Here is a 71,467-nt window from a genome sequence, read left to right as displayed (position 1 = left end):
TTATTGTCTGAGCTACCAGGGAAGTCCTTAAGTTGCCTACACATTCCTAATTCTACTTGCGGCTCAGTCACACATTTGGTAATGCAAGAAATGTGAGACAGACAGACTACAAGTAACATAGCTAGTAACGCTAATGAGGTCATGAACAGCATTTAAGCTGAGAAGCTCCATGAGGTGTGGCCCAGTGTCTCCCCAGGTCCCCTGACCGGTCTGTTCTCTTTCAGGGAAGCGATGTATTGACTTTGCACATAAAGTTCACCAAAGCTGCCTGCAGGTTCAAGGTGAGCGGTGGGTCATTATGACCGCTTACAGGACTGAGAAAGGACTGTTACCAAGAAGATAAATTGGTCTTTATGGTTGGGCAGATATTTCTGGGTAAAGCATAAGTTTGCGCAGTGCATCCTGGGGGAACAGAGTGGAGAAGGGAGGCACAGGCAGGCAGGGAAAAATTTTGCAATAAAGTTTTCCTTGTCTTGTCCTAATGTATGAATTTTAGTTCATCACCCCCGCACCTGTTTCTCCGAGTCAGTACCCCCCCTCCTCTCAAGCTTGGGTTTCTTGTCCCTCAAATTAGGGAGCAGAACCTCAAGTTCAATATCGACGTTTTTAAAATGGGTATGCTACTGTATTAACATTTAAATTTCACCGAGAGTGCAAGTATATGCTAGCCTCATATTTTTTATTTTTTTTCCTTTGTGTTTTTGATTTTTGCAATGAAGATGGAATAGACAAACAGCTTTAAGGGTTCAGTGTGTTTAACACTGCGCACTAGATTCACCAGCTGGACAATCTAAGGGGTGGGGAAACTATACACTTCAGAGCACAAGTGTGGGGTCAAGCTCTGGAACTGGGAGGAAAAACCCATCTAATTCAGGACTGTGCAGAGGCCCTTGGTTGCTGACTTGACTTCAGACTTGAGATGAGCCGAGGGAGTCTGTCTGTACCAGAAACCCACTGAATTCAGGACGAACAGCAACAGGATAGATTGGCCCACATCAGATTGGATTGTGGGGCCCAGACAGAAGCGAGCAGGGTTGGCTGGAGGCTGGAACTGTTACAGAATCTGTAGACAAGAGCAGCTATCTAAAAATTCGCTGATTTCCAAAAAAAGTCCCTAAGACGCTTTTCCCAAACAAGGCATTCGTGACTTTTATCAGTCCTGCCTTTTACAAACCCAGTTTGTGTCCACAGTTAGATTATACAGGAAGGCAACAGTAAGTGGCTTACATACCACTTCTAATTACCTGCCTTGAATGAATCCTAGAAGAGTCAGAGCAAAACTCATTCAAAATGCAAATATTCAGACTCCATCCACCCCAGAACTGCTGAGTCAGAACCTCGAGGCAGGGCAGTAATCATATCTGAACAAGCCCGGCAGGGACTGACCCTGGGGAACACTCAAGTTTGCAACCTGGCTTCCCAGAGGTCAGACCTGTCCCTGCAGCTGAGCTGCCCTGGGGTCCTGACCTTCAGTGGTGCCTCTGGTGGGGAGGGGTAGCTGGAGACTCAGATGGAGGTGAAAGTCCTGTGGCCTCCTGTTTCAGGCTGCAGGGCTGCAAAGTCAGGACAGCAGGGAACCAGTGGGGGGCCTCCTGGCAAGCCCTGGACTCCTTGGGAAGCTGATCAGACCTGGAGCATGACATGTCCAGAAACACGGGTAGTGGTGTGTCCCTAAGACACAACTCACATTAGCCAAACATCGGAGACTGGTGTATAAAACCAAATGCCAGTGGTTGTATTACGTTAAAGTGAGAAACAAGTCTCAATGAAAACCAGCCCACCCTATAGGCAGGCCCAAATTATCATCAGAAGGTTGTCGAGGGCAGCTGTAGTCAGAACTTGGAGTTCTGAGAACTGAAGATCTCGTGGCATCAAGCATTTGTGCTCAGGGTGGGGGCTCCCTCCCAGCAGGCGGAGGCTGGTAAGCAGAGACTCACTTGGCACAAGGGAGTGAGCGGCTCACTCAGGGTCACACAGCAGGGGGCAGGTCCGGGTCAGGCCCTGGCTGCCCTCCCCCTCCCAGAACTTGGGTTGTCAGCCACCATCCTGAACCCTGAGCTCAGGTCACACGCAGCCCTGCTGTGGCACACCTCCGTACTTCTCTGCTTGCCGTGTGTGTGTGTGTGTGTGTGTGTGTGTGTGTGTGTGCCTTTGCACCTGTTTGTGTTTTCATGAGCCTCCCTGTCCCACCGGCCTGGACTTCAGCCCTCACTGTTTGTCCCCTCCTAATGAGCGTTTCCAGCCTTTGAGCCTCTCCCCATCCCCCTCCCCATCCCCCACGCCGTCCCGAAGCAGAGACAGGGCCTTCTTTACCTCTCCTTGCCCGGTACAAAGGAAGGAGAAGGAGGAAACCACCCCAGAGCCGCAGGAAAACCGTTGCTTATGCTGTTTAATTGCTTAATGTTCAGTACCACACAGAGCTTTTTCTAATAGACCTGCTAGAACAATCTGGTACCTTGCTGTTCATCCATGAACACTCATCCCACCCCCTGGAGCACGTGACTGTCATCCTCATCTATCTGATTAAAAACCTACAAGCCCTGGAAATGCTGAGGCTTTACAGGCCTGTGGGGTTAGGTTACCCTGCACACACAGAAGGCAACCACAGAGCATCCTTAGACCCTGCAGGATGTTACCCGGTCAGCCCCTCTGGAGCATCTCTCCAGGCATCCCTTTCTGGGATGACTGTGAATCTCTGGTCCTTAAGTACCACCTGGACCAGCTCTTCTGCCTTCCTGCTTGTTCTCTCTTGACAGTGGGAAACCTTTTTTTTTTTTTTTTTTTAAACTCATGCTAACAAAATTTATTTGATAATTTTGAATTAATTGTTGTTTAGTCACTAAGTCGTCTGACTCTTTGTGACCCGACTCTTTGCAACCCCCCAGACTGTAGCACGCCAGACTTCTTGTCCATCACCAACTCCCGGAGCCTACTCAAAATCGTGCCCATTGAATCAGTGATGCCATCCAACCATCTCATCCTCTGTTGCCCCCTTCTCCCCCTGCCTTCATTCTTTCCCAGCATCAGGATTTTTTCCAATGAATCGGCTCTTCGAATTAGGTGGCCAAAGTACTGGAGCTTCACAGCCATTCTCTAATTCCTGTTTGTTAGATGTGTGACTGAAACATGAATGAATATGCTCTTCTTGGGCAGCTTGGTTATCATTAGCCTCCAGGAAAACCTAGAATAGTGAGGAGGCCGCAGCGTCTAGAACATCACCAGGATGAGTCACTCCCAGATGTCCAAGGGGACATCTCTGTGCTGCAGAAAACCGTGATGGCCCATTTCCTTCCTAAACCCCGGACAGAAGAGGCAGCTGCTAAAAAGAGGAGTGACTGTCACGAGACGCCGGGAGCCCAGGCTCTCCAAGGGGCCCCCTGTGTCCCTCAGCCCCGCCTGACACCGTGCTGGGGGCCGGGGCTTTGAGCGTGTCGGGGCACAGGCAGGATCTCACCCCGTTCTCACGTCCGCCTCCTCGGCAGACGCGGGACAGTCAGGCCCTCTGCCTTCACCAGGGAGGCTAGTCTTGCCTCAGGACCACACTCCATGACCCCCGACTTGCTTCTTGGTCCCCGACTGACCCATCCTGGGGTTCTTCTCCCGAAGAGGGAAGGGAAGGCTGACACAGCTTCCCGCCAGGCACCCACTCCTGCCTGGCTCCTGGGGGATCACTGAATAAACACACACATCTCCCAAGAGCAAAGGGTAAATTTCAGGGACAATGTGCTGTAAACGCAGTGGTTTTTTTTTTTTTAATAAAGAAACATTTTCCAGAAGGAAAGAAGCATTTCCCCAAATGAAACGGTCTTCAGAGATGTGCTTAGGCCCACAGCACAGACTTGCACAGTTACAGAGTTGTTTTGGCAGTTCCTTCATAGGACCTTTATTTCTGGAAGGGAAAAAAATATCAGCCAACTTGTTTTCCAAAATGAGACATCTAGACACAAAGATAAGTTAAAGAATCCATGTCTGGGTTGGAAAAAAAGAGTACCTGTACCTATGTGACACGGCAATATTCAACCAGCTCACCTGCTGTTGTTAGCTGTCGAGATACTAGCAGCAGTTGCGGCCGGACAGGCCTCAGTCGGCCCGTGACCTGCAATAGCTTTAATGAACATAATCAGTGTGTCTCCACCTCTGTCTGGGCGCTGCAAAGACACAGCCCTTTCCTTGGCACAGCAAATACAAAACACGACAATTACAGTAAGGGAGGGGCCCAGCCTAGGAGGAGCTGGGTTCTCACAGCAGCATGTGAAGCAGAGATTGCATGTATGGTAAAAAATCAAGATAAGAAAAGAAATAGAATCTATAACTCACTAAATGGTTAAAGGAAACAGAGGAAATAAAGAAAGCATGGATATCCCCTCCCCCCTGTAAAAAAAAAAAAAAAAAGGGAAGGAAAAGAAAAACAGAAACATCCGCCCTGCCGAGGGGATGTCTGTGCCTCCCCAGAATCCAGGTGCTGAAACGTTTTGGCCAGTGGGACGGGCTAGGAGGCGGGGCCTTTAGAAGGTGATGGGTCACGGGCGTGGAGCCCCCTGAGCAGAAGAGCGTCCGTGGGAAAGAGCCCCAGAGAGCTCCCGGGCACCTTCTGACCTGTGTTACTGTTGCTGTTGTTCAGGCGCTCAGTCGTGTCCGACTCTGCACCCCCATGGACAGCAGCACGCCAGGCTTCCCTGTCCATCACCAGCTCCCGGAGCTTGCTCAAACTCATGTCCATTGAGTCAGTGATGCCGTCCAGCCATCTCATCCTCTGTCACCCCCTTCTCCTCCTGCCCTCAATCTTTCCCAGCATCAGGGTCTTTTCCAATGGGTCAGGTCTTCTCATCAGGTGGCCAAAGTACTGGGGCTTCAGCTTCAGCCTCAGTCCTCCCTGTGAATATTCAGGGTTGATTTTCTTTAGCGTTGGCTAGTCTGACCTCCTTGCAGTCTGGAGAACTCTCAAGGGACTCTCACTCATCCTGTGAAGCTGGAGCAAAAGACAGCCATCCAGGAAGTGAGCTCTCCTGGGCGTCCCGACCCCAGAAGAGTGAGAAAGGAATTTCTGTTGCTTACAGCCCGCCAAGTCTCTGGCACTTCATGACAGCAGCGTGGACAGACTGCAGCCCCTAGAAAACTCGTCCTATCTTGTCCGAGAGGTGCAGTGTCTCCTTTAGGCCCACCCAAGCTGTGTTTACTGCCCTGCAGTGACCAGGTGCTATTTAGACAGCCCCTGCTGATAAGTTTGTTCTCAGAATTTAGGCAGGGTTTCCCTTAGAAGGGGCCTGCACAGAAGACCTTGTGTGTGTTGTCCAGTGACTCCTACTGGAAAGCCAGCGCCACCAATGGGGAAGAGCCTCGGATAGCAGAGCGTTCATTCGCTGATGTGTGTAGGTGGGGAGATTCCCTGTGGTTCAGTTTAAATGGATCTGCTACAGGCCAGGACTTGAATACCCATTTTTAGCTCACCTACACCATCATTCTTCAGCTCCGAGGGCCCTGCTGGCCTGTGAGATAGGGGCCCAGCTTGTGTGACAACGGCGCTTTAGCAGCGTCTTACTGGTTCCCCCAGGTGACAGCTGGCACGGATCCCCCGGGGCTGAGGCCTCTGAACCCCCGGCTGTGTGCGCGTCTCCACGCCCATCCTCGGATCTGAGCGCCAGCACCCTCCCCCAGGACTGGACTGGGGAATGGCAACCCTCTGACCCTCTGACCGTCTCCCATCCTTCGCCCATCCCTGACGTCACCCTGGCACCACACCCGCCATGAGGCTGGGCCCTGGGGGGTGATGAGAACCTTGTTGAGCGCATCTGGGGGAGAGGATCCAGAATCCATGCCAGCTGAGGGTGGTGGCGCCTGGCGAGCGTCTGGTGGTCCTTCCCGGGGCCAGTAGTCCCTGACGTCCCCTGACAGTGCGACCTGCAGCTGCTCTAACAAGGGACCACGAACTGCAGTGGGGGTGGGGGGTGGGGAGGGCGCTTCAAGCACAACGCTTACTCTCCCTCACTTCCAGATCCAGAAGTTCAGGGTCAAGGTGTCAGCAGGGCCTGGTCCCTCCGGAGGCTGGAGTGGCGGCAGGGGGTCTGTCTGGGGCCCCTCTCCCGGTTTCTGGTGGATCCGGGAGGCTTGGCGCTCCTGATCTGGAGACGCACTGCCCCAGGGCTCCGCCTCCACGGTCACAAGACCATCTTTCCCGTGCCTGAGTGCCCTCTTCTCTCCTCGGTCAGGACACCCCCTTGCCCTCCGCGCCAGGATGATCTCATCTCGAGAGCCTTAACTGAATTACATCTGCCAAGACCCTTTTTCCAATTAAGGTCCCATTTGTAGGTTCCCAGCAGATGTATATTCTGGGAGACACTGCTCCACCCACGGCACCCGGTCAGCACAAGCGATGGTGCAGTGAACCCCTTGCCTGGGGCTACAGTGTCCTTAAACACCAGGCTGCTACAAGAACTTAATTTTCCCTGCTTCCAGGCCTGCAGGTGGACGGGCTGTGGGCTCAGCTCTGGCCCACGTGTCTCTCCTCTCCGTGGATCAGTGTCCACCCAGGGCGGGTTCTTCTGATGGTGGATGGTTGGAGCTCAAGAGGTGAAGACAGAACGCTCAGGCACATCTGAGGTCTCTGCCGTCGTCCTGTCCCTCAAACCTGCCACGTGGACGAGCCAGGGTGGACGGAGTGGGGTATGCACGGCCCCGCCTTGATGGGGAGTGGCGAGGTGACAGAGTGCGGATGCACAGTCCCACTGCGGGGGGGGGAACGGGACCGGGCGCCCCGCTTTCCAGAGGGTGCACTCAGGAGTGTCACGGCTGGGTCACAGGGTGTGCAGACCCCACTTGACCAAGCAATGCCAGGTGACCCCCAGTCCCGCGCCCACCAGGGCTGCAGGGGCCCTACATTGCCATGGGCCGGCCGACGCTTGACACCTCCAAATCTCCAGTTAGTGCCAGTCAAATGGGTATGGGATGATATCACGATGTTTTAATTTGTGTTTATCCGATGAGCTGCAGCATGAACGTTTATTTGCTTAATGCCTCTTTGGATTTCCTTTGTGTAAGTTAGCCTGAGACTCTACCCATCTTTCTGCTGTCATCTTTTCCTAGCTGGTGCAAGAATGCTTTTTAACTGTTTGTCAGTTTTGGACATTACACTGTCTTCCTCCAGCCCTGCTGTCTATTCCTCACAGTTGTCTTTCTTTTTTGGTATTTTATTTTTAATTTACATGTAATTTCCTTTCATCGTGCCTCATAGTTCTTTATTTAAAGTTTCATTTTAGGAGTCCTTCCCTACTTTCAAGGTCACAGAGACATTCATCTGAATTTTCTACCATGAACATCATAGTTCCATCTCTCACACTGAGGTTTTTCTTTTACCTAAGTCCATCTTCTCGTGTAGGGTCTGGTAGGGATCCAGTTTTAATTTTCTTTTCTCCAGGAGAATCAATTTTAATTCATGAAGTTACTTACACTTTAATTTCTCAATTTATTCCTAAGGAGAGTTTTTTTTTTCCCTTCTAATAGATGCAGTTATCATTTTTCTTCTGGAAAAAGACTGGTACAATTTGTACAGAAAATCAGAGCTCTCATAGCTGGTAGCTGCAATTTCTTGTGAAAATACAGAGTGTCTACTGGTGACCTAGCTGTAGCACCATAAATGAGTTTTAAAAATTGATTTCTAGCTTAGCAGTTGGATGAATCATTAAACTTGACATTTTGTTTGAAGTTGGAGCCCTTATAAGAACTAAAAATAATTCCAATTTACCCTGTGTCCTAGAAGGGTGATTTCACGGCCTATATACTAAACATAATGAGAGTGAGGCATTTCCAACTCTAATTGCAAAAACTTAATTTCATCACAATAGTGACTGGGGATGCAGTCCCTGCTTTCCTTTTGTGTCTCGGTTTTGTTGCTTTCTGTAAAAACGCTGATTTCTCGTTTTTTCCCCCTTTCTCTGTTTTCTTTTGGATTCACACACCAACTTCCTCCTTTTTTCTCTTCTAATTTGTAGTTTATTGTGAAAAATGAAATATGAGTAAGCAAATATCTGAGTAAATTCTTCTCCTTTTTCTTTACTGACTTTAGCTGAAATATAACTATATACAGAAAAATGCACAGGCCATAAATGTACAGTGCTATGAATTTCACAAAGTGCACACATTATGTAACCACCTTCTGGATCAAGAAACAAACATTACTGCTCAAAACCTGCCTTGGTCCCTTTCAGCAGTTACCTGCCCCTGCCAGGGGTGGCGCTGTTCTGACTTGCGTGTGTGTGTGTGTGTGTGTGTGTGTGTGTGTGTGTGTGTGTGCACGCACGTGCTCAGTCCTGTCTGACTCTGCAAACCCAAGGACTGTAGCCCATCCATGCGGAGTCTCCAGGCAAGAATACTGGAGTGGGTAGCCATGCCCTCCTCCAGGGGATCTTCCCAACCCAGGGACTGAACCCAGGTCTCCAGCATTGGCAGGTAGGTTCTTCCCCACTTCGCCACTTTCAGCAGAAAGATTTTGTGAAATTCAGCCGCATTGTGTTACATGTCGGGACTTCGCCCGTTTGCATTCCTGGGTGGTCGGCCATTGCACAGGTGTACCACAGTTTATTTATCCATGTAATGCCTGTAATGTCTGCTACTGTTACAGACATTCACTGATTTCTGCTTGGGCTTATGGGGGATGCTGCAGTTGTGACATTTTTACTTGTGTCTTTTGGCGTGTAAGAGTGAGCTTCCCTGTTGGGTATATACCTGGGAGTGAAACTTCTGGGAGAGAGGATATGTGTGTATATCCTGCCAGACAATTTTCTGAAGTGATTGTACCAGTTCACAGCCACTAATGTGCATGCATGCATGCTAAGTCGCTTCAGTCGTAGAGTCTTTGCGACTCTATGGACTGCAGCCCTCTGGGATCCTCCGTCCATGGGATTCTCCAGGCAAAAATCCTGGAGTGGGTTGCCATGCGTGCATATTCTGAAGTCTTCATATTGGTGCTCATGCTTGTCCTGTCTTTTTTCATTTTGTCATCCTTCTGGGAGGGAATTTAATTGCTGTGGTTTTCATTTGTTCTTCTTTGATGACTAATAAAGTTGAGCACGTTTTCATGTATGTTGGCCACTCACCCTCTTTTGTAAAGTTCCTATTTTTCTATTATTTATTGGTTTGGCTGTCATTTCCTTATTGATTTATGAATTGCTAAAAAATATGTTTTCGTATATCAGTTCTTTACACATTACATATATCTCCCTCACTTTGTTGCTTGCCTTTTTCTTCTCTCTTAATAGTATCTTTTTATGACTATTATAGAAGTTTCTAGTTTTAATGTAGTTCAGTTTGTCATCTTTCTTCTTTATGATTAGTACTTTGTGGGTCTTGTTTAAGAAAAACTTGCCTGTTTCAAAAGCTTGAAGGTATCCTCCTAGGTTTTCTTCTGAAAACCTTATTCTTTTTCATATTTTGATCCACATCACTGCTGGAATTGATTTCTCTGAGTGAGTCTTTTGTAACATAGGTATCAAGATGCACTCTGCTTTGTATTTGGATATTTATCAATATTTAACTAGCATCATTTATTGAAAAGACTATCCTTTTGGGTAGTATCACTGACTCAATGGAAATGAATTTGAGCAAACTCCAGGAGATAGTGGAGAACAGAGGAGCCTGGCGTGCTGCCGTCGATGGGGTCACAAGGAGCCAGACACGACTTAAGTACTGAACGACAACAACGATCCTTTCGCCATGGTGTAGTGGGGTCGCTTTGGCTCAGAGGTGGGCACATCCACATGTGCCAACGACAGACACTTCATCCAGCAAGAGGTGGAGGCTATGCCCCTGCTTCCCAACCCTTGACTCCGAGTAGGCCTTGAGACGCATCCTGACAGGACAACATGGTGGGCACAGCTGTGCCAGTTGTGGGCTCAGCCCCTAGACACCGGGCACGTCTACCCTCATGCCCGGGGAGGCCAGCTGCTGTGTAAAGAGTCTGACAGCTGAGACCACCATGCTGGAAGAGCGCTCAAGCGAGCCACTTGGAGACCACAGTGGGGAATGGATGCCCATGGCCAAGGGCCAGAGCTCAGGCCTGGCTAGATGGCCATAGCCAGCTGTTCCAGCCAGTTCCATGGAGTCTGGGTCACTCCAGCTGAGCCCCAGTCATTGTGGGGCAAAGTGAGCAGCCCGCTGTGCTCTGGCTGAAATTCCTGACCAATGACCACTGGGGAGCTTGCCCACAGTGATGGACCTCTGAAGCAGCCCTGCGTCCTGGTCTGGGGGCCTCTTTTCCCCTCCCTTGCGGTCAGCACCGCAGCATCTTAGTCACTGCCATTCTACGTCAGGCCATGCGTCCCTCCAGCGTTCTTCAAGACTGCCTCGGCCATTTCTGGTCTTCTACATTTTACAGTATCGTTTAGAATTCGTTTGTCAACTTTAAGAAACCCACTGCTAGGGTTTTACTGACGCCTCATTGACTTGCAGTCCATATTGGGAGCTATCTGTAATACTGAGGCTTCCGTTCTATGGGCATGGAGTATGTCTCTGGGCATGGAGTATGTCTCTAGTCATGAGCTCTTACTTCTGTCGGACAGTTTTCAGAGCAGAGTTAGATTTATTCACAGGTGTTTGAAGTTTTTGATGTGTGTGTGTGTGTGTTTTACATTTATTCACTACTTTTGGCTAGTATATAAAAATACAATTAATTTTTGTACATTACCCTTGTATTTAGTGACCTTGAAAAATTTGATTGTTGATTCTAATAGACGAGATTCTTTTGAATCCTGTGCGTATAAAATCATGTTATTTGTGAGTAATAATATTGCATTTCTTATGTTCCATTTGTATGCTTTTTATCACCTCTTCTTGCCTTATTGCACTGGCAAGAACCTCTAGGACAATGTTAATAGGAATGGTGATGGCGAGCAGTGAATATCGTTACCTAGTCTCTGATTTCTGAGGGAAAGCTCTCATAGTTTTTCACAAGTATTTTGCAGCTATTCTTTATCAGATTAAGGACATTCTCTCTTTTTTTCTAATTATAAGAGGTTTTATTTTTAATCATGAAAGGATATTGAATTGGACATTTTGCCATGTTCAGGCAGCTTTTGATCAGGGTACGTTTATACGAGAGAGATGTAAGCCAGTACCTATCATTAAAGGTGGGTGTTGGGGACCAACAGGAAAGCTGGGGATCAGGAAAGCCCAACAGGCTGGGACTAACAGGATGTCCCACGATCTCAACAGGTGCGTTTCACTTACTCATCCATTCCAAAAGTGTCACTGAAGGTCTACTGGCTGCTAGTTACTGGGATGGGCTTCCCTGGTGGCTCAGTGGTAAAGAACCCACCTGCCAGTGCAGGAGACACAGGAGACATGGGTTCGATCCCTGGCTCGGGAAGATCCCCTGGAGGAGGGCATCAACCCACTCCAGTATTCTTGCCTGGAGGATCTTATTACACAGGCAACCATGTTGTATACAATGGCAGATAAAATTATTACGTATGATCAGAACCATTTGTTGGGAAGAGCCTACTTCTGCCTTCTTGAAGGCGACAAAATGGATCAAGCTGATGCATAGTTTCATTTTGTACTTAACCAGTCTCCAAATAATATTCCAGCACCGCTTGGTAAAGCTTACATTTCGTTCAACAAGAAGGATTACAGAGGCGCTCTAGCTTAGTATAAGAAAGCCTTGCAGACTAACCCAGGTTGTCCAGCAGTTCGTTTAGGAATGGGCCATTGCTTTGTGAAACTTGACAAACTGGAGAAAGCTCGTCTGGCATTCAGCTGAGCCCTGGAACTCAGTTCCAAGTGTGTGGGAGCATTGGTGGGACTGGCTGTTCTAGAACTCAGTAATAAAGAGGCTGATTCCAAAGAGTGGATTTCTATTACAATCTTTTACCAAGTGGTGTGAGAAACTTGGTGTTATTGTCTTTTTCCATTTCAAGCTTAGATCAAGAATATTTTTATTTTCTGGAGAAAGAGGTATCTACTGTATAATTGCACCAAAGTACAAATGAAAGGAAGGTTTTCTTCAATAGGGTAAATATAATTCTTGCCTGGAGAATCCCATGGACAGAGGAGCCTGGCAGACTATGGTCTATGGGGTCACAAAAGAGTCAAACATGACTTAGAGACTAAACAACCACAGAACAGGTTACTGGCATACGGTAGTGCACGGTAAGGAACTGATACTTGCCAGAAAAGAGGTCACTGGGTTCCCTGGTGCCTCAGTCAGGTCATTGCCCTTGGCGCCTGGGATGCAGTCTCAGAGCCCTTAGAATGGCCTGCCTGCTAGGAGCACCTGTTTGCCTGGGACCTTGGTCACACTGGACAGTCTGATAGCGTCCTTAGAATGGGGGTTTGGCCGAGTAGCGGCGGCAGATCCCCACGGAGACTGGCCACTGAAATTAGCCATGTGGTCGATAAAGCCATCCACGTGGCTCCGTCAGTAAAGAATCCGCCTGCCAGAGCACGAGATACAGGCTCAATCCCTGGGTGGGAAAGATCCCCTGCAACCCACTCCAGTATTCTTGCCTGCAGAATCCCATGGGCAGAGGAGAACCTGCCAGGCTACAGTCCATGGGGCCATAAGAGCTGGACACGATGTAGTGACTAGCGCGCCCCATGAAAGCTCTGAAGGCTGGACATGGCTGGCTTCCCTGGTGGCCGTGTTCCGTGAGCTCTGCTGCCGGCTGATGCTGTGAGGCTCACTCTGTCCTGACTTCACGGGGAGAGGACGGCGGATGCTCTGTGTTTGGGCCCCTCCCGGACTTTTCCTCAGTTGATTTTATCTGTAGCTTCTCCCTGTAACACGTGGTAACTGTGGGTGTAACAGCTTTTATGAGTTCTCTGAGTCCTTCTAGCAAGTTATTACATTTCTGGGTGATTTGGGGAACCTCGAAGTTTACAACTGATGTCAGAAGTGAGGTGTCTTCTGTGGATTGTTCTAGCTGGTCAGTTGGCTAACTCTTCACCAACAGTGAGAGTATGCGAGTTCCTGCCCTCAGCAGCAGATGGTCTAGTGGGGACGCTTGTCCTTCAGGGTCACACTCCCCAAACTGTGTCCAGACAAGGGCCAACGAAACAAGATTCGCAGGTCAGGTAAATTACCACATCCCTCGTCTTCCACTTGGAGAATCATACCCGTGGTTTCAAACCAAAACCCCTAAAAAATAGGTGTTAGAGAAGCTGGTTGATATTTTTAGCTAGCTTTCCCAAAAGCGCCTTTATCTCACGGCGTTCTTTATCTTCCTTGATCTGATGCCTGGTAATTTATTGGGGAACAATGTGCTTTGGAAAATGCTGACCTAGGAGATGATGACAGGCAGTGTGTACTGGGAGCTTCCCAGGTGGCTGAGCAGTAAAGCATCTGCCTGCAAATGTGGGAGACCCAGTTCCATCCCTGGGTTGGGAGGACTCCTGGAGGAGGGTATGGCAACCCACGCCAGTATTCTTGCCTGGAGAATCTGGACAAGGGAGCCTAGCGGGCTGCAGTCCGTGGGTTGCAGAGAGTCGGACACGACTGAAGCGAGCAAGCAGCAGCTGCAGCAATGTGTATCGGAGCTCTTCCCATGTGCCGCGTGCCTTGCAGAGTGACCTCACTCAGTCTTTACTATAGCCCTGAAAGCGTGTTGCACCCATTTGACAAGTAAGGAAACCAAGCTGCCGCAAGAGTAAGTGTTTCCTACAGAACCGCAGTTTGAAAGGTGGGGCTCAGGTCGGTCTGCCCCTGGAGCCCTCTCCTCCACACAGAAGGACGGCCGGCTCTCCAGGCGTCCCTGGGGTGGGGAGGAGGGGAGTTTTGTAGGTAGAGGGTCCACGGCTTTATGCAGACATCCTAAATCTTCCATCCTGAGAATCTTGTAGGATGGAAAGCTACAGCCATCAGGGTGTGAGGTGCCCTTCTGTAAACAGACATTTTAGGGTTGGGGGCAGTACTTTTCCCATTGATAGGATGCGTCCTTTTCAGGGACACTTCTAAAGAGGAGCCATAACTTTTACTCCCTCCCTTCCCCCCGAGCACAGAGCAAACAGTCAGCCTGTGCATCGTCCAGGGCTGAATGGTGTGGACCCGGCCCCAGGCGTGGGAGGATGCGGAGGTCAGGGTTTGGGGTGGACCGTCCCCAAGGACTGTTCTTGTCAGCAAGGGCTCGGGAGGGGGCTTGCAAAGCAGTGCAGGGCGTTTGCATGGGCGGATGCAGGGCAAAAGCCTTGCGGGGGATTTTCCGCGTGTCTGCTTCACACACAGCTTTCGGTGACTCAGTCCTTTGTCCCCAGGGGAGTCCACTCCAAGGGAGGACCCCTGAGCCCTGCAGCACACGTGGCTGCTGCGGGACACACACCTTAAGCTCTTCTCTCATCCATCCTCTCAACCGCCTTCTGAAGAAAAAAACTGCTGTTGCTAATATTTTTCAGGTGAAGACCCAGCCTCGAAGGGGACAGACGGCTTGCTCAAGGTCGCCCGGACGGTGAGGGGACATCTGGGGCTGGGAGCAGGCTGGCCCCGGCCTGCTGATGGACGAGCCGAGGCCCCGGGGCCCCAGGAGGGTCGAGTCATTCTCTGGAATCCCTGGAGTCAGGTTCTGTTTCTCCTTTTTCCATCTGTTGGCTCCAGCAGCTTTGGCCATATGGTGACGTCAACTCCTGGGCAGGTTCATTTTCTTCTCAGGAAGGGGTGCTAAGATGCCGGGTGTTGCAAACCACAGAGGCAAAGGGGAGGGAGACACCTGGGGCAATGCTGCGGGGACACAGAAGCTCAGAGGAGGGGCATGCTGGGTATCTCGGTGGGCACGTGGCATGCCAAAAAGAAGTGACATCCAAGCACTTCCCTAAGACTCTGCGCGTCCACTGTAGGGGCAAGGGTTTGATCCTGCATGCCGCCATGTGGCATGATTGAAAAAAAACAAAACCCTGTTGATTCAGAGACATCTAGGATGGGATGGTGAAGCAGGACTCTACTCTGACTGAACTAAGGACCCAGGCTCACGAATCTTTATCCAGAGTTCTTTTCACTAGACACTGGTGTGATCTGCAGGACCAGGACTCAGAGAACCCCAAGCGCCTGTGTAGAGTGAGACCCCCTTCCCTGCAAAGGAGCAGCCCACTTGTCAGCCACTCTCTTAATTTAATAGAAAACCGCGGCCCTTCTCACTGCCCAGCGCTGGCAGCCCCAGGGTGCCATCATCCCGAGTACATTTTTCATACCTTTGAATCCACCTTCCAGGACTCTGGAAGCTGGGAATCCAAAGGTCTGGGGTGTTCTTACTTGGAAAATTGCCGTTTTAATGATTTGTTTGAATCTTATGAAATGGCCATTTTGTAGGCTGGCTTGGCCACGTGTCAAAACTTCACTTGGGTCCAGTGAATAATGAGAGCAAGAATGGTGGGAGCACGTCTGTGACGCGCGAGAGGGCTGGTGGAGAGTGGGCGAGCAGGGGCTGGACGGGCAGCTGCTCTCCGCGGGCGGAGGGGCTGCTGGAGTGGGTGCGCCCAGGCGCAGAGGCGGGGAGGGTGAAGGCGGGGGTCAGAGCTGCGGAGCTGGTGCTGGGGCTTCAGAGAGCGGGCGCCGGCCGGCCACGGAGGATGGGGGGCCTGGCTGAGAGCGGCGGATCCCGGAGCAAGGGCGGCAGAGGTGGTCCTGGCTCTCAGGGCTGGGGTCTGGCCATTCTTAGATGGGCACGAGGTGGGTGCCGTTAGCACTCCCATGTTCCCGGGGCCAGAAGCGTTTACGGATGTTTAAGGCACTTGTGTACGTGGACAAGTGCGTGTGTGTGCGTGCTAAGTCGCTTCAGTCATTTCCGACTCTTTGCGATCCTCTGGGCTGTAGCCCGCCAGGCTCCTCTGTCCATGGGATTTTCCAGGCAAGAATACTGGAGTGGGCTGCCATGCCCTCCTCTAAGGGATCTTCCCAGCCCGGGGATCGAACCCGTACCTCTTACGTCTCCTGCACTGGTGGTTGGGTTATTTGCCACTGGTGCCATCTGGCAAGCCCTCGGACAAGCCTAAGCTAATGTTACTTTAAAACTGCTGTCCTTTCCACATCCTCTGTTTCCTTCACATTCTGACTCTTTCAACAAGACTCGCCCCCGAGGGCGCCCTGGCGCTGACCCTTCCTTGACTTGAACTGGAAACATTGAGGTAAATAGGGAAACTTTCTCTTGTCCGCTTCAGCCTCTCTCCAGGGTCCCTGGCTTGTTCTCGCCTCCTCATTTCCCACCACAGTCAGGGCAGGACTGAGCTCCCGCCAAGTGCAGCATTAACTGGTGCTGAGAACATGAGGCCAACTTGACCCAGAGGAACGAGCTAGATTCAGGCCAGAGTGGGGTCCGCCCAGACCTCAGGGGTCCTGAGTAAAGACAGGAGGAGCTAGGAGCATCCCAGCACGGAGGAAGTGATGCTGGAGTTCTCCTTAGACGAGTGGAGACCTGTGTCCGATGGGGCACTGGTCTCCGCTGTGTAAACCCGAGAGAGCCTCCGTGTCTCTCCTGGGCGGGGATGGGGCAGGGGAGGTACGGACTTGAACAGAGACATCACCATCATCACTGACGGCCGCCTTCAGGCTGGCCAGAATGCCTCCTCCTGAGTCTCTGGTATGTGCTGAGTCTTTCAGGAGCCTTGGTTCTGAGGGACCTCAGCATTCCATGGGTATCAGGAGTTTTGGGGGGCAAGCGTGTGGGCCTCATGATGTTTTTACTTCAAGCCGCAAGTCGGGGAGCAGACAGGATGAGTTTAGGGAAAATGAAGTGTGGGAAGGTGGCAGCCTAAACTTGACTCCACCCCGGGAAAGGGGTCCTCGCAGGGACTCCCTCCTTGGTTTCCATGGCTAAGCAGCATCCTGAAGGAGGCCCTTTCTCCATAAAGAACTCTTGCTCAACAGTGTCATTTTGTGTAAAAATGTCCCAGAATGCCAGTTAGAAAATCAGTTGCTAGAATCACATGGTCTGGGGTCCCAAGTAGTTTCCCTGACCTGCCGGTCACCCCTCCCAGGGACCCTCTGCCCCTGTGGCGCTTTGAGATGCTGTCCACCCTGGTCCCGCTTCCTCCCAGCGAACCCTGAACCGGCCTCGGGGGGATCTCAGCTGTGCATCACCTGGCTTCTCTGCAGAGGCCTCCACTCCTCCCAAAGTTCGGTTTTGCAAACCTGTAATGTATTTTACAGAATAATAGCTCTGGATCTCAAACTCTTCCTTTCTGTGACATAAACATCATTTTGTTATACTTTGAGGATAAATGTTACGTTTATTCAACTGTTTGAAAAGATGTGTGTGTGTGGGTGCTAAGTTGTCTCAGTTGTGTCCGACTCTCTGCGCCCCCATGGACTGCAGCCCACCAGCCTCCTCTGTCCATGGGATCCTCCAGGCAAGAATCCTGGAGTGGGCTGCCGCGCCCTCCTCCAGGGGATCTTCCTGACCCAGGGATCAAACCCACGCCTCTTCCATCTCCTGCCTTGGCAGGCGGGTTCTTTCTCATTAGTGCCACCTGGGAAACCCATGCATGTATACACGAAATATCAATGTAAGTTGCCATTAAATTATAAAAATCAATGATTTATTTATCAGTTACTCATTATACTTTGTAAAGAGAACATATTTAGAATCTTTAATAGTACTTTGTTACGGTTCACCTTCGAAACATCCATACATTTTTCACGATTTTGAAACCAAAATGCTACCAGCACTTATACAGATGCTGCAGCTCACTCCCCTCCCTTCCCCGCCCCCCCATCTCCCAGCCACTGCCAGTCCACTTATTTTTCCCTCTGGGTTTTCTTCATGAGTCTCCTTGGTGGGGACCTCCTCGTCTTTGTTAATAAAGCTTTATTGGAACACAGGTGGCCCACCTCTTCACATTTGTCCCGCAGTGCACAGAATTCCAGCCTCAGGCACCAGCCGGCTGGCTGACTTCTCACCTATATTAGTTTTGCTGGTGATTACCTGAGGTCTTTTGAAGCTGCTCTTGTTCATGTTTGCCTTATTCAACATTTTATTTATTTATTTTTGCGATTTTGTGGTTTTCTCAAGAATGTATTTTTAAACTTTTTATTTTCTTTTTTTAATGACTGATGTGATTTGACCTCTGCTCTGCATTCGGCTACATGAGCCGTTTAGGGGAAAGCCTCTGTCTTGCTAAGGCAAGCAGGGATCGAGAGAGCTCTGCCTCGTGTCGCGAGGCCAGCCCAGCTTTTGGCTAACTGGCTGTCTGCAGCGCCTTCTCTTACTCGGTCCTTCTGTGTGACAGCTGGTGTTGATTCGCCCTCCTCCCCCTGGCTACTTCTCACCTTTTCAGGGAGTGACTCACAGTTTCTTGAGTATTTCCTGCTTAAACAGATGGAAACAAGTAGACACTCACGCTTCATAAGCTGACAGATAACATTAATAGAAGAGACAAAACATCCGAACAAGCAAACGTGTTCCGCTCGCTAGCATCAATAAAGACTTACAGCCCCCCCAGGCAGCACCGCTTCCGTCGCTCTGCACCGCTTCACCATGGGATGCGTCTCTAGGTCACTGTGACTAGCCCTCACTTCTGTCTGTTGTCTTATTTACCGTGTGCTTTCCCTGAGCTGGATGGCAGCTCGCCCATCTCCCGTGGGCCCGGGGCGGCAAGTGGTACAGCACGGGGGTCTGTTAAGTATTTCTCACTCAAGTCAGTGAATGGGAGAGTCTCGGTGGGGTCCTGGGGGTGTCTAACTGTGTTCTAGGGAGCTTGCGGGTGGAGGGGCAGAGCCTGAAGGTTCGTGAACTTGGGAGCCCGCGGCGACGGCTCTCGCAGGTTCGCAGGTTACCCATGTGCCCTGGGACCTTCAGGAGATCCTCGCCTAGGCCAGGCCCCAGATACAGGGCAAGGGGAGGATGGTCGTGACAAGGGAAGGCATACGGGGCCTGGGGGTAGGTCTCAGGCTGGGGAGGTGGCTCTCCTGCCACGTGGGAATTCTGAGTCCCTGAAAATGAGGGAAATGTGCACGATCACCGCCCCCGCCTCCCCGAAAGAGTGTTCCGGTTAAGGTCTACCACAGCTCTGGCAAGCCAGGCTGGCTCTCCCCGACCTCTGCTTTCCCTCCTTTTGGGCTGAAGCCAGCCTGAGCCCTGCTGGGCCCCAAGGGCCTGGCTTCACCCTCACCCATGTCTGTTTCACCTGGGCCTGCCCGGGACTCTGGGACCGATGCCCAGGAGCCAGACCTCTGCTGTCTCCTCCGTGACATGCCTCTAGGGGAGTCCAGTGGGCACCTCTGCTTATAATCACCTGCCTTAATTACCGAGGGCCTCTACCTGCGCCGGCGGCTGCCACGTGTGCGATGCACCAGAGTTGAAAGCACAGGAAAAGGAGAGGTCTTATGGGCAGGAGGGGGAGTCCAGACGGGGCTGCAAGCATCCGTCACCCACCCGTCGTCCACCCCCTGCGGCCGCCTGGAAGTGGGTGTAATTATTGTGCATTAGATTATAACCTGCAGGGATTTGTGGGCAGTTCAGAGAGAGGTACCCCAAACGACACCCCGTCTAATCAGTTCTTTTGAGTTTCTGTTATTTCAAATTGGGCTCTGGTTCCAAATCTTGATATGACCCACGGGCAGGAATTAACACTCCGCACCCCTTCACGGCGGCCGAGCCTGATGTCAACACATAATTGCCTGCCTTTGGCCCATTATTTCCAACAGTCAGTCGAGGGCCCGTGGCTCTCCAGCCCGGACATGTTTTGATGATGTCAGGGCTGCCTGCGAGCTGATGACTTAATTTTCTCTGAAACTGCGACATCATCTGTCACTGCCCAAGACAATGAGCATCACCGCGGCGGTGCAGTCACTCCTGATTTGGGGAAGGCGGGTGAGGATGGACACGTCCAGCTTGGTCTGGATCAGCGGGAGGGGAGGGGAGAGAGGCGAGACAGCTCCCGGGCCAGGAGCTGTTTAACATCCTGGTGAAAATTCTCCTAGTTGGAACGTGGCAAAAAGACCCCGCAGTAGCTGCCTCGGGAGGAGCAAGAGCCCTGCTGGCCTTCTGGTGCTTTAGAAAGACAGTGTCGATCTTTCGCGTCTATTTTTCTCCCTGAAACACACGCGCTAGAGAGCTGGGTCACAAAGGCTTGGGACCAGGGAGGACGAATCCTCATAGGACTGCGCTGCTGCCGCTGAATCAAGAGAAATCCCAGTGGACGGCGAGGCCTCGACCAGGAGAGCCGTGAGCCCTGCTCCCGTGGTGGCGACGGTGGGGCTGGCGTCTGGCAGGTGTGGGGACATGCTTACACGATGTCATAGACGCTTCTTGTCATCTCTGGGCCCTCCTTGTCACAGCTTCATTCTCAGGCGGACTTGCTCCACAGGGCGGGGAAGCCGACCACTGGCAGAGCCAGTGAACTCCCACCAGGAGTTACTTCGGAATCCCGCCGGGAGACAGTCCCTCTTCCTACAAGGAGCATGCCCAGACTGCAGGCAAGGCTCCGCTGGCCCTGGTGGGGTCACTTGCCACCCGGAGCCAGTTACACAGTGGGGGGTTGGTGGCGCCAGCCTGAGTCATGTGGGTAGAGGGCACAGTTATCGTGTTCTCCCAGGACAAACTTGAGTGGAAAAGCAGTGACACCCATGTCCCTGAGGTCCCAGCTAGAGCAACAGCACAGAAAACGTAATGCGTGCCCTCCACAAAAATGAGAGCCGAAGGGGGGGTGAGATTCCCCCAGGATGGGCAACAGCGGCAAGCGGGTCCACCTGCAGGCCCCCAAGGCGATGGAGTGGTGTCCCAACCCCCAGGATCGAGGCCGGCCTGGCCCAGCCCAGGCGCCGACAGTGCCACCCACTGACGGCAGCCCACAGTGACGCACAGGGGAAGCGGCCGGATTACCATCCACTCACCTGCTGTCGGGTACGGTCAGCCTCCCGGAGTCTCTGTGGTGCGGGGAGCAGAGGGCGGAGGATGGACTGGGGTAGGTGGAGACAGTCCACAGAGCACCCCAAGAGAGGCGGTGCTGGGAGGACGAGCTGTTCCCCACAGCTGCAGAGAGGCCGTCTGCAAGGCTGCGGTCATCTCATCACACCGAGCTCCTCACTTGATCATCATCCCTATCTCATCTAATTAACAGGACGTGGACTGTGCCGAGATAAGCCAAGTGTGAAAGACCCATGAAGACTGGGGAACTGCATTCTAGGAGACGAGACGGGCTTGCTCTGCAGCCCAGGGCAGTCCCAGTGGACAGAGGGTGGGAAATCCTGCGTGGAGTCCAGGCGTCGGGGGTTCCTGCAGTGTCAGCCGCTCAGCAGCTGTTTGAACATGGTTGTGGGGGTGTTGTCTCCCCCTCCGGCTGTCCGTGCGGCCAGCACAGCATCGCCGCGGCCTCGAGTCACGGGTGACTAGCTGCCGTGTGCTCCTTGGTGGACACTGCGTGCTCCGGCCTCAGCCTGACCGTGTGCCCTTCCATCCCGCACTAAGTGGTTAGCAGGACTGAGCAGACTTAAGGGCTGAACGGCAATCACATAAGAGCTTCCTGGAGGCAAGCAGCGGGCAGGAGGTTCCGGGTCCCTGGAGTAGAGCCGCTCCTCAGTCCCCCCCCTGCCCATCCCTCCCTCCTCGGGGCACGCAGGGCCTTACTGCCTTAGCTGAGACAGACCTGCGTACAACGATGCACACTATGAGGGCCAAGCCTTTTACCTGTTTCCAGTTAACTTTCAATTTATCCACTCCTTTCCTGGCACACTAGACTCCAAGAGAGGGGATGCTTCTGAGATGGCCCTGTACCCAGCCATTGTACAGTCAGAGTTTTTTAAATTAACACTGATTGAGCCCTTTGCACCAGGCTGTGGGCTAGGCACACAGCATGAAGGTGAATGAAACACTGCATGCCTCCAGGTGGGGACCCAGACGGACAAAGAGCAACTGCAACATCAGGGCACAGCTCTGCACAGGGGAACTGTGCACGTGTGAGTGTGGACACATATGTGAGCAGGTGCAAGCATGTGCACATGCGTGAACAGGTACAAGCGTGTACACGTTTGTGAGCATGTGTGAGCATTTGCACATGTGAACAGGTGTCTATGTGTGTGAATAGGTATAAGCGTGCACATGTGAACAGGTGTGAGCGTGTGCACTGGGTGAAGAGGTGTGAGCATGTGAACAGGTGTGAGCGTGTACACGTGTGTGAAGAGGCACGATCCTATACACGTTTGTGAGCGAGTGCACGTGTGTGTGAGCCAGAAGCTCACCTGGGGGGATTATGTCTGCGCTGAGCTCTCAAGGAGAACTAAGGCTTACAAGCAAAGGAAGGGGTATCCTTCCTTTGGGACAAAGCAGAAGGGCTATGAAGATCTGACGAGCGAAAGGAAACGGCGCTCCGGCGGGATTCACTCTGCTGCTGCTGCTGCTAAGTCGCTTCAGTCGTGTCCGACTCTGCGACCCCATAGACGGCAGCCCACCAGGCTCCCCCATCCCTGGGATTCTCCAGGCAAGAACACTGGAGTGGGTTGCCATTTCCTTCTCCAGTGCATGAAAGTGAAAAGTGAAAGTGAAGTCGCCCAGTCGTGTCCGACTCAGCGACCCCATGGACTGCAGCCCACCAGGCTCCTCCGTCCATGGGATTTTCCCGGCAAGAGTCCTGGAGTGGGCTGCCATTGCCTTCTCCACCTCCAAGCCTTAAGAAGTCCAAACCGGTGGACGTCTGTCCCCGCCGTTTCTCAGCACCTTAGGGTCAGCTGAGCGCACCATGATTCTGACTGGTTGAGACAGGGTGGGACCCCTCCCCCGGTGGGACTCCCCCCCCACCGTGGGACACCCCCCCGCCCCCGACCGTGGGACGCCCCGCCCCCCGCCCCGACCGTCTCACTGGGCATGCGTGATCCTGCCCCTGACGTCTCGGCCGGAAGTTCCCCCGGAAGGTCAGGGCGCCGCCATTTCCGAAGACCGCCTGCTAAGGGCGTGGAGCTCCGGGTCGCCAGCAGAGAACGACGATTCCCTGGGTTCGTTCTTCTTTCCAGTCACATTTCGCGGCTCCCCAGCCTCCCGCCACCCTGCTTGTCCCTCCCGAAAACATCCCGGCCCCTGCCGTTCCCCAGGAGGCCTGTTCTCCGGGCTTCCTTCCTGGGGCAAACCTCGGTTTCAAAAGCGGGCTCGCAGCGTGTGGGGCAGAAGGGGTGGTCACGTCTGTGCTGCGCCGCCTGGGGACGCCCAGGTCCCACCAGGTAGGGGGCTGGCCTGCCGCGTGTGGACAGAGCTGCGAGTCCAGAGAGACGGAAGCTGAGGCCCTGGTGAGGCAGTGTTGTAGGGGAGGGTGATGTGCTGGGGTCCTGAGAGGAGGCGCCGCAGCAGGCGTGCCTGCGTGTGTGTGTGTGTGTGTGTGTGTGTGTGTGGAGGGGGGGGAATGTGGGGGTGGGGGACGCTCGCCTGGACACTCACGGGGGAGGGGGGTGTGTATGTGGGGGGGGGTGCCGGGGTCCAGTCCCGGTGGATCCAGGGTAATTCGAAGGTGGGGACGGAATCAGCATCCTGGAAAAAACTTATTCAATTATAGATATAGAGGGAGATTAGAAACAGATAGTGTAGTAGGAGAATCAGTGGAGAAAGAGGCTGAATAACTGGTTTACATGAAATACCAGTCACCACCTACGTAGGCCACAGGCGTCTTTCCGTTCTCCCAAAGGATAGGAGGCACTGAGGCTTCCCCAGTCCGATCTCAGAAGCCCAGGCAGAATTAGCAGGCTTGGTGAGTACCCACATTTCAGATGGGAATTCAGCCAGGAAAACGGGGAGCTAGAAAGAAACCACACGGGGGAATCAGTCTTGCCAGAAACTGATCCGATTTCTTTATTTTTCAGGTTTGTTTATACACCTTTTTGTTATACATAGGGATGAATACAGAGTCACGCAGGGGTCAGCAGACCTGACCCTTGTCACAATCAGGTGCTTCATATAAAATTATACAAAGGTCTTATGGGTTTCATCATCTTCTGGCCATGAGGTCTGCTGACATTTTATGGCCCTTTCTGATACCGGTCGGTTAACCAGAAAACTTATTTTTCCAGGGGTGATTTTTTCTTAAATCAGGCGCCACCCTCCAAATAAAGTTGCATTCCTATAGGGTGAGGGTGTAGTGAGTTACAATCAAGAAAGGAATTTACTTAACCTAAGGTTTAACATGATTAATCTTAAAGGTTAATACTTATTTCTCCTATATGCTAGTTATATTCATTATAAGGACAGGAATATGGAGATTTAGCAGCAAATATCGGCTCAGCAAATGCAAACCCTTCACCAATGTTCCCTTTATGATCTATTTTGTCTTAAGATAGTGATAAAGTTACATTTTTGCATAGCAAGGACACAGTGATTTATAACAAAGTACAGTGATCTATAATAAAAGAGAAAATTCATTAAGTCAAAAGTCTAGTATTGCTAACATCAAAAACTACTATATTTCCTTTTCTATATTCCAAATACATTGATTAATATATTCCGAGGTGCCTAAGGATATGGAGGCCTGATGGCAATCACTGACTCATCAATGAAAAAAGCCCTACGCTAATACTCCAAACTCTCTGTGCTGTTTATGGCTGAGAGGCTGTCACACAAGCTAGTCTGTCAGCAGAGAGGTTTGACCTGAGACATCCTTGTCACACCCAGGGCAGGGAATTAGCAGTAATTATTGGCACGACAGACGAAAAAACCCTTCACCAATATAATTCCTAATCAACCCACTAATACTATACTAATGATCTAACTTCTCAAAAGAGTCTGTATTTAGAAAGTTTTAAAACATCCTGTGCCTCTCACAGTTGGGAGGCTGTAAACAATCACATGTGGCTGGACGAGCCTGATCAGGCAGGCCAGAGAACCTCCAGAGTTCGTAAGTTGAAACACTCTTGTCACGCCCAGGAATTTTTATTAACTGGAGCTGCAAGTTAACTCCTTCTCTGAGAGAAATGGTTATGGGGGAGAGCTCCCGTAAAGTACTCTGGTTTTGGGGGTAGATGCTTGGGAACGGGGTTTCCTGAGGCTCGATCACGCCTTTGCGTATGCCAAGCCTCCTTCCTTATGACCTTTGCCATGGGCGGAGTTCCTCACGCTGGCCCCCAACAGGGGGGGACGCTCACCTGGACAGTCACGTATGTGTGTGGGGGAGGCGCTTGCCTGGACACTCTCATATGTGTGTATACACTTGCCTGGAGACACAGGTGTGTGTGTGTGGGGGAGGCGCTTGCCTGGACATTCTCTTGTGTGTATGTGTGTATACGCTTGCCTGGACACTCACAGGTGTGTATATGGGAGGAGGGGCACTCACCTGGACACTCAAGGGGGTGTGTGTAGGTGGGGGGGGGAAACACTCACCTGGACACTCACGTATGTGTGTGGGGGAGGTACTCACGTGTATATGTGTATATACGCTCACCTGGACACTCACAAGTGTGTGTGTGGGGGGAGGGGTGCTCACCTGGACCCTCACGGGTGTTTGTGTGGGTGGGTGGACACTTGCCTGGACACTCACAGGTCTGTGTGTGTGGGGGGTGGACACTTGCCTGGACACTCACAGGTGTGTGTGTGTGTGGATACTCACCTGGACATTCACGGGTGTGTGTGTGTGTGTAGGGGGGACGCTCACCTTCATACTCACGTGTGTGTGGGGGGGCACTCGCCTCCACACTCATGAGTGTGTGTGACTGTGTGTGTGTGTGTGTGTGTGGTGGGGATGCTTGCCTGGATACTCACAGGTGTGTGTGTGTGTGGGGGTAGATGCTTCCTTGGACAGTCACAGGTGTGTGTGTGGGGGGGTGGATGCTCGCCTGGATACTCACAGGTGTGTGTGGGTGGGGGAAGCTCGCCTGGACACTCATGGGTGTGTGTGTGTGGGGGGGGACGCTTGCGTGCTGGCCTGGACGTGGCGTGGTGGGAGGAGGAAAGGCCCAGGGGAAGTGAACCTTGGAAGCAGGAGCAGGGGTAGCGGTAAGGAGAGGGCGAAGGTGGGAGAGGAATCCGGAGCCACTCCTGCGGGAGTCCAGGATGGATTTCACTCTTGGGGGCGCCCTCCCTGCCCCTGTCCCCACCATTGAGGCGGAGCTCCTAAAGCATGGAATTTTTTTTTTTTTGCCACTTAGCAGGACTTTTCTGTTGAAATGAAGTGTTCCTTTGTTTGTTCTCTCCTTGGCTGCGATCAGGCAGGGCTACCGTCAAAATCATTTTGACCAGTGGCGGGCACGTGGCCCAAGTAGGTCAACAGGACGCGTGTCGTGTGCTTTGCAGTGGGAACACGAAGTGACCAAAACGCAGTTGGTGTTGACGTGTACACTGCAGCGTGGAGGCCCTGGGAAACCTCTTCACCCGCTGTGCCTGGGGGCGCTCCTCCTCCCCACCTGGTTCTCTAGAATTGCTCTCAATTCTGCACCCTCTCTAGGTCCCTCCCATAAGTGTCTTCTTGTCTAATGTGCCTGGTTTCACTGTTTTGTTTTGTTGGCTTCACTGTGAGGCTTGCAGGATTTTGTTCCCCAACCAGGCCTTGAACCCAGACCAGAAACCCAGGCCACATCTGAGAAAGCCAGAGTCCTCACCACTAGATCTCTGGGGAACTCCCAGGGACTGACTGTTAATTGCTGAAGGGGCAACAGGAACCCTGACTGAGTTAAACCCTGACCACTTTGGGAACAATTCCCCACCCCTTCCATCTCTTTCTCTTTGCTTCCCTTCACCTTCTCTCTTGCATTTCTAACTGTAAACTTGTTCTGAAATGAAGAGTGTCCTCTGAGAGCAGGCCCAAGAGCTTGTTCTGGGTCATGTGGGGACCCCTTCCTCAAAGTGGGGGCTTGTCTCACTCCCCCAGCAGGAAGAGCTGCCCTGGATCAGACATTGGGCCATGCTTCAGGCCTGGGCGCGCACCTTTTATGAACCCTGACCCCAGGCCTTGGGCTGCGCCCAGCCTCTACCTCTAGGGCTGGCACCCCCAGCGCCTGCTGCCTGCCATCTTGATGTGCTTCCTGTGGACAAAGCAGCCTTCTCATGCTTGCCCCACGTGAAGGTCACAGCGGGAGCGCTGCTCCTCTGCCACTGGCGCCTGGCCTGGGGCCCAGCAAAGCCCCACCCAGCACGCCGTTCTTGGCGAGCACGCTGAAGGAGGGGGCCGTTGCTGACAGTCTTTGGTTTTCACTTTCCCGGTGAAGATTAATTCCTCATGCTATTCTGTAAGACACACTGGAGTTCACTCTGAAGACCGAGGCTTTACCACCCTTGTTTTCAGATGCTGTTCCAGCATGGTTCTTGCTGTCCTTTGTCTTAAAAGTGTCTTGGTTTGGATGGTAAGTTACAGCCACTCCACTCAAGAGGGGCACCGCACAGATGAGACAGAATGCCCTGCTGGAATTCCCTCGTGGTTCCCAGTGCAAATGTGCTGCGTTAAATCTCATCTGTGCGTGTGAGTCCAATGCTAACTTAACAGTTACCTCTAAAAATTTAGCAGTGACAGCAGTTCTGTTGAGTTAGACATGTGAGAATGTCAATTCTAAAAAAAGATGCTTCCTGCCACCTGGACTTGAGCATTTACAGAAGCAAAATCACTCTGCAGCATTTGCGTCGTGGTAGAAGGCTGTGATTGTGATCAGGTGCCCTGACCTTGTATGTTGAGGGTGGCAGCTTATCTCACTTCTCCCCACACCTACAAGCAGGGCAGGAAGGGGGTGAATATTGTAGCTGTTTCTAAAGAGAATTAGGAAACACTGAAGACTGTCCTCTACTGAAGGGCAAAGGGAACAGTCAACAGAGTGAAAATACAGCCTGCTGAGTGGCAGAAAATATTTGTGCTGCACATGTCTGTTAAGGGGTCACTTTCCAAAACATGAAAGGAACTCCTACAGCTCAACACTAGAGAAACTGACAGCCTGCTTTTAAAAAGGAGAAGACTTGAGTAGACATTTCTCCAAAGAAGACATGAAAAAGGCCAACTGGTAATACGGAAAAGGGCAGGATGTCACTAGGCATCAGAGAAGTGCAAATCAAAGCCATAATGAGATACCACTTCGTACCTGTCAGGATACCTGTTATCAAAAAAGTAAAAGTGTCAGCAAGGATGTGGAGAAATTGAAACCATTATACACTGTTGGTGGGAATGCAAAATGGTGCCACTACTATGAAAAACAGCATGGAGATTCCACAAGAAGTTAAAAACGAAGCTGCCGTATGATGCAGCAACTCCACTTCTGGGTATTCGTCCGAAAGAATCAAAACCAGGGTATCAACGAGACACTTGCACATTCGTGCTCATGGAGGCACCATTCCCAATAGCCCCGAAGTGGAAGCACCCAAATGTCGTAGGGAATGTCTGCATCAGTGCAAACCAGTGAGTGAACACACTGCTGACCCAGCGGAATCCCCACATAGCGCAAACCAGCGAGTGGACACACTGCTGACCCAGGGCTCCTCTCCAGATGGTGCACTAACTTGCTAGGTAGATATCACTTGATAACAAAGATTTCTGTTCATGCCTGTCCTAAGGGAAACATCGGCTAAACTCTGTGGATAAAAAACACCTTTCATGTTCATCAGTAGGTGCTGTTCAAATACCAGGTGGTCACAGCAGGTCTGTAAAAGCTGCAGTCTTGGAACGTCTACAGTGTTAGTGATCATCTTTTGCTTCCTGGTGGAAGCGCTTCATACCTTGGAAGCATATTCTGGCCTTTCTCACTAATCAAGGATTGAAGAAAGGATCAAAGATGGTTGTCTGGGTTGGTGGATGTCCCCAGCATCTGTACCCTTTTCACGCAGTTGGGGCCTGTCTCTGAACCAGGAGTTAACCTGCTGCCTCCACAGAGATGGCTGAGGCCACATCTCCTTCCCTTCACCAGGAAGACCCTGTGCCACAGTGGCAGAACCAGGATGAGAACCTAGTTGTCAGGCCCCCTTTATTTCCTGCATTGTATTGTTTTGAGATGATCGCTGGTGAAGTTAATCAGAAGTCCTGAATTAAAAATCAATTATGGGTATCTTTGAGAAGATTTAGGGTAAGGCTAAAAAAGCAGTAAAGCACAGTTCTGGATATATTTTCTAAGAAGTCATCAAGGGATGTTTCTTTAACCTGACTAAACTAGGTCCATCTCAACCACAGAACCAGTATAAAATTGGTTATTATTTTAGGTTCTGTAACTGAAAAATCCAAGACAAGAATCCAAGCCCCAAACCAAACAATAAGAGAAGTTAGTAAGGCATCAGGGTGCAAAACTATAATGCAACAATCAATAGCTTTCACATTTCAAAGATAATAAATGATTGGAAGAAATCTTATTTACATTGACAGCACAAAACTTGATGAGAAATAAGCTTAAAGAATTTATAAAGTCCACCCAAGGGGTGTTTTTAAATACTCCTGAGGGATACGAAAGGCACTTTAGCAGACTGAAAGTTGTGCCATGGTCCTGGGTAGGAAGACCCAACGTCTGTGTGCATCCTGCCCAGATCTCCCTCTCAGGACTAAGGCACTGACTTCCTGAGCTTCTAGGAGTGTTGTCCTCAGAAGCTGCCCTTGGCCTCACCCAAGAGTAGCTCTCTCCCTGAGAACAGCTCTCCTCGCCAGTGAGTGGCTGATCTCGGGTATAAGAGCTGAGCCCCGCTTGCCTCATTTCAGTGTGTCTCTGAAGGGCTGTCCCAGCATCAGAGCTCGCTGTGGGATGGCTGAGCTCTCTGCCGCAGTTCAGCTCTTTGCCCAGTCTGTTCTGTCGGTTGATCTGGGAGGAGTCCATCACTCTCTCAAAGATGATGATCCTAAGAACAGTTCAGTTGCTCAGTTGTGTCCGACTTTCCGCGACTCCATGAACAGCAGCACGCCAGGCCTCCCTGTCCATCACCAACTCCCAGATTTCACCCAAACTCATGTCCATTGAGTTGGTGATGCCATCCAGCCATCTCATCCTCTGTTGTCCCCTTCTCCTGCCCCCAATCCTTCCCAGCATCAGAGTCTTTTCCAATGAGTCAACTCTTCACATGAGGTGGCCAAAGTATTGGACTTTCAACTTCAACATCAATCCTTCCAGTGAACATCCAGGACTGATCTTTAGAAAGGACTGGTTGGATCTCCTTGCAGTCCAAGGGACTCTCAAGAGTCTTCCCCAACACCACAGTTCGAAAGCATCAGTTTTTCGGCGCTCAGCTTTCTTCACAGTCCAACTCTCACATCCATACATGACTACTGGAAAACCATAGCCTTGACTAGACAGACCTTTGTTGGCAAAGTAATGTCTGCTTTTGAATATGCTGTCTAGGTTGGTCATAACTTTTCTTCCAAGGAGTAAGCGTCTTTTAATTTCACAGCTGTAATCACCATCTGCAGTGATTTTGGAGCCCCCAAAAATAAAGTCTGACACTGTTTCCATTGTTTCCCCACCTATTTCCCGTGAAGTGATGGGACCAGATGCCATGATCTTTGTTTTCTGAATGTTGAGCTTTAAGCCAACATTTTGACTCTCCTCTTTCACTTTCATCAAGAGGCTTTTTAGTTCCTCTTCACTTTCTGCCATAAGGGTGGTGTCATCTGCATATCTGAGGTGATTGATATTTCTCCCGGCAATCTTGATTCCAGCTTGTGCTTCTTCCAGCCCAGTGTTTCTCATGATGTACTCTGCATAGAAGTTAAATAAGCAGGGTGACAATATACAGCCTTGGCGTACTCCTTTGCCTATTTGGAACCTGTCTGTTGTTTCATGTCCAGTTTTAACTGTTGCTTCCTGATCTGCATACAGGTTTCTCAAGAGACAGGTCAGGTGGTCTGGTATTCCCATCGCTTTCAGAATTTTCCACAGTTTATTGTGATCCACACAGTCAAAGGCTTTGTCATAGTCAATAAAGCAGAAATAGATGTTTTCTGGAACTCTCTTGCTTTTTCGATGATCCAGTGGATGTTGGCAATTTGATCTCTGGTTCCTCTGCCTTTTCTAAAACCAGCTTGAACATCAGGAAGTTCACGGTTCACGTATTGCTGAAGTCTGGCTTGGAGAATTTTGATCATTACTAACCTGTGAGATGAGTGCAATTGTGCGGTAGTTTGAGCATTCTTTGGCATTGACTTTCTTTGGGATTGAAATGAAAACTTTGACCTTTTTCAGTCCTGTGGCCACTGCTGAGTTTTCCAAATTTGCGGGCATGTTGAGTGCAGCGTTTTCACAGCATCATCTTTCAGGATTTGAAATAGCTCAACTGGAATTCCATCACCTCCACTACCCTAAAATTTTTTCCGCCTTCAGATCTTCATCTCAGAATGTTCCCCGGGGAAACTGGATTACACAGTGTCATCTGATTTTATGTAATTTCTCCCTAACAGTTTATAAATTACAATAATCATAATTTTGAGATTAATGAAAGATGGTTGGCAAGAAGTGTCCTATACCAAACGTAAAGCCTTTTATGGTTAAATTAACCAATGGAATCGATCAATAGAACATAAGGGAAAATTCAGACTAGACCCACATTCATTCATATAGAAACTTAGTGTAAGGAAAATGCCATCTCAAATTACCGGGGGACTAGATTGTTCAATAAATGGTGTGTTATGTGTGTTAGCTCTCTGTGGCTGCAGAGCAGCTCATCCCTGAAGTTTGTGTCTTAAAACACCATGGTACATGGTCAGTAAGTATCTCGCATGAATTCTTGGGTTAAGAATTCGCCGGTGACTCAGTTGAGTGGTTCTGGCTTAATGTCTTCTCTGAGGCTCAGTGCAGCACTTGGCTGGGGCTTCAACTGAAGGCTGGGGCTGGGGCATCTGTTTCCATGGTGCTTGTCCACACGTGTGTCTTGAATGTTGGCCATCAACCGGAGACCTCAGTTCCTCCCTGTGTGACTTCTCCACGGGGCTGCTTGAGTGTCCTCGCAGCGTGGCATCTGGTGCCCCCAGAGCAATACCCAAGAGAGAGCTATGCAGAAGCTGCAGTCTCCTCCATGACCTGGTCTCAGAGGCCATAAACCTTCACTTCTGCCACATTCTCTTACTTAAAAGTGAGTCTTTAAGTCTGACCTTCACTCAAGGTGAAAGAAATTAGCCTCACCCTTTGAAGGGAGGAGGGTCAAAGAATTTAAAACAGCCACAGTGGGAAAATGGATCAACAGCTGTTGAACAACTGACACCAGGATAAATTCCAAATGGATTAGAAACCTAGAGGCAAGAATGATAGAACCCTTAAGTACCAGGAGGATCAATGGGAGAGTTCTTTCCTGGTCTGACGCTGCAAGGCCTAAGAACATAAAAGATAGAAGCCATGAAATTAATCTGACTGCTTCTGGTGCTTTTGCCATACAGAAATTTGTGTCTTTGTATACAGTCAAAATGTCAAGTGGGAACAACACTTGGCTGATAACATCCCAGAAAAGGGGTTGATTTTCGTAGTATATGAAGTGTCCACAAGTTGCTGTAAAGACTCATGTCTCTACAGGAAAGTGAGAAAATGAGGAAATAAAGAAGGCTTATAAAATTGGAAAACATGCTCAACTTAAGACAACAAATGCAAATAGAACTATTTTCCGATTCCATTTTTTACCCTCTGATATTGGCACAGATTTGAATGTTTGATAACATTGGTTAAAGTAGGGAAAGAGGTGCCTGCCTGCCGTCTGTAAATAATAGCTGTGGAGGTCAAGCTAGTAATGCTTATTAAAACTCTACTCATACTCCTTGACCAAATAATTCTCCTAGGAATTGTAGATGATTTATTGTATAAATGGGCTTCCCTGGTGGCACAGCGTTAGAGAATCTGTCTGCAATGTGGGAGACCCGGGTTCGATCTCTGGATTGGGAAGATCCTCAGTAGAATAAATGACATGTAGTACAGAGCCCCTGACCCCCCCCCCCCCCACCGTGCAGGCATGCGTGCATGTGCTCACACACACACACACACACACACACGGAATTCCTCTCATGCTGATGTGGAAAAAACACCACAGTATATTAAGAAGAAGGGGAGAAAGGTACATGTCAGTATAAATTGACCATTTTTGTTGTGTATGTGTAAAGGATATTTTTACCTGCTAAGAGTGTGAAACCCTAGGTATGTGTTCACTTACCAAGTCAGCCTGATTATATCGAGACGTATCCCTGTCCACTTCTCATGTGTAAATCACCATTCATGTTCTGTGTTATCTCTTTCTGGACAAGTAGATTGTCATAAGAATTGTTTAAAAGGCATTACCCCTCCCACTTGAGGCCCACAAAACTCACTTCAGGACAAAGGTTTAATTAAGAAATGTGTTTATATCTGTATCGCTAATGTTCAGATGTTGCTACAGTGCCAGATTCAACAGTGGGCTCCATAGAAGCCAGCTAGATGGTATTTAAAGAGAGCAGATGCTCCTGAACAGAGAAAAGGGCAGAAAATGAAAAAACAGTGATGCAGGTGGCTCCTGAATTGTGCTTGGGGAGTTTGCATCAGCCATTGGACAAGAAACAAAAGCCCCAGCAGGTGCTGCTGTCTGCCCAAGCCTGGGCTCCTGGAACCTGGACAGATGTGTGCAAACTTCACAGATGCTGGAATGGGAGCCATGCTTCTCTCCCTCATTTTCCTGGCAGGGCTAATATTCAGCCTCACGTTGTCATTGGACCCAGATAAAACATCTCTCATCTGAACCCTCAGAACGGGGGCCCAGGCTCAGCACTGTCCTGAAAGTTGAGAAGAGGCATTTGCTCTGGAGTGTGCCATTGGAGACTGATGCTGGTTAGTCCTGAAAAGCTGGCCTGGGGGCTTTCTCTCCCCTGTGCTGTGATGGAGCTCAGGTTGACTCAGAGAAAGGCCTGAGACTCAGGAGAGGACAGCAGAGGATGAGGGCAGTCCCTGGTACCGCAGCTGGAGTTCTCTGGGGACAGACTCTGCCATGGAGGCAGGCGTGCAGGGCAGTCCCTGGGATGTGCCCTTGGGAGCATCCTTGCAGGGGAGCAAGGGAAGCAGGGCTGGGCAGAGGGACAAGGGGACCCAAAGGCAGTCCCCACAGAGGTTCAGCAAAAAAAAAAAAGGCCTTGCCCTGGAGTCGATAGTGTTTCCACAGAGTGCACACTCATGAAGTTGGAGAATTGTCAGTGAAGTTGGTTGAGTTGAGCTACCAGAGCAGGTCCCGAGGCGTGTGCATCCTCCTTGCCCTCACCGTGATAGAGGATGGCACCTTTTTTTAAGAGAAAGGGAGCTAGCCTGTGTCAGTTTTGCCAGCATCAGGGGGATGCCCCTCTGGAATTTTAATTGCTCCCTCAGGAGTGAGCAGCAGCTCGCAGAAATGTCACTGAGTCCTGAATGGCCACAGGAATAACTGATATTGTCAGTTTCCCTTCCAGTGGTGAGAGAAGCCCTTTATTCTTCAGGAGAAAGCAAAAATAGACTGGTTTTACAGACTGAGCCCAGAGAGAAGGCAAACTGAAGACTGAGTAATTATAAATGCAGTCGTCAGTCCCTCACTAGACGTGGCGCTGGATTAAGAATTTGTACCATGAATCCAGAGCTCTGGTTACTGTGGTAGTATAAACACCAGCAGACTGGATGGGGCGATACTTGCACTGAATTGGGCATCAGGTCGTGCATGATTAGAGGACGAGGCGGTCAGTGTGGAATCTCACAGCTACAAACAAGCAGAGCCTTCCAGATTGAGTCTCTGTATGCATGCAGAAATAAGGTGATCGCTCCATGAATAGGTCACAAAGATAACCCAAGGTACCAGGTGCTGCCCACTTGTCCCTTCCCCCAGGCTGGTTTTGCAGGGCTCAGCTTCCTGGGTGTGGAGTTGTGCTCCTGCTCTTTCAGCCTGATGTCTAGGTGCTCACCTTCCTCCACATCTAGCCACTGCTTGGATCAGTGGCTCCTCTGACTCCAGAGCTATTTCCCAGCTTCCTCTGCGTCTCCGCGGTCACAGAGCAGCAGCCCAGCCCAGATCTCCCATGCTCACTGCTCCCGTTCCCTTTCTGCAGGGTGGAGCCAGCGCCTGCCTCGTAATTCTGAAATGAGAGCGTGCAGGGGAACTGTAATTATTTTGGAACTGTAAAACAATGTTAACATCGTGTCATGGTCTTATAAATCAGTTCTTCGCAAATTCAGTCTGGGGACTTGGAACCTGGGCAACGAACTTGTTTGTAGGGAATTGGAGGAAACCCATCTGGATGGCGCAACTCACATACTGTGACCAGAGAACATAGCAAGTGATGCGAGACGGTGGCCCAGGTCAGTATCCGTGCCCTCGGGTCTAGTGAAGAAGTCTTCAGTGATGACAGCCTCAGAACCTGCAGGAGCCCCAGCCAAACCCATGCTCGTTGCCTCAAGGGGAACGTGTTTGTGCTGAAAGCAGACAGCGCCCCTGAGTCTTCCATGCTCGACTCCAGAAGCCTGATTCCACAGGCATTGGGTGTGAACAGGTTGTCTTTGCCAGAACTTTAGCACGAAACTGTCCCACTCTGAGACTAGGAAAATTTTTCCATGATGGGGATGGGGTTGGGGAGACTACAAATGTATGGGGTAGAAATGGAAGGACTTCACATGTCAGGTTCCTGCTAACCCCCCGAGTGGGGACACGTGGCGGGCCTGTTCGTGGCCAGCGGCGCGTTCGTCTGGCTGCATGCGAGAGCTTCCTGGGAGGAGCTTCTAAGAGTGAGTACGCAGGCTGTTGGACACATGGCCATGATATGCAAAAATAAGCTCAATGGTACCTCATATGATACAAAAAAACAGCTAAAAGTGGATCGAAAACCTAAATATAAGAGCTGAAGTTATGAAAATCAGAATAAAACGGTTTTATGACCTTAAATTTCTCGATGGATTCTTAGATATGGCACAGAAGAGCAAATGATGGAAGCAAAAATAGATAAATTGGACTTCATTAACATTAAAAACTTTTGTGTAGCAAAGGACATGATCAAGGAAGTGAAAAGACAACCAGCAGATTGGGAGGGGATATTTGCAGGTCCTATGTCTGAAAAGGGTCAAGTGTATAGAATTTATAAACACCTCTTACATCTCACAATAAAAAGACAACCCCATCTGAAGCTGGCAGAGGACTTGAACAGACGTTTCTCCAAAGAAGACGTGCAGGTGGCCAATAAGCCCGTGGAAGGATGCCCCAGGCCCCGAGGCATTAGAGAAACATCAGTCAAAACTACAGTGGGGTGTGAGGTACCACTTTGCATCTACTGGGTTGGTGAGAATAAAATAACAAGAAACAAAACAGAAAGCAAGTACTGGTAAGGATGTGGAGAAACAGGAACGCTTACACGTGGCTACTGAGACTGTAAACCAGTCCATCCTTATAGAAACGGTTTAGCTGTTTCTCAGGAAGTTAAACAGATTACCGTATGATTCAGCAGTTCCATTGCTGTGTATATACCCCAAAGAACTGGAAATGAGGACTCCGACAAACACCTGTTACTGGATGTTCAAAGCAACACTGTTCCCAGTGGCCAAAAGATGGAAACAACACAAGTGGCCGTTAGCAGACAAATGGATGAACAAATTATGGTATCCACAGACGTTGGAATGTTATTCAGCCATACGAAGAATGAAGTATGGATATATGGTCCAATGGGGATGAGCCTCAAAAACTTTATGCTGAAAGTGAAAGAAGCTAGGCAAAAGAGTCAGAGTTACATACTGTGTAATTCTGTTTGTAAGGAACGTGCGGAATAGGTAAATCCGTAGAAGCCGAAAGCAGGTTGGTTGCTGTCGGGAGGGAAAGTGGCGGTTCACCGCTTGATGGGTACAGGGTTTTATTTTGGGGAGATGAAAATGTTTTGGAATTATATGAGGGTGATTCTTACATTGGGTGTTGCTGAGTTGTTTGCTTTAGTTAATTTTGTGTTACGTGAATTTCATTTCAATAAAAACAAGTTCACCCTCAAGACCAGTTGAACTCAGAGGAACAGGGTCAGGCATCAGTATTTTTATTTTTTTAAGTTCTCCAGGCGATAAGAACTTGTAGCTGAGACCTGCAGATCTAGATGGAAATACGTTCCAGGCACGTCACCGGAGGGGGAATGGTTGCCGCACTCACAGGGCACGCTGCCTCACTGATTACCACGGGGCCCTGGCTGCGGCCACCCTGGCAGGCTCCTTCCCCTTATGGCGCTGGCTAAGATTCTAGAGTCGCACTGTAGCTTGGCAGTCGAAGGGCGCCACCCACCTAGAGGAAAGAGGAATTGAGCTGTAATGAATGTGATGATTTGAGCAAGTTCAAGTTCGTGGGTTGACCTTAAGTGCTGCATGTCCGTGCACATTTTATTTCTACACTTGCTTCCTTACACTCTAAGGTTCTGCAGGGCGTTGCTAAGGGGAATGGAAGTCAGCTGCCATTCAGTTAACACGTGTATTGAGCGTCTCCTGAATACTGGACAGACACTGTTCCAAACATGAGTTAAAACAGTTCGCAGATGATCGCCTTTTTACACGCTAGTGGGCACGCACCTGGGACCTTTGTCTGTATTCTGCTTGCCTACAGCCCATGTGGCTGCTGTGTCTGTGTTCAGTTGGAGGAGTCTCTCTCCTCCCTGCGGTTTCCCTCTGGTGGATGAGATAACCTCAAGGTTACAGTTTAATTGCCCTGTCAGCCTTTAACCAGCTTGTGACACTTTTGTGTAATAATCTCTAAAACAGCCGTCCAGAGTAAGGTTGGCAAACTTGCTAAAGGGCCAGATTAGGAAATATTAAAGCCTTCATGGATAAAGAGGCAAAACTGAGAGTACTGGGTTGGTACTTAGAGGATCCTGTAAAACGTGAACATTTACAAATGTAAAAGCCATTGTTGGCTCAGCCCTGTGACAAGCAATGGGCTCTGGAGGGTCTTCTTGCCAGAAAGTGGATGTGGCAGCTTAGATAACAGCCTCCAGTCCTACTCTAACCTTTTGTCTTAGAACAAGTTTGGGGTCCTTGCAGCGGGCCTGGCTGCCACAGGAAAGCAGTTAATAATTCCTTGTTGGGAAGGGTGGGGGGCCGTCCTGCACATGTTACCAGCATCCCTGGACTCTACCCACTAGATGTCAGTAGAGCACCCCTTCCCCCCACCAGCCCCCACTTTTAACAACAGATGTCTCCAGGTGTCTCCAGGCACCCCACAAATTCCCTAGGGCAGAATTTCCTGATGGAATCTTAGAGATTCAGAGGGCAGGCTTCTGTAGGTTTTTTTCAGAAATTATTACTCAGTATTTCTTAAAACTTATTTGGCTGTAGATACGGAGCATATATGTTCACGCAGTAGCTATTAACATTCCTTGGAATTAGGGTTTTATGAAACACCTTGAAAAGGGCGGCTTGGGCTTTCCTGGTGGCGCAGTTGGTAAAGAGTCTGCTTGCAATGCAGGAGACCCAGGTTCGATCCCTGGGTCGGGAAGATCCCCTTGAGAAGGAAATGGCACCCCACTCCAGTATTCTTGCCTGGAGAATCCCATGGACAGAGGAGCCTGGGGGGCTACAGTCCATGGGGTCGCAAGAGTCCGGACACGACTGAGCAACTAAACCTACCTACCTTTCCCCATCCATAAGGGTTATGGCGGAGGGCCGTGTGGCTGGTGCACAACACTGCCAAGTGTTACTTGGAGAGAGGGCAGCAGAGCACCTCCCTGAAGCAGGTGCAGTGAGGGGCATGGCTCATCTCCTGAAGCTTGCTTTCCTTCAGACCTGGGAATTCTCTACTGCGGGTGAGTGTGAAAGAGTAGGTGTGCCTGGAGACTGGGCACGTTGATGTTGGGACGGTTTTCATTCTCTTCCCAAGGTGGAAGACTGTAGGAGGAAGTACTGTCTGTGTCCTCCTGGGACCCCCATCCCCCACGCAACACCCAGATGCTCTCCCCTAACTGCAAACCCCTTGGGAACACTTTTCTTCTACTGAGGCTTCAACTGGTGTCTTAGAGGCCATATTTCACTGTAGAAAAATGTGAGGTGATTCCCCTTCCCATCCCAAACACCAAGAACAGTCTCGAGTCTGCTAAGGGGAACATGGCTGAAGGTTAGCAGCATCTATCCAGGTGAAAGCTTGTGCATGGACTCACATGCCCACGTGTCTCAGCTGGGCTTCATGTGAAGTGTGAGAAGCTGCTATTCTGCTGTAGATCTTGGGCCCAGGCAGGAAGAGTTGAGGGGTTGACAAGTTGTTTTACTCCATACAAATGTACTGTTTCTGCCCTACACAGGGCATCAGAGAAACCAGATGTATCCCCTTGAATATTTATGGTTGCACAGCTTCTTCCATGAATAATTCATCCCGAACAGCACTGTCTACCCATCAGCAAGGCTGCCCAGGCGAGGAGCAGGCACAGAAAGGCTCGCTCCTCCCCTCCCTGGAAGTCCCAGCGCCTGAAGCAGACAGATGGGGAGCCACACGCCTTGCTTGGATCACCCTGTGACAGATAATAAAACACACTTTGTTGGAATTTTCTGCAACAAGCCTTTATTACTTTAATAAATCACGGGGGGCAGTCATCAGGAAAAGAGCTGTGCTTTTCCAGCCAGACTTCTAAGAGGAACATTTGGCTTCTTTTGTTATTATGGGGCCAAATATTGTTGCTAAATTAGTCTGTTTTGAATACTAAGGAAGCTTTCTCCCTTCTAGAAGTCAGCTCTGTCTCTGGGTGAAAAGCTCTCAAAATTACACCTTTGTTTTTGATTGTGAATTATAATCATTGCCAGAGTGTTAGAAGATATTTTAAAAGTTAGGATAAAAAAGTCACCGGTAATCCTAACACCTGGAGGAAAAATATCCTTTATGTCTTGCTGTATGGCTTTCTAGGATGTACGACCTTACATATGTAAATGTGTGCTTAAAAGTAGTGTTAATATATTGTTGGTTCTCAGAAATATCATTCAGTAGAAATATATTGTCCTCACTTCCTGTGATTTACACAGACACAGTATAGTGACTCCATGGCCTTCCATTGTATATATTTTTCTGTGAGGTTTTGTCAGATTCCCTGCTGATTAATAGTCATGTTGCTCCTACTGTTTTCCTACTGTTAAAGTGTTGCCATGTCTTGTGAGGACTTCCTATTGTCCCCCTGCCCCATGGTGATAGGGGAATGTCTGTGTCCGCAGATGTAGCCTTGTCCCGCTTCACTCCAGTGAATGTGGACCAGCCAGCTGTGGCGTTTTGATCACTACACCTAAATTTTGTAGGTTCCTCCCCACTGTGAGACCCAGAAGCAGAAGCAGTAAGAAGGGATCACAGGATAACCATGCCCAGGCCAACTCCCTGTGGGGTTGGTGTCCTGCTCAAAGAAGTGGTTGGGAAATTAGTCACATGATCGCTCTGGGGAGCTCAGCCTCTGTGATGGGACTTTTTTGAACTGAGGATGTGAGCGCTTTGGATCCTAACCCACAAACACTGGATTTTGATGTTATATGTTTTCCTGGTGTTGATGGCTTTCCAGATTGTCTTCTTAATAACTTACAGCAAAGAGTGTCAGAGCTTTCAGTAACAGATGTGAGCGGAGCAGGGCCACAGGCCAGGAGAGGCCTCTGAGCGTGAACTCCACTGGCAGTCCCACTGTCCTGCGCTGCTGCTGCTGCTGCTGCTCTGCGTCCACCTGCTGCCCCCAGCGCATGCTTACCTCCTGTGACACCTCGAGGCCAAACCCCCTCCAGCCCGGGCTCACCAAGACTCTTAAGACACTGCTTCCCTCCAGTGTTACTGAACTCAGGTCCAGCTGCTTGCCACTCAGAAGCCCATGATTGAGAGGCAGGTGCTGGCGGAAAGGAAAGGTTGCTTTATTTCAGAGGCTGGCAACTGGGGGAGAAGGCAGACTTGTGTCTGAAGACCAGCTCCCCACTTACAATCAGTAGGCAAAAGCTGTTAAGAAGAGCATATGTATGTGTGTGTATATATATTTCCTTATTTGGCTGTGTCGAGTCTTAGTTGCAGCAGCCGGATGTTTGGGCTTCTCTCTAGTTGCACCTGGGCTCCAGTGTGCACAGACTTGGTAGCCCTGTGGCATGTGGGATCTTAGTTCTGGGACCAGGGATCAAACCTGTGTCCCCTGCATTGGAAGGTGGAGTCCCAAGGGCAAAAGCTTTTAAAGGGGCGTTTTAGGGGTGCACAAGTGGAGGGACGAGGCTACATACGGAAACAGCACAGGCAGCTCTGATAGTCATCTTGAAATTGACCATAGTGGTTTGATCAGTGTCGTCTTGAGTGTTTTAAGTGCAGTTAATCCTCATTTTCGGGTTGATTGGTTCCCATTTCTTTGAGTCCATTTCTCAGGTCTGTGGCAGCGTATGTAATGGCTATCGTCTGCTCGCCGTATAGTTGGCTTCTCCCGCTTGGAGGGGTTTCAGTATCTACAAAATAGCTCACAAGATACAGCTCAGAGTATTATGTATAGCCTTGAGGAGGAAATAAAGGTCCTTCACTGTGTTTAATGACTATTATTAGTTGGTCTTGTTTAACTGATTTTCCTTTGTTTTTGTACTTCTCCATTTCTCTGCCTAAGTTTATTTCTCGACTAAATCTTTTCTGCACTTAAAAGGCAGGCATAGGACATGAGGACGTGAGAGAGGTCTCACAGTTCCAATTCACCAATGTAATTCTCTTAAAAATTAGATCATATCACTGCTTCTAGAGTGTGCTGGCTGTGCGCCTTCAGACATGGATCCTGATGGAGACAAACCCCGACTTGTTTTCACACTTTAGAGGCTTGATCATAAAATAGGCGTCTCAGTCCGCAAGTCTCGTCCACCCCTTCCATTCTTTCCCAAAGACTCAACCAAAGACTCTTTCCAAAGAAGAGATCCCCTCTCCCTAAGCAAAGTCCATTTTCATCTTCCAGAAATACTGCAGAGCAATGAACAGGGAAACCAAGAAATAACTTCCTGAGGATGTCAGCACTTCTGGGTCAGATTCTCAGCTGGACTTAAGAGTAGGTACTCAGGCACAAGCACCACCTTCTCAGAATGTCTTCTTTTCGGAATAGAAAGCTTTTCGTAGCTTCCTGGGAACTCATCTCCATGTGGCAGTGGGAAGAACAAGTAGAATAGACACATTTTCAAGCATCCCTTGAATATTCAAGCATTTGGTAAATGGAATATTCTAGCATTTGTTGAATGGAACCAAATGGACCTTCAAAAATACTGAGGCAATTTTTCACCCTCGCCAGCTGGAAATGAGGGTGCTCACAACCATCCCAGCACCGAGCATGGCTCATTTATGCCAAGATGCTTTCAACTTTCGGATTCTTTTATTGGAGTTTCTCTGGTGGCTCAGATGGTAAAGAGTCTGCCTACAATGCAAGAGATCTGGGTTCGATCCCTGGGTCAGGAAGATCCCTTGGAGGAGGGCATGGCTACACACTCCAGTATTCTTGCCTGAAGAATTCCATGGACAGAGAAGTTTAGCATATTGAATCGTATTTAACAATATGCTTACTATTTTTAGTATACAACATAGTATTGGTGATATGTACCTTTTTTGAGCTACCTCCTTGTGTTCTCAGCTCAGTTTTCTATTCAGATGTTTTCCTGGTATAAGAGACTTAGCTAATGCAAAACCATGACCATCTAATGTCATTATTTACATAATGTAATTATATATAATTAAATGAGAAGGTCACCATGAGTCAAAAACTCAAGCTCAACAAAAAATATTAAGGCATGAAGTAAGCACTGATCAAACACAGAAAAGCTACAGAAGAAAAAGACAAAGTTAATTCAAAAGTGAATACTAAATTACAGAAATAAACAGTGGAAATGATATATAACCAAAAGCACAATCAGGAACATAATGGAGAAACATAAGAAATGCCAAGGAGAAAGAAATGATCAGAGAGTTCATGGTACTGAATACTAGCAAAGAGCATCCAATCTACAAATGAGTTCCCTAGAAAAATAAAACAGTAGAAGACATTATTTAGAATTTAATTCAAGGAAGTTTTTCTGAAAAAAAAATTGAATATACACATTGAAAGGTCCTACTACTGTATAGCTGGGAAAATTGAAATATAACCTAGTGAAACAAACGTTGAAGATGAACCCTAGGCCTCCTAGCCAAAAGGAGAATAAAGAAAATTAGTTTGGCATCAGACTCCCAACAGCAGCATACATAGGAAGGAAGAGGAGTGTAACATTTCTTCAAAGTTAAGGGCAAAATGCAAGCTTTTATTAAAAGGTTACAACGGAACAATTGAGATGACTGTTCTTCAGGAAGCAAGACGTTTAAAGACTTAAAAGATTAATAGTTTAGAAAGTTAAGCTGTGGGCCAAATTTGCCACCTACTCTTGTGTGATACACTGGTTAACTGTTCTTTTTTTTTTTTTTTTTTAGCATGGTTGGAAAAATATGAAAATAATACTTAATGACACGTGAAAACTATGAAATTCAGAGTTCAATGTCTGTAAGTAAAGTGTTGTTAGAACACGGCCACTCTTCCTGACCTCTGTGTTGAGTATGACTGCTCTGGCGCCGCACGGGCCGAGTTCATAGTTACGGCAGGGACTGTATGATCTGCAGAGCCTGAGACGTGTGCTTTCTGGCTCTTCACAGAGAAAGTTTGCCGGCACTCGATGTGGAATGCGGACAGTTCAGCCTGAGTCCAGTGTTGCTCTGAACTTACTCGCTGCACCGTCTTTCAGAAGGTCTGCAGAAGCTGAGGGTCATGGGCAGCGAGCTTGGAGTCAGTGTTTGGAACCATTGTTGGGACGGTTTGGACTTAGAGGATTAGGGAGGAGCAAGATGCCTCTCGGATTGGGGTGCTATATAGTCCTTTGCACGTTTTGTAGTGTGCAGTCCACTTAAACTTGTGTGTCTTCCGCAGTATGTTGAGTATGTGTTTGGGTGACTCAGCCTCTTGAGATACATGCCCATGGTCTCAGCACGTGCTCCTTTCACCCTCTACTCCCGCAAAAGAAGGCATTCCTGGTGAGGGATGAGCTCACAGTCTAGGATGTATCCTCTGGATCCACAGTTGTGTTGGTTCTGAAATAGCTAGTCAGGCTTTCTTCCTGGACCATTAACCTCTGACTTGAGATGGTCGCATCTTTCCTCTTGAGATGACGTGCTGAAACCTGGCGCTAACCCCTTGGGCCTGCCATCTTAGCCGTTTACCTCTTAGTTTACAATCCCCACCTGTGGCCTCTTATCAGTTCATCATCTTTCTGGACACCTGTGTGTTGTCTCAAAACAGCACAACAGGCTGTCCCACCCATCCGGCCACAGCTCTGTTGCCCATCACTGGTGCCGTTACGGAAGAGAATTCACAACGTGCGCCTCTTTCCTGTGGGCGCCGAGTCTCTGTCACTCTGGCTCCAAGCTGGACCTAAAGCTCAGCTCACACCTGATGCTCCAGTGCAAAGACAGCAAGGACACTGCTTCCTCAGCCCCCACATGTTAGCCGAATCTTTCTAAAGCATCCCAGAAAGGACTGAGAAATGAGGGCTGTGGCGCTTCACCTCACTGCATTACTTCCAAGTCCACTCTTCATAATTCCTCCAGGGGGAAAGGCAGGGTTTACACTTTGACTTTCATTCAAAAATCATTTGAGAGCTTACTGTTGTTCCAGCACTGATACATCACTAACCTTGTTATGGAAGAGAATCTGTGATAACGCATCTCTTCTCTGTGGGCACCGAGTCTCATACCCTAGCAGCTGTAGACAGCAGAGTTAGCCTCTGGGCTCATGAGTTTTATGTACCGTCTGTTCCCTGATATTTGGCTAAATACTATTCTAGGTGTTTCTGAAGTTTCTTTTAAAATTACTTTTTAAATAATTTTTATTTGAGTATAGTTGATTTGCAGTGTTGTATTTCTGCTGTGTAGCAAAAATCAATCATGCATATATACATACCACTCTTTTTTAGATTCTTTTCTCATATAGATGATTACAGAGTGTTGAATAGAGTCCCCTGTGTTGTAAGTAGGTTCTTTCTTGTCTGTTTTATATACAGTAGTGTGTGTATGTCCGTTCCAGTCTCCCAGCGTATCCCTTCTGCCTCCCCTGCTTGCTAGCCATGTTTGGTTTCTGCATCGGTGACTCTGTTCTGTGTTGTAAATAAGTTCATTTCTCCCGTTTGTCCAGGTTCTACGTGCATGCCCTGTCATGTGATATTTGTCTTTCTCTGTCTGACTGACTCCCTCAGTTCGGCAGTCTGGGTCCATCTGTGACACCCCAAGTGGCATTATTGCTTTCTTTTTATGGCCGATATTCCATTATATGTGTGTACCACACCTCCTTTATCCATTCATCCATCAGCGGACATTTAGTTTGTTTTTGTGTCCTGGCATTGTGCAGGCATTTTTAGATGAGACTAACATTTGAATCAGTAGACTTGGCATAAAACAGATTACCCTCCATAATATAGGTGGGCCTCATCCAGTCAGTTAAAAGCCTTAGGAGGGAAAGACTGAGATGCCCTGAGGTCAGAAGGCCCTTGGGTCCCAGCTGCAACATCCACTGTTTCCTGGGTCTCCAGCCTGCCAGCTGATGCGGTAGATTCTAGATTCTAGACTTGCCAGCCTCCACAATCACCTGAGCAACTCCTTAAACACCCTTTCTCTCCCTTCCTCTCCCTCTTCCTCCCTCTTCCTCTCTCTCTGTCGCTGCACATGTATACACCCTTCTGTGGATTTCATTTCTCTGGAGAACCCTGACTGACATAAACTCTCTACACATACCTAATTCTAATACCTAGAAAACCTGTTCCTCTCAGAGTTTTGAAGGCCAGTGTCGTCTTCTCAGAACGCCTACACAAAGCTGTATGGATCTACCCGGTCCTTCTGTAACAGCTTTAATTTACAGTCCTGGTGGGTTGGATACCTGTCCTGACCAGGGAGAAGTCTATTTGCCTAGAAATGTATGAGAACAAGGCGTGTGAATGTTTTCTTTAGAAAGTCTATCTGTTCCTCCTGGAGTTTCATTCTGAGCAAGTGACACTGGTTGAATTAGCTCAGGTTGTCATAGCAAATACCATGGACGGAGTGGGTCACACAGCAGGAATGTGTGTGCTCACAGTCCTGGAGGCTGGGGAGGCTGAAGCCGGGGTCAGGGTCCCAGCCGGTTGGCTGTCTGGTGAGGGCTCTCTTCCGGGCCTGCAGATGGTCGCCTTCCCGCCGTGTTCACATGGTCTCCTCTTGATGTGCATGGAGAGAGAGGGGGCAAGCTCTCTGGTGTGTGGGGCCCCACCCTCGTGCCCTCATCCAAATCTAATCGCCTCCCGTCTCCCAGTACCGTCACGCTGGGGCCAGGGCTTCGGTGTTTGAATTTATGTGTTTGGGGGACATTCAGTCCGTAATGGGTTTGCACCTCAGGAGAAAAGTTTGGAAACAAGATCTGCATAGACTAGAAGTTTTAGATAGTAGATGAAATCAAGGGACAGGTTTAGTTGGGTGAAGCTTGATTTTGTCTTTCCTTGGCACCAGCTCCGGTGACCACTATAGAGACTGGTTTTCAGCTTGTTGTTGAAATATCAGAGACTGTTTTTTTTCCCTTCACTTTTTGAAAAGTCATTTTACCTTGTTCCAAGACCCATGTGCAAATGTGACCAGTTGGAAACAACAAACTCATCATTTCTAAAGCGAAGATTCTATGTGGCTGAGTCTCATTATTTCTGCAAGCTCTGTGAATAGGGCCACTGGTAAGTGGTTTGTTCAAAGAGTAGATCTGTAAACTGAATTCTCTCATTATGGCCTCAGCTAGCAAGGGCGCCTTCCATTTTTGGAGACAGTTATCTAAGGTCCAGTGCTTTGGGCGTAAACATGATTTAATGTCTATTGATCATTGCCCATGGAGCTGCAGGAGGACCCTCAGAACACGAGAGCTCTGGCTCTGGTGACTTCCTAGGAGGAGGAGGTTAGCTTGTTTATCTACACCAGAGCTGGAGACTGGCATCCATTGTCACAAGGAATATAGAATTAGAGTTCATTAAGACCACAATGAATGCCTCAGAGGCATTCACACCAGTGTGGGCTCAGTGTGGGTGCCAACATGTCCATGTTATTAACAATGTAAAGGGGAACACCCACAAAATAACAAGGTCAGAGGGGTCCGGGCTGTGTATAGGATTTGCTTTATGCCTCTACTTTATTCTCTTTGTGTTTGGTGGGCTGGGGGTGAGTTATCAGGCTTCTTGGAATTTATGGAGAGAAGTAATTGAAGGTGAGCTCTCTTTATACTTCCAGAAAACCAATTTCTCCCCATTGGCATTCTGCTAAGTCTACTGAAGAGCCTACAGGTTTTATTACAACAATTATTTTATTGTCTGGTTTTATTATAAGCTGCCTCAGAATGTTCCAGGGACCAAGGAGGGAGATAGTGATTTTTTTTTTTTTTTTTTTTTGCCAACTTAACACTTCAATTAGAGCACAGAAGCATAGCTTGGAAGTGGTGAGTGAAATATGTGTATTATTTATGTCATTGGTTTTCACCAGGGAGAAGATACTAGTTCAGGCTAGTTCTTCTCTTCCCAAGGTGTTCATATCCGAAACCTACTTTATTGTGTATCTGGAGAGAGGAAATATGTGATTTTTAGAACCCCGTCCCCTCAGAGAAGTCTCCATTGGGATTGCAGCCACACAGACCAAGGAACAAATGCAGTGTTAGTGAGGCGGCAACTGAGTCAGCCTGCTGTGCAGCTCCTTGTCATCCAGCGAAGGGAGGGAGGACAAAACTGCCTGAGCCACACGGCATCTGGTCTCTCCTGTGAGGGTCTCCCCGAGAACGCACGTGCTTGATGACAGGGTCCTGTTGCCAAATCAGCGTGAAAGCAGGTCACTTGGCTTCCCTGGTGGCTCAGGCTGTAAAGCGTCTGCCTGCGATGCCTGGGTTTGATCCCTGGGTTGGGAAGATCCCCTGGAGAAGGAAATGGCAACCCACTCCAGTATTCTTGCCTGGAAAATCCCATGGACGAAGGAGCCTGGTAGGTTAGAGTCCATGGAATCGCAAAGAGTCAGACATGACTGAGCGACTTCACTTCACTCTGAGCATCTCTGCTCCGCGGCGTCACACAGTCATCTGGGAAATAAAAGCCACCTGCCCTGAGATGGGAGCCCCCCCCCCCGCCCCCCAATCCTCCCCTGCACGTCTCACCCAGCCTGGGCTTTAAGGAAAAGCTGGGATGGAGCCCTGTGGTCAGATAGAACTTAATTATAATCACCACTTCTTGGTCCTTTCTGACCATAGGGTACAACTGTAGAGAGTCTTCTTTTAAATGGCGTTTCCTTTCCATGTATGTAAACAGGCACCACTCCACTCCCGTTCCCAGCCTGAGCCTCCCTGAGCGTCAAGGCTCATGTATCTTCCGAGGCTGGGCTCCAGATGCTCTCCACTGATCCTGTGAGAATGAAGTCTCGACACCCCTTGCTTCTCTTCCCCTGCCAGGGACTTCAGGCCTAGTCCCAGGTGGGGCCCCTGCAGCGTGGCTCTGATCAGTGGGGGCGGGGCGTGCATAGGGTGGTGATGTGGATATCGTCACCCATGCGGTGGGAGATGCGACGCCCAGGTCTGCCCTACAGGAATTGCCCTCCTGACTTCTAAGTAAATTCAGTCTGGGCCACGCGTCGAGTCCTACTGTCCCCTGTTGCCGTGGAGCTTGGTGCTGACTGAGGCATCAGAGCCACCTTTGCAGTGAATGCAAAGCCAAACTTCAAACCGAGACCCCAAGTGGACATCAGTTCAGTTCAGTCGCTCAGTCGGGTCCAGCTCTGCGACCCCATGGACTGCAGCACGCCAGGCCTCCCTGTCCTTCACCAACTCCCAGAGCTTACTCAAACTCCACTGAGTCGGTGATGCCATCCAGCCGTCTCATCCTCTGTCGTCCCCTTCTCCTCTCACCTTCAATCTTCCCCAGCATCGGTGTTTTTTAGTGAGTCACTTCTTTGCATCAGGTGGCCAAAGTATTGGAGTTTCAGCTTCAACATCAGTCCTTATATTCAGGACTGATTTCTTTAGGATTGACTGGTTGGATCTTGTAGTCCAAGGAGCTCTCAAGAGTCTTCCCCAACACCGCAGTTCAAAAGCATCAATTCTTCAGTGCTCAGCTTTCTTTACAGTCCAACTCTCACATCCATACATGACTACTGGAGAAACCATAGCCTTGACTAGATGGACCTTTGTTGGCAAAGTAATGTCTGCTTTTTAATATGCTGTCTAGGTTGATCATAGCTTTCCTTCCAGGGAGCAAGTGTTAAAACAAATGGACATAGATCTCCTATTTTTAATATGTTAATTAATATAATTTAGTATGTACAAAATAATACATATAACAATATATCTGTATTGTAATAATTCAGACATAATATATAATTTTTAAACGCATGCATTCAGAGAATCAGGGACATAGCAAACCACAGGCAGTTTTGTTGTGCAAGACCTTTTTAAAGTTTTGTGTGATCACATAAACACCACATCATCACTTAATAGTCTTGCCTCACCAGTTACATTGCCGCGTTCATTAAAGTGTTACCACTTTTCTGCGTTCATCGTTGCCTGTATCGGCCTCACAGTGGGTATTTACATGCCAGTGCACAGCAGCAGCGAACAGATCGATCACCCATCACCTTAAAGTGCCCCTGTTTGGTGAATAAGCCTTCATAGCCCTTAGTGATGAAACTATATATAAGAAGTTAACAACTTCGTGACAGTTTTGTTATTCTAACCTCATGATCTGAGGCTAGAAGTCTTCGTTTGGCAACATTTGAATAAATTCTATACAAATGGAACCCATAGTAAATAAGCAAATTTGACAGGTTCTAAGGAACTAGTAGATATCTCAGTGGTGTGGACAGTTGCTTCAAAATGGAAGGCGGTATTTGATTTGACTTTCAGTTCCAGTTCTAAGCTCTTGGGTTGCGTTGTAGAATAAACTGGCCAGTGGGAACACTTGCCTCTTCCATAGGTTCGGTGTGCACGTGTGTGGGGCCATCTTGACTGGTCTTGCAGATGTGGCTGTGTACTTTGATATGTTCAGAGAGAATGTTTTGCGGGCAAATATTGGGACATGGTAAGTACTAGGGTGAACTTCCTGGAACCACGGGATGGAGCCCTGCAAGTGGGGACTGTTCTGACAAACTTGCAGTTGTGGTTTCCCTCCCCCTAGATATCCCCGCTGTGACTCCTTGCTCATCACTTCCTGTCTGTCCTCATCCTGCCTGGACTGATGTGTTTCCTCCCTCACCTCTGGCTGGCTTGACTTTTCTGGGATGAGGACGCTAAACCATGCTGCGGGGGACTTTAGAGAGGAAAGGGCACTTGGTGGGCCAAGTCCGTGGCTGTGCAGTGCCGAGTGAGGACAAGCAGATAAATGGGATAAAATGAGGTCCCGGGAACTGCCCATGCAGACTCGCTTCCTGCCGGGAGTGCGGCAGTGAGCCAGTTGGCTCTGGGGGCCACCCTGGGGACCTCAAAGCCCTGTCTCTGGCAGGTGGTTGCCGGGTGGGGATGGGCAGATGGGCGAGTACCCCTCGCCTGTCCAGCCTCGCGCTCAGCGGTGCCTCGAGAAGAGGTTCTTGAAGGCGCTGTTGTAGTTCTTGTTGAAGGCCATGTAGATGGGGGGCTTCAAGAAGGAGTTGGAGTAGCCGAGCCACAGGAAGACGCTCTTCCAGGTGGCCGGGCTGTCGCAGGTGCGCAGGGGGCTGAGGAGCTCGGCAGTGAAGAACGGGATCCAGCAGAGCGCGAACACCCCGATGAGGATGCCCACCGTGAGGGCGGCGCGCTGCTCCTTCTGCTCGCCCCACGCGTCCCCGTCGGCCTGGAAGGGGACCGTGGCGCGGCGCGTGGCGAGGACCCTCTCAGGCCGCTGAGCGGCGCCCTTCACCTGGAGAAGGCAAGTGGAAGCATCAGGAGAGCCGCCCCCATCCCACACCCGGGGCGGGCTGACCGGAGACTCGGGTGGGCCCGGTTTCCCGCACGTGCACTTCAAGAGAAAGCTTTTCATTGTCCGTTGCAGGGACCCTACTGTCGGGTGCCCCCACTCCCGGGCCAACAGAGCTGAGTGTTTGCTCACATTTTGACATCTTAAATCTTTTTGATCTCCTTCTGGTTTATCCCCTGCCCCAACTCTCATGGAAAACAAGAGATGCTAAACTCAGATTCCCTCCACCTCGGCCTGCCCAAGTCCCCTGGAAGGCAGTTTCTCCAGCTTCACGACCCTTCTCTAAGGTGGCAGAATTCCTAGGAAAGGAGGCTCTTTGCTCCATTCCAGCTTTTAATTTTTTTTTTCTCCAGGTCTTTGGGGAACTGGAATGCGATGTGTCTGAGGATGAGGCCCCTGAAACAGGAGGAATGACAGTGGGCTGATGTGCTAAATGAGCAGATTAGCTGACCCCGTCACAACGTGGGGCAGTTTCTGGGTCGATCCATCGTTCACTAGTGGAGAGACCACCCTGACATCAAGCTCTGTCCTCTGCAACTCCAGCTTTCTGTGATCCCAGTACACTTGACCTGGAGAGGGACCCGCTCACGCCCCAGCAGCGCACAACCTTCTAGGCAGTGAGCTAGGTCACAGGGTCTGTCTCTCTAACCCACGTAGCCAGTCCATGGCTGCATCTACAAACTGCAGTCAGGAGGAACTGTTTATAACATCATATAGAATAATGGAGCTGAAAATAGGAACACTGTAGTTAAGGGAATGTTAGTTCCTGTGTGGATTACTAAATTTACATGTTACCCTTCCAGTCATCTATTTGAAAGACAGCTAAACCCCAAGCATTATACAGTTAAAGAAAAGATTCATAAATATTGAAACAAGTAGTTCATTATTCTTCAGCTCTTAAAAGCATATATAAGGTAAGTGACATTGACCCTTTCACCTGTGTCTTTCCAGAGCCTCACCCCTGGACGGAACCAGTTACCTTTCCTCTTTTATTAGTGTCTATCGTGGACTTCATTTCAGGGAGCTAATTTGTGGAAATGCAAGCACAGTATTCAGTTTTATTTTTCAGCATAAAGAAAATAGGAAAAGTCACTAATTCCCTTGGTAAAACTCAACCTCAGAAGGTCATCAAGGAACCCGTTTCTCCCCATTTCCCCAAGGTGGCAATGGAACAGTAATTCCAGTCCTGACTCTTGAGTCCTTGAGAAGCTCTCCTGCCTTTCAGACTTTTTCCTGGGCGACGCTGGCCGCTCACGGTTTTGAGGCCATCGTGACCAACCCTTAACTCTGTAGCACTCTTGTGTAAAGGTGGAGCATGTAGACCAGACTCCAAGCTCTGGGGTAATGGCAGAAATGAACACAGCAACACACAGCTAGGTACTGTGGCTCCTGAACCCCGGCCCACTCTCAGGAGCCTCTCCACCCCCGCCCCATCCCCACTCACTGCCTGCCTGCTTCTTGGTGGTCAGTGCCCCTCCAGGTCAGCTCCAGAAGACCGTCTGAGCCCTTCAAATATGCAGATTCCAGTTGTGAGATGCTGTGAGCCCACAGTGAGACTGCCTCCGTGAGGCCAGCCTTTGGTGAGGGATGAGATACACTCCCAGCGCTCTGCTTTTTGTCTGTGGGAGTTTTCTACTGCATAATGGGAAAAGTTACACAGCTTCCATTCTGAGGGGCCACCTTCTGTCCTATTGACTGAGACTCTGCTGGGACGTTCAGACCCAGTCCCGACCTGTATCCAAAGGGACTCCACGTCAGAATACAGCACAGTACCTCTTTGTTGGTCTGAGAGACGAGGGATCACAGGGCTGTTTGTTGCCCAGGTGTGTGCCATACGTTCAGGTGAAGGATATGTTTATAAAGGTGAGCATCAGGGATGGAAGCCCAAGTGTCGTGAGACAGTTTCATGGCAGCCCGTCCCTTCAGGTCATCGTCCTCATGGAGAAACATTGAATGCCCTACACAGGCCTGCTTGTGCAGGGGTGTGGCAGCTGCACTACGAAGTCCTGACTGTCTTGGCCAACTGATGCAAAGAGCCGACTCGTTAGCAAAGATCCTGGTGCTGGGAGAGAGTGAGGGCAGGAGGAGAGGGGGGGCAACGGAGGATGAGATGGTTGGATGGCATCACCAACTCAGTGGACATGAGTTGAGCAAGCTCCGGGAGAGGGTGAAGGATGGGGAAGCCTGGCGTGCTGCAGTCCACAGGGTCGCAAAGAGACGCTACTGAGCGACTGAACAGCAACAAGTATGAGATCCGAGGTTCTTCCAGTATACTGTACCTAGGTTCTTTTGAATTTGAACTGTTCCCATGCACAGCTTGTGTTCATTGAATTTGTGAGAATTCCCCACTGTACAAGAATTGATGTGTAAGTGTCTCTTAAAGGTTTCCCAGTTTTTCATTCCTAAGCTTGTCTTCAGGAGATTTCTCTTGTCAGTGGGACCCACAAGTCCATGATCGCTTTCTCTGAGTTCTTAGCACAGCAGCTGGGGAGCACATTCGTGGGGCCCCTTTACAGCAGAGAACCTAAATTCATGTTTAACAATTCTTTTCCTGTTCCATGCGGTCTTTTCCCACTTAGAATTCTAGTTTGAATTCAAGTTAAACTTTTCTCCCTAAATACATTGTTTTTATGGTTTGTTTTGAGTCGGGGATTTTTATAGGTTAGAGAACTCCTTGTTTCTCAGAAAAGCACACTCTCTACAATTTTGATGAGAAGCGTTGATCATTTTGGGGGTCATTCAACACCAGCTCACCTGGTGGGCATGTCTTTGGTCTGGAATGGCTCCGCTGGAGGAGGGGCTTTGCTGTTGGGAGTTTCAGCTCCCCATGTTAGGAGATGGTTGACGTGGCTGCTTACCCTGTGGCTTTCTGACTAAAGGACTCCTTAGCTCTGCTTGTCAGCGATCGCAGTAAAGCACTTAATCACGCCTGGGGTATAGACTCTGTTGATGACTCTGTCAGTTACTCAGCACGGTTAGTAGAGTCACAGAAAGAGGTAATGAGGTAAAAATAAGTGAAAGCATTCAAGCCGAGCTTCACTTTTCCCATTTATCTGTGTAGTCTTGTATCATTTCTAAAGCACAGGCCTCACAATTTAAGACTCCCATGGAAAAAATTTTCTAAATGAACAATTGGCCTTGTATCTCCAAACAAATGAATTATCTGGGGGACATGTGCCAGTGATTTAGACTTCCCATTCGTCCAAAACGGTTATGTGTTCAATTGTGACCTACTGTATAGCACATGGAACTCTGCTCAATGTTATGTGGCAGCCTGGATGTGAGTGTTGCGGCAGAGATTTTGGGGGAGGATGGATACATGTATACATGTATGACTGAGTCCCTCATTGTTCACCTGAACTATCGCAACATCGCTAATTGACTATACCCCAATACAAAATTAAAAGTTTTTTAAAAGCTGAAACTTAAAAAAAAATGAAGATGATTATGTGTGAGATAACTTGTTGCTATCTAAACCAGTCAATCCTAAAGGAAATCAGTCCTGAATATTCAATGGAAGGATTGATGCTGAAGCTGAAACTCCAACCAACTCATTGGAAAAGATGCTGATGCTGGGAAAGATTGAAGGCAGGAGGAGAAGGGGAGGACAGAGGATGAGATGGTTGGATGGCATCAGTGACTCGATGGACGTCAGTTTGAGCAAGCTCCGGGAGTTGGTGACGGACAGGGAGGCCTGGCGTGCTGCAGTCCATGGGTCACAAGAGTCAGACGCGACTGAGCGACTGAGCTGAACTTGTTGTTGAGCCACTGCGTTGCGCCCAACTCTTGCAACCCCGTGGACTAGCCCACCGGGCTCCTCTGTCCATGGGGTTTCCCAGGCTCAGATAATAGAGTAGGTTGTCATTTCCTTCTCCAGGGGATCTTTCTGGCCCAGGGATCAAACCCACATCTCCTGCATTGCAGGCGGATTCTTTACCACTGAGCCACCTGGGAAGCCTAGTTAAATAACTATTCACTAGTTAATCATAAATCTAGCATGCCCTTTTATTTCCTCAAACTATTCTGCTTGACCTCCCTATTAATATCACAGACAATCAATAGACTATAATCAGTAGTGGGTATTGCGATTAAGGGATGAAGGCTCTCACCTGGGAAGTGTGGCTTCGGGTGATTGCAGGTGAGACCAGACCATTGTCACACGCAGGATGTACCAGTGAGTCGGGGTGTTTAATCTGGGAATGATCCTACCCACCTAGGGAGGGCTTACAAGGGGCAGAATAAGAACGTTTCCACAAGCTTAGGAAAAGACCCTCGGTCCTGTAGTTGTGGTAACACAGAGCCTCGCTGCTTGTTTAGGCCCCTCCAGTGAATCCAGGACGGTCCAGCTCTGGGAACAGGCACTGCCAGACCAGCCGGTCGGTGTCGGCCCTCACTTCTGACAGTCAGCCCGCTGGGGTGAGGTGCGCCCCAGTGCACACGTCCCGAAGCAGCAGGGAGCCAACAGCGGCCTCGCTGAGTCACCCCTGCTTGGGGAATGTCTGCTCAGCGTTCCTCTCAACGCCCTCCCGTCCCCAAGCGCAACACTGTCTCCATCGATGACGGGTGTCCTGCCCTGCTCCGGGAGATGGTGCCAGACAGATGTAGCTTTCTCTCAATCTGTAGCAAGCCGTGTTTTTATTTCAGGTGCTGTGTGGTGGTTGTATTGGCCTCGGGGAGTTCCATGGATGTTGTTTTGAGGACCCTTCACAGGGTACTTGGACTACAGGTGCATTCACAGAGCCCCAGACCCCAGCTGCCTTTGGGTCTGCAGACGCACACCAGTCTCAATGAGCTGAGTGCCAGCCCACTCCACCGGGCTCTTCCCACTCTCTGTGTTTTGTTATCCAAGGCTTTGCAGCTACATGTGTCTTTGAATGGGCTTCCCTGATGGCTGAGAGTGTAAAGAATCTGCGACGCCGGAGACACAGGTGATGCGGGTTCGATTCTGGGGTCAGGAAGATTCCCTGGAGAAGGGAACGGCAACCCACTCCAGTATTCTTTCTAAAAAATCCCATGGACAGAGGATCCTGGCAGGCTACAGTCCATGGGGTCACCAAGAGTCAGACATGACCAAGTGACTCAGCATGCACGCACACGTGTGTATTTGAATCAGATCATTCAGCTTAGGTCTTCGCATCAAATAACTGGACCTTGTTAGAAAGGTGTGCCTTTTGGAAGTTGACTCACATCTTCTTATAAAGCTGTTAGGTCTCTTGCTGGAGGTATACCACTGAACAAAAATGTTATGCCATAACCTACTTATTATATTGCTGTTTTCTTTGTTTTGGCTGTTGTTTGTCTAAATATGCAAACTCTTATTTTCATAGATTTTTTGGGTTTAATTTTTGTCCTGGAATACCTTTTATTTTTCTGTTGAATATAAAAAGGATTGTTTTATAAGGTGCTGGCTTTATAAGCTTCTAATCTTTTCTAAGCCAGACCTGAGGGCTAATGATTTGCAGACCATTAGACTTAATAACCAATTTGTCAAAAAGCAATTGATCTAACTTTGCTTCAAGTTTTTCACAAAACTTAAGTGAGGGCATTCCCTATCTTGTCGGTCTATGGAATAAATATCACCTTGTGTAGCTGGCAATCCAGCTTGTTGATGATTGGGTTGGTCATCATATGGCCTCTGGTCAAGGATCTGAGAAACCGTTCACACACACAGACTGTTGGCCAACCCTGGTGGCCGTTTTCTTGTGTGTCCTGGTTTGTTTTAGTCAGAGTCTCAGCCTTCTTCTTTGTGGACGTCTATTTTAAACTGCACTGTAATCCTAACTCTCACTCTTTTCTTGATAAATGTGAAAAAAAGTTTTTCATATAATCTCTGAAAATCAAAATCAACACATTAACATATTTAAGCTGGAAGACAAACACTAAGCAGTTGAGAGTCAGCTTTTTCAGTTGTTCTGCTAAGGCCTTAAAGTCTAAGTCTGAGTTGGTCCTAAAGATTTTGTAACTTTCCAAAACCTCCCCTCAACAGGAGACTGTTGGATCCCACCAAAAAAAGATACCCCACATCCAAGGGCAAAGGAGAAGCCCCAACAAGATGGGTATGAGGGGCAAAATCGTGTTTAGAATCAAACCTCATACCCATCTGAGATGCTCAGAGGGCTCAAACAAAACCTTGTGCGTACCAGGACCCAGGGACCCCACAGAGACTGAGCCAGACCTGCCTTTGAGTGTCTGAGTGTCTCCTGCAGAGGCTGGGTCAGCAGTGGCCTGTGCGGGCACAGGGGCTCTGACTGCAGCAGACCTGGGAGGTGTGGCATGTGGCATAGCCCTCCTGGAGGAGGTCACCACTGGCCCTACCATAGAGCCACTGAGCAGATGACCCACAGACTGGAGAACAATTATACCAAAGAAATTCTTGCACTGTTGCAAAAGTTCTAGGACCCACAACAGAATTCCCAACCTGGAGATCTGGCAAAGGGACCGAGAACCCAGGGAATTTGACTTTAAAGTCCAGTGGGATTTGCTACAGAACTTCCACAGGAAACGGCACTTGAAGGGCACAGACAAAACCTTGTGTGCACCAGGACCCAGGAGAAAGCGCAGGAACCCAAGAGACTGAGCCAGACTTGCCAGTGAGTGTTTGGGAGTCTCTGGCGGTGGTGTGGGTCGACAGTGGCCTGCTGCAGGGTCAGGGGCACTGGAGACAACAGTCCTGGCATATGTCCTTTTGAGGGAGATGCCATCGCCCCTACCGTATTTTGGCCTCAGGCCAAGCTACAGGGAGGGAACATAGCCCCACCCCAAAACAGAAAATTGAGTTAAAGCTTTGCTGAGCATGGCCCCACCCATCAGGCAAGACCCAGATTCCCCCACAGCCAGTCCCTCCCATCAGGAAGCTCCCACAAGCCTCTTACCCTTCTCCACCAGAGGGCAGACAGACTGAAAACCACAATCACAGAAAACTAACAAAGCTGATCCCCTGGCCCACAGCCTTGTCTAACTCAGTGAAACTATGAGCCGTGCTGTGTAGGGCCACCCAAGACAGATGGGTCATGGGGGAGAGTTCTGACAAAACATGGTCCACTGGAGAAGGGAACAGCAAACCACTTCAGTATTCTTGCCTTGAGAACCCCATGAACAGTCAGTTCGGTCGCTCAGTCATGTCCAACTCTTTGTACAGGAGGCAGTGATCAAAACCATCCCCAAGCAGAAGAAATGCAAAAAGGCAAAGTGGTTGTCTGAGGAGGCCTTACAAATAGCTGAGAAAAGAAGAGAAACTGCAGGCAAAGGAGAAAAGGAAAGATATACCCACCTGAATACAAAGTTCCGAAGGAAAGCAAGGAAGGAAAAGAAAGCCTTCCTCAGTGACCAGTGCAAAGAGATAGAAGAAAACAGTAGAATGGGAAGGACTAGAGAACTCTTCCTCTTCAAGAAAATTGGATACCAAGGGAAAATTTCATGCAAAGATGGGCACAATAAAGATCAGAAACGGTATGGACCTAACAGAAGCAGAAGATATTAAGAAGAGGTGGCAAGAATACACAGAAGAACTGTACAAAAGAGGTCTTAATGACCCAGATAATCACGATGGTGTGATCACTCACCTAGAGCCAGACATCCCGGAGTGCAAAGTCAGGTTGGCCTTAGGAAGCACTGAACAAAGCTAGTGGAGGTGATGGAATTCCAGCTGAGCTATTTCAAATCCTAAAAGATGATGCTGTGAAAGTGCTGCACTCAATATGCCAGCAAATTTGGAAAACTCAGCAGTGGCCACAGGACTGGAAAAAGTCAGTTTTCTTTCCAACCCCAAAGAAAGACAATGCCAAAGAATGTTCAAATTACTGCACAATTCCACTCATCTCACATGCTAACAAAGTAATGCTCAAAATTCTCCAAGTGAGGCGTCAACAGTATGTGAACCGAGAACTTCCAGATGTGCAAGCTGGTTTTAGAAAAGGCAGAGGAACCAGAGATCAAATTGCCAACATCCATTGGATCATAGAAAAAGCAGGAGAATTCCAGGAAAACATCTACTTCTGCTTTAAATTGACTACACCAAAGCCTTTGACTGTGTGGATCAAAATTCAGTTCAGTTCAGTTGCTCAGTCATGTCTGACTCTTTGCAACCCCATGGACTGCAGCACACCAGGCCTCCCTGTCCATCACCAAAATAAACCATGGAAAATTCTTAAAGAGATGGGAATACCAGACCACCTTACCTACCTCCTGAGAAATCTGTATGAAGGTCAAGAAGCAACAGTTAGAACCAGACATGGAACAACAGACTGGTTCCAAATTGAGAAAGGAGTATGTCAAGGCTGTATATTGTCACCCTGCTTATTTAACTTCGCTGCAGAGTACCTCCTCTGAAATGTCAGGCTGGATGACGCACAGGCTGGAATCAAGATTGCCAGGAGAAATATCACAACCTCAGATGACACCACCCTTATGGCAGAAAATGAAGAGGAACTAAAGAGCCTCTTGAAGGTGAAAGAGGAGAGTGAAAAAGCTGTCTTAAACTCAGCATTCAAAGCACGAAGACCATGGCATCTGGTCCCATCACTTCATGGCAAATAGATGAGGAAACAATGGAAACAGTGACAGACTTTATTTTCTTGGGTTTCAAAATCACTGCAGATGGTGACTGCAAATGTGAAATTAAAAGATTCTTGCTCCTTGGAATAAAATCTATGACCAACCCAGATAGCATATTAAAAAGCAGACATTACTTTGCTGACAAAGGTCCATATAGTCAAAGCTATGGTTTTCCAGTAGTCATGTATGGATGTGAGAGTTGGACCATAAAGAAAGCTGAGTGCCAAAGAATTGATGCTTTTGAAGTGTGCTGTTAGCGAAGACTCTTGAGAGTCCCTTGTACTGGCAGGAGATCAAACCAGTCAATCCTAAAGGAAATCAACCCTGAATATCCTTTGGAAGGACTGATGCTGAAGCTGAAACTCCAATACTTTGGCTACCTGATGCGAAAAACCGACTCACTGGAAATGACCCTGATGCTGGAAAAGATTGAAGGCAGGAGGAGAAGGGGATGACACAGGATGAGATGGTTGGATGGCATCACTGACTCAATGGATGTGAGTTTGAGCAAGCTCTGGGAGTTGCTGATGGAATGAAAAGCCTGGCGTGCTGCAGTCCATGGGGTCACAAAGAGTCAGACATGACTGAGCGACTGAACTGAACTGAAAACCCCCCCCCACCTTACACATCTACACCCCCCATATTTCTACTCAGCTTTTCCTAACTTCCTAAATGAACTGTCTTTTCCTCAGGGGATTCCTCAGTAAAACAAAATCACATTGTAAAATTGCCAGGCAAGAAGTCAAACTTACGGAATGTCAGTTAAAACCTTGATCGAGAGCTGAGATACAGGCTATAAGGAAGAATTCTTCTAAAGTGAAAGCCACTTGTCATGTCTGACTCTTTGTAATACCATGGACTATAGCCCACCAGGCCCCTCTGTCCATGGGGATTCTCCAGGCAAGAATACTGGAGTGGGGAGCTGTTCTCTTTCCCAAGGGATGTTCCCAACCGGGGATCAAACCCAGGTCTCGCACATTGCTGGTGGATTCTTTACCACCTGAGCCACCAGGAAGCCCCTAAACTTCAGGGAGAAGGGCAAAAAACTGTTGTAGAATTTAGAATTTTTAGAGAGTACTGAACAAAATCCTTATTGTCCTAGACTGCACAGCAGCAGCACCTAGTGAAATTAATTAAAATTTCCCTTAGATGAGGAAAAATATTTAAAACTAGAAGGATAGAAGAGAGAAGAGCTATATAACCTGGCTATGAAAATTTTAAATGTAAACTAAAACAATTTCAGAAGCCATTTTTTAAGAGAAGATTGATTGAGGATTCAAAATTGTAAACTATATAGAAAATTTAAAAGCAGTATTCTGATATAAACCCAACAGCTGACATATGGTCTTGTCCTAAATGGGCTCAAATCTGAATTAGGGAACTTAATAAGAAAAAAATAAATTTAAAAATTTAGAAAATACACAGTATGGGGCTAAATACTTCCAGATACCCTTGGAAAGTAGATAATAAGGGGTAGGAGAGAGGTTCAGGAGGGAGCAGACGTGTGTAAACCTATGGCTGATTCCCGGTGATGCATGGTAGAAACCAACTCAATGTTTTAAAACAATTATCCTCAGTTAAAAATAAATTTAAAAAGAAAGCAGATAATCAATACAAGATATGGCTATCTAGAGGAAACATCGAGAAGCACCTCTGTTTTAAAAGATTTGGGTGCCTAGATAAGGCCCACAGTAAATGTAAACAGCAGAAGTAACCTTGAAAGCAGCAATATCCCCTTTTGGCTAAAAATCAAAATGACAACCATCTAAAATCTGCCTAGTGAAGTCACCCCAAGGGAGATATTATCACCCAACAGCTTCCTGTCCTTCCAAACTTCTAGGGGGAATTGCCTTTAATTGTGGATGTACAACAGTACAGCTTTCTTGTTTATGGTGTGGCTGTAGAAAAGGCTTGAGGGAAAAAACCCAAGTTAATGGAAGAATTTGGTGAGAATCTTAAATAATCCTGTGTGCCAACTTGTAGCTGGTATTTCAGGATCCTTATGAGAATCCTTTTGTTTTGGTTTAACACAACTACACATTTAGTAAGTAGAAACTGCTTCCAGATAAAACATACTGCCGTCCTTCAACATTATCAGATTATAACCAGTCTGTTTGTGAGAGTATCTGCACTGTGTGTAATTCAAGACATCACTGGAGAAATAGCAGTGGTCCTAGAGCTCTTGTGGACAAGAGACGCCACAGACAGGTGGATGAGAGCGGAACGCATGGGAGTTCAGATGGGCTCTCCCTGGTTTGTCATGGATTTGCCACCCTGTCCCGATGTGAACGTGCTGGGGCACGCTCCAGGTGGGCTGATCCAACCACATGGCACCCGTCTAAGAACTATTGTCTGTCGAAGCCCACCCCTCCATTCAGTGATCAAGGCTTTGCCTCCATGCCTCAGAGACATTACTTGCATCAATTAAACTAGTTTTGTTTTGTTTTTTACATTAAGCCTTTAAACCTTATGTTACCACGCGCAGTAAATCCCCATTGCTAACTGAAACCACCCATGTTTTCCTGCTAGTTGGTTAATCTGGTTTGGTGTCCACTGTCCAGAGCTTTGACTGCTTCTGCCCAGCGCTGTCCTGACAAGTGACTGAGCACGTTGATCGCTGTGCAGTCCGAACACCCGCTCTCCATGGATGAAACTTCAAGGAGAACCAGCAACAGAGCTGAGAAGCTGGATAGTCCTGACGGTCTCTCCGGAGTGAGGACCAAGAGCTGGGGAGTGAGAGCCACGTGCTCCTCAAACTTGGGGCCAGTCCGCCTGTTCCGCGCCTGGAGCCTGCTCCTTCCTGGGCAGTAACGCTAGAAGCTAGGAAAGTCTTGGCGAGAGTCGCCAAGGGCCTTCGATGTGCTGTCAGTCAAGGACATTTCGTCTCGGGGGGCTGGGTTTTACAAGCCCCGCTGCCGTGTCGGCCCCTCACTTCTGGAAGTTAGGCAGCCAGGCCTGGATTCACTCCAGTAACGCCCGGCCAGCAGAGCTGCTCCTACAGCTGATGTCAACCCGCTGAGAACCCGGGAAGTCCCCCACGCGCTTACAGGCGGCAAATCCAGCTGTGTCTTCACGTCGGAGCCTCAGTCGCAGTTTCATCAGGCCGTGTCAAGGCAAGGCCTCTCTCTCGTACGTTTCTGGCTTTTATCTCCGTGCCTGACAGCGGTTAGGCTTTCAGTGTGCGTCTGAGGAAAACTCAGAAGGTAAAGCAGCAGGGAAGACGCGTTGTGTTTCCCTAGGCAACAGGGATCGTTGGCGGTAGAACTGTATTTAGAAACTTCGGCACCTGCTACCACCAAGAAATCAGGAAGCCTGGCTTTTAATCCACCCTCCACGGTAACGTGAGAACAAGGCCAGCTCCACGTTTCAGGTGGAGCCCTGGATCGCTTAGAGGCCTTGCAAAGCCATGGGGCCCATTTTTGAAAGTTACCTGGCAGAGAAAGGACATGAAGCAGTGCTTTGCTTCTGCTGTCTCCAGACCTGAGTAGTGATAGCCCCTTTTCCTTCTGCTCCAAGCCCTCCAGGACACAAGGACAGTTGCCGTTCCCTTTTAAAGCCGTTTGGTGTTGATCACAAATTATGTTTACCTGGGTGAGCATCCTGGCAGAAGAGGATCCGTGTAAGGAGGGCTGTAGTGGGCCGTCTGCCAGCCCCCTTGTTCCTGACCGGGAACTGCGGGGGTGCACACACGTGGACACGCCTGGTGGTTTGGGGGCACTCCTACTTGTTGGCACTCCTTGTCCAGTGTAGAAATCTCATGGGCCAGGGTTTCCCACATTTGTCCCTGTTGACATTAATCTGTCACTAATTCTTTGCTGTTCAGGCTGTGCTGTGTGTCTACCCTGTCTCACGTGTCGATAATCGGAAAGAGCATCAGATAACCAGACATTCCGAATGTTTCCTGGGGTGGGAGAGGGTCATTTGGGTGAGACTGTTGTTGTAGATAAAAGGACAGAGGGCCTCTCACCCCCTTTTCCTTCTTTCTTCTAGAATGATGCCCTTCTCCTTCTCCCCTGTCTTCACCTCTGGTTCCTCTAAGCTTGATTGACTGGTTGTGCTTGGAATTAGCTTCTGACTCTTGAAAAACACAATCACATCACAGTGCTCACACCACACGCCTCTCTCCCTGCGTTAGACTCCTCCCAGGCAAAGATGGTGTCTTTATCACCCTCTTACCCCAGCAGCCAGCCCGTAGTCCTCACTCAGTGTGCTCATTGAATTGATGTTGTCCCAGAGCCAGTAACAGATGGGTGCTGCGTGGATTTCTGATCTAACTTACACATGTGAATTAGGTTCAAGGGGTCACCCTCGGCAATGAGTGGGAGGGGCTGAGCTCTCGTGGTTCCTGAAGCTTGCACCACAGGGTCAGATTACTAAGAGTTTACAAAAAGCAGGAGGTGCGGGTGGAGAGAAGATGGGGACTGAGCCCCCCCGGGTGCTGGAGCAGTGGCTGGACCTTAAATGCTCTTTGCACGGAGCTAGGGAGTTGTCTGCCTTAGGTTTTAATTTCCTCCCTCAGCTTTCCTCCTGTGCCAGGAGGCAAGACAGTGATCCTCAGCACATGCCGCCTGACTGGGGGTGGGGCTGGGGCAGGGGTAGCCCCCGAAAGCAGCACCATGGCCCGCGGGAGCAGGTCACAGATGCAGGCTCTGAGACAGGCGTGTGAGCAACGTCTGATCTTGCATCGGGAGAGGAGGATGCTGAGAATGACGGTAATCCATGAGATACCACATTTTTGCAAAATTAATTGCTATAATTTGCAAAGAAAAAATTAGATGGGGTTGAAACACTAACGTACTTTGCCTGGTATATTCCTGCCAAGTCAGATCACCGCCCCTCTTCCCACCCCCTCAAACACCCCCTCTTAAGCACAGGAGTCTGCACGTTTATCTTTTACCTGGTGCAGCCCTGGACACCAGCTTCTTCAGACATTCTAAAGGTGGTTATAGATCCACAGAATTTTCAAGCCTAGTGGAACCCTGTAGAATTCTATAGTTCAGACCCTCATACATGTGAGGAAATTAATATGCATGAGCGATGGCATGCTCTGTGAGCAGAGCAGAGTGGGTGATGCTTTCTCTCTCCCACTTGACCCCCTTCCCTTCCTCCCCTCCCTTGCCCCAAAATACTAAAAATTTTCCACTTCTCACTAACGTGGGGGAAGGTGTGCGGGAGAAGAGGCCTGTGCAAACGCAAGCAAAGTGTTTTTTAAGGCTCCCTTTAACACCCACCTGCACGGTTTCGGATATGGGTGAGACGCTGTTGGTCTTCCGGGGGCCCACTCGGAGCTTGGCGGCCTTGTAGATCTTCCAGTACACAAAGAGCACCACGCCGAGCGGCAGGCAGAAGGCGCCTGCGGTGGAGAACACGTGTAGGAGGGCTCGCGGCTCACCTGGCACTCCTCGCTGCCCTCCGAGTAGGTCTCGCCCCAGCCGAAGATCAGCGGGGCCAAGGAGATGACGGCGGAGAGCGCCCAGGTGAGCGCGATCATGACGTTGGAGACGCGCCTGCGGGCGCGCAGCGTGTATTCCAGGTGACGGGTGATGGACCAGTAGCGGTCCAGCGCGATGGCCGTCACGTTCCAGATGCTGGCCGTGCAGCAGAGCACATCGCACGCGATCCACAGCTGGCACAGCCGCTGGCCCAGCTGCCAGCGGCGCCCGGACAGCTCGTGCACCAGGCTCAGCGGCATGACCAGAGCGGCTACCAGCACGTCCGAGATGGCCATAGATGCCATCAAGTTGTGCGGAACGCGGTGGAATGTGCGCACGCGGAGAATGGTCGCCAGCACCAGCAGGTTCCAGGCGAACGTGGCCGCCACCAGGAAGCCCAGCAAGGTCAGGACAAGCACCCCGAAGACAGAGAGCAGGGGGCAGGTTGGGGCGCGGGTCTGCTGCGTCGAAGCTGCTGCGGTTGGTCTCCCCAGGGGCGGGGGTGGAGAGGGTGAAGTAGCTGAGGTTCGCAGGTGGGTCCATCTCTGGGTCAGGAGGCCGGCTCCGTGGTGTGTAGGAAAGGGGCGCTCAGGAGAACGCACGGTGGCCCCTGTGCTGGAAGCCACTCCGGAGGCTTGTCCCCTCTGGCCAGAGGCAGGGTTTCTGGGGAGCGCCTATGAAACGGGCCGATCTCCTGCATCCGTGGGAGACGGTGTGGCGGAGGGGCGGGCGCTGGGCTGCAAGCCGGCGGCAGATCTGAAGTCCTCGGAGGCTGGGGGCTGCGTCTCTCAGCCAGGGCCCGCCTAAGGGCCGTACGCCCAAGGCGCTTCGCCTCGGCGGAGACACAGCAGTTTGTTTCCCCAGAGCCAAGCGTCCCCCAAGTGTCGGGGACAAGCTGCGCGGCCTCGGGGCGTGTGGCCGCCGAGAGGGCTGGTGCGTCAGCGCAGTAGTTCTCGCCGCGTGGCCTCCCCGCCCGCCCCTTTCTCCCCGCAGCGGCCGCGGGCTGCAGCCGCAACTCCGTGCTGGGGGAAGCCCGGCGGGGACGTGCCTTCTGCTCGGCCCCGGCCCCTTCCCGCCCCGTGTGGGGCCGCGGCCCCGCAGAGCGAGTGCTGGCGCGCCCACCGGACCCGTCTTATCAAACTGGGGAGCCAGCCTACGTGAAGCATCAGCTGACGAGGCCGCCTCTCGGCCCCGAGCGCGCCGCGCTGGCGCTGTCCCGGGTGCTGCCGGCTGTCCCCGCCCCGGCCCGCGCGCGCGGAGCTTGCTGCTGTCCTTGGTGCTGCCGCTTCTCCCCTAAATGAGCGCCCCTCGTGGAACGAGTTTACCAAAGAACTTTCCTTGAAATATTCCCCTAAGCACTCCAAACCCATGGCCTTTCTAGGGCTGGTCTCGATACCTTGAGAGGGTTCTTCGCTTTCCACAGGTCTTTATTTTAATACCTGTCTTCCGAGTTAAGCTTCCGAGTAAAAAGCTTCCCTGGCGGCTCAGACAGTAAAGCGTCTGCTTGCAATGCGGGAGACCCGGGTTCAATCTCTGGTTCGGGAAGATCCTCTGGAGAAGGAAATGGCAACCCACTCCAGTACTCTTACCTGGAAAATTTCATGGACAGGGGAACCTGGCAGGATGCAGTCCATGGGGTCGCAAGGAGTCCAAGACGACTGAGCGACTTCACTTTCCGAGTTAAGGGTCTAATATGATTTCACTGGCTTTTCGGCTCTGAAAGATTTCAGCACCTGATTGCATGCTTCTTACACGACACCTGGCACTTCCCTTAGAGGGTCGTTTTCCTTTAAGAAGGAAGAGCAGGATAGCAGTTGGCTGCTGTCCTAGAGGTGCTGAGGTACTGGAGCTAGAATGTTTAGACCTTTTTCTCCAAGTCATAGAGAAGTTGCAGTCTCCAGTGAGCTCTACCACATTTGCTTCTTGTGAAGGGAAAAAATGGATAAAAGCTCCATCTCACTTACAAAAAGGAGGAGGGCACATTTAACTCTTTCCCCCCACACACTCACATAGCCACACACACAAACCCACAGTAACTGAGAAAATATCGAAGCACTCACAGATAGACACATGATACAGCAAGATAAAATAACTTAAAATCAGGGAAGTGAGGTGACCGAAAACTAAGACGGCATTAAACCTCTGGTTTACAAAGCGCGTGCAGTGGGTGTTGTTGGATCCTATTTGTTCACGAGTGGTTGTCCACAGATTTGGTCAGAAAATTTTTAGCTGTTTGAAAATGAGAAAAAGATGGGCTTCCCAGGTGGCGCTGCTGGTCAAGAACCTGCCTGCAATGCAGGAGACAGAAGAGACACAGGTTCATCCCTGGGTGGGGAAGGTCCCCTGGAGGAGGGCATGGCAACCCACTCCAGTGTTCTTGCCTGGAGAATCCCATGGACAGAGGAGCCTGGCAGGCTGCAGTCCATGGGGTTGCAGACAGTCAGACACGACTGAAGGGACTGAGCGCACGCGCACCAGATTCTGCTTCTAAGGGAGTGAAACAAGCCCCAGGAGACTGCTCTGAGACGAGAGAAGTCCCCCCTCCCTGTGAGCTCAGAGGAGAGGATACAGCTAGGGAATGTTGATGAGAATGTTGTTCATTAATACAGGTTATCTGCAGAGCTGCTTCCCCAAATTTCTCCTGGAAACAGCTGACGGTGGCTGCCTTGTGCACTGCTACTCCACGTGGCTTTAGTCAAGGGGCAGACGTGCTTGTTTAGAGAACATCACGTTTTTGGAGTCACAGAGCTAATTAGACTGAGACGTAGACAGTCTCCTTCTTTGGGGAAAAAAAAAGTGCTCTGAACAGTTCTGCCTTCTGTTGCAGGAGTCTATGGCTGGGTGGGATGGCTCAGCCGTACTTATGGTTAAGGAAGGCCTGGATAATGACATGTGTCAGAACAGATGTGGAAGACGTCGTGTGTGCTCAGTCACGGCAGTCCTGTCCGACTCTTTGTGACCCTGTGGACTGTAGCCCAGCAGGCTCCTCTGTCCGTGGGACTCTCCAGGTAAGAATACTGGAGTGGGTTGTCATGCCTTCCTCCAGGGGATCTTCCCAACCTGTATCTCCTGCATTTACAGGGAGGTTCTTTAGCGTTAGTGCTACCTGGGAAGTGCTTGGAAAACATCATGGGCTTGAAATGATATCCCACCCCCACCCCCCAGGACTGCCTGGCACAGCTGTCTGTACTGATCATTAAGTGAGCAGCTGTCCCATAAGGGACAAAGCCAGGAATAACTGAGGATATTTTGTGCAAATGGGAGCATCATAAACTTGAGAATTGATTAGAATGCTCTAAGAAAGAGGAGATCCGATGGAATATTTCCAGAAGAGCCCATTTCTGTTGAGAAATCCTGTTTTATTTTCTTACACAGACACAAGGGAAAGATCAGAACATTTCAGCTTTTTAATCTTAAAGCACAGCCACAGGTTTAGCTTGAAAAAATGCAAACAGGTGTAAAGCTCTCATCTGCCATAAAGCACTTCAGAAGTGCCAGTTTTGGGGAATAGGATTTTCTTGTTTAATGCATGTAGTCTGTATCCCCTCTCTCCTAAACCCTCATTTTGAAGTCTTGATCTCTAGCACCTCAGAATGTGACTGTATTTGGAAATAGGGTCTTGAGAGATAAGATTAAGTTAGAGTGAGGCTATTAGAGTGGGCCCTCATTGAATCTGACTTGCATTCTTATAGGAAGAGGAAGCTGGACACACAGCAGCACCAGGGATGTTGGTGTCCCGAGGAAAGACGGCAAAGACCCAGCAAAGAGGAGGCCATCGGAGGCCCAGGGTGAGGCCTCAGCAGAAGCCACACCTGATGACGCCTTGCTTCTGGGCTTCCAGCCTGCAGAACTGTCAAACATAAAGTAAATTCCTGTTTCTTAAGCTGCTGTGTGCTGTTTTGATACGGCCCTCTGGCAAATGAATAAACCATCAACAAAAGCTACTTGCTGAAAAGGTGCCACCAGATAACCAACTAGGGTGATAGGCTGTGTGGTGGTTTTATAGACGCGTTAACCGACTGTAGGACAGCTACCAAAACATGTCTTTATAAAACGTAAGTTGTGGCCATTCTGGCAAGAATTAGATTGCAGGCTCAGTGGTCTATTGAAGTTACTTACAGTTTGTGATTAAGCCAAAGAAGCATATAGAAGAAGGCTTATTTTACATTTTCTTAGTGGGAAAGTATGCATCTGTTTCATTCAAGTAGGAGCTGATTCTTAACTGAAAGTTTGAAAGTGAGAAAAAAATTGGAAATGCAGAATAGAACCTAATTCTGCTCCACTCGCAAGGATCTGATGGGTAAGATTTTTTCCTACCTACCCTAACCACCACAATTTTATGAAATCAGTGATTCATTAACAGATAATCCTGCTTACAGAAAATCTGTATTATATTCCAGACATTAAATGATATCCCCATGTGATCATACATCAGAAATTTCTATCGGGAATTCCCTCAATATTTATTTCTCCAGTTCCCAAGTGCATGATTGGAACATGCTTAATGGCAGTGGGCAGACCCCCTGGTTCCTTGACCTGGGCGGGTAGAAGCTGTTGTAATAAGGAAGGCCAAGAGAAAGTCTCCAGAACATCTCCTCCAACCTGGCAGGCAAGACAGCAGAAAGAGCAGCACACGGCTGAGGGGGAGTCCACGTGTGCTTTGGTCCTTGGTCCTGGCAGCCCCAGTGGGGTCCTGGGGGGGACAGCGGTCAGACCCGAGCTCGGTTATGCAGGACTAGACCGCATCTCGGCTAGCGTGGGTGAGCACAGCCTTCAGAGCCTGGCGGGCAGCCACTGATCCGGCTCCATTCCCTTCACTCTGGAGAATCAGAGTGGTTCCAGCTCCCTTGGAACAGCCAGTGGCAGCCAGGACGAGGTTCCTGCACCAGGGCGAGGTTAGCTTTCCCTCCCGCTGCCTCCAAATGGTCTGAAGGGCCCTGGGTCGTCTAGACTGGTGGTTTTCAAAGTGCGGTTCCTAATCCCTTCCAGTGGGTCTGCAAGGTCCAAACTATTTTCACAATAACAGAAGGATATCATTGGTTTTCCCATGGTGTTGGCGTTTCATCAAGGGTGTGGGTGGATGGGGAGGAGACCTGCCCAGCGCTTGCACAGAGTGGCCGTGTGAAGCCGGAGCAGTCATCATGGGCCTTCCTCACTGCTGTGCTCTCACAGGAAAAGGGGAACTCTACAGGGCTCACTTACAGGTGTCCTAGGGAAGCGGAGACATCACTTTGCCAACAAAGGCCCGTCTGGTCAAAGCTGTGGTTTTTCCAGTGGTCATGTGCAGATGTGAGAGTTGGACTATAGAGAAAGCTGAGCACTGAAGAATTGATGGTTTTGAACTGTGGTGTTGGGGAAGACTCTTGAGAGTCCCTTGGACTGCAAGGAGATCCAACCAGTCCATCCTAAAGGAAATCAGTCCTGGGTGTTCATTGGAAGGCCTGATACTGAAGCTGAAGCTCCAATACTTTGGTTACCTGATGCAAAGAGCTAACTCATTGGAAAAGACCCTGATGCTGGGAAAGATTGCAGGAGGGAGAAGAAGGGGATGACAGAGGATGAGATGGCTGGATGGCATCACCCACTCAATGGACATGGGTTTGGGTAAACTCCGGGAGTTGGCGACAGACAGGGAGGCCTGGCGTGCTGCCGTCCATGGGGTCGCAAAGAGGCAAACACGAGTGAGCAACCAAACAACAACAGCGCTGTTGACCTCCAGCGCAGGGCTTGGCGAATCCAGGCAGAAGCCCCGGAGAGCCTGTTTTCTGGAGAAGAAAAACCTTGGGACTTACCATCTTTTATTCTGTTGGCTGAAGTTACTCACTAGCCTAAAACAAATGAGCTATTGACGGTGATGAGACTTTTGAACTAGTGTATCCTAGAAGAAGAGGACACTTTTTACATGTTTCAGCCTTGAAATGTCCTATGTTCTGAGGGGACTGAGCTTGAATGCGCAAGTTACCGTTACATTGGTAAAGTTAAGTTGCCGCCTTGGGAGGGCTCTAATGCGATGAGTAACTTCACCTCCTGTAAATAAGCGAGTGTACTTCACTCCTGGAGCAGGTGCAGAGGCCACAGACGCTCCTAGTGTGCCTCCCCCAGGCCCTCTTCTCCCTCAAGTGTCTGGATGAAAGGGCAAGAAGACAGTGCCGCTCGGGGAGAGGGGGAACAGGCGGCCTCCTGTCTCCGCGCCTGCAACGGGCTGTTTCCTGCCTCCCTGGCTGGCCAGGCATCTTTCAGGAAGCTGGCATTTTCTCTGCTTGGCAGTGGGGCGAGCAGCAGCGACCAGGGCGTTCGGTGAGGTCAAGTCTGTTTGCAGTTACCGGAGCCGTCTGGCTTTCTGAAGAAGGCTGAGGGCACTGTCAGAGGGAATCTGTGCCTCCTTTGCATATAAAAGGATGTCGGGGGACTTCCCTGGTGGTCCAGTGGTTAGGACTCTGCACTTGCAACGCGAGGGGGTTGCGGCTTCGATCCCTGGGCGGGGAACTAAGATCACAGGTGTTGAAGAACATGGCCAAAAAAAGAAAAGGGAAGAAAAGGACATGGGTCCTTGGGAATCCCTGAAGCCCAGAGCTTGCAGACCGGCCCTTTCTCAAGCCAGTCTCTGAACCACCCACACCTCCCTCCCTGACGTGGGGTGGGGGCGGGAGGAAAGTTGCACAGATCTTGGCTTCTCCCTTGCTTCTCATCCTCATTTTACCTCCTGGGTCAGGGAGCCGATGTGGATATTCTGCAGCCTAGGTTTTCCGTTCGGACTGAGCACTCAGGAATGGTTTGCATACTCACT

At 49.5% G+C, this 71,467-nt stretch overlaps 1 protein-coding gene across 1 annotated transcript; it reads right to left on the bottom strand.

Annotated features, from left to right (window-relative positions):
* Window positions 1–39,236: 39,236 nt before the first annotated feature.
* HTR5A (5-hydroxytryptamine receptor 5A) lies at window positions 39,237–65,551 on the bottom strand. Its single transcript, XM_042249060.2, is given in 4 exon segments — window positions 39,237–50,638; window positions 64,480–64,616; window positions 64,619–65,120; window positions 65,122–65,551. Coding segments are annotated over 4 exon segments (1,074 nt in total). The 5' UTR covers window positions 65,224–65,551; the 3' UTR covers window positions 39,237–50,305.
* Window positions 65,552–71,467: the final 5,916 nt, after the last annotated feature.

The sequence above is a fragment of the Ovis aries genome, chromosome 4 (assembly GCF_016772045.2).
Source record: "Ovis aries strain OAR_USU_Benz2616 breed Rambouillet chromosome 4, ARS-UI_Ramb_v3.0, whole genome shotgun sequence".
NCBI lineage: Eukaryota > Metazoa > Chordata > Mammalia > Artiodactyla > Bovidae > Ovis > Ovis aries.
Note: the sequence above shows the minus strand (reverse complement) of the source record. Positions and strands in the feature narration are given on the sequence as shown.